This window comes from Aegilops tauschii, chromosome 2, assembly GCF_002575655.3.
Source record: "Aegilops tauschii subsp. strangulata cultivar AL8/78 chromosome 2, Aet v6.0, whole genome shotgun sequence".
In the NCBI taxonomy this organism is placed as follows: Eukaryota; Viridiplantae; Streptophyta; class Magnoliopsida; order Poales; family Poaceae; genus Aegilops; species Aegilops tauschii.
This window is the reverse complement of record NC_053036.3, coordinates 200,673,219-200,745,307: the sequence shown is the minus strand read 5'-3', so window position 1 is coordinate 200,745,307 and position 72,089 is coordinate 200,673,219. Positions and strand designations below refer to the sequence as shown.

Sequence of the window (72,089 nt, the reverse complement as noted above, 5' to 3'; positions counted from 1 at the left end):
TCTGAGTCTCTCTTCTGCAACCGAGGTGCTGTCTTGGAGAACCCGGCTTATCCGGGCCGGTTTCCACTACGACCGGCTCGTTGCTGATGCCGGTCGGCTGGGAGCCGAGGCGAAGCAGGCGAGGATGGAGGCGATGGGAGCCCGGCGGGCGCTCGACGATGCCAGCCAGCTGCAGGATCAACTGGTGGGCGACAAGAGCCACCTCGAGGCCGAGGTGGAGCGCCTCAAGGCAGAGGCCGCCAAGGTCGTGGAGGCACAGCAGGCCCTTGCCGAGGCGGACCAGCAACGCAGCAAGCTGGCCGACAACAAGGGGCAACTCCAGGCCGAGGTGGAGCGCCTGAAGACGCTGGTGGCCACGGCGGAGGAGACCCGGCAGGGGGAGGCCCAGCGCCGCGAGGAGGCTGTGAAGGCGGCCGAGGACAAGGACATCGAGCTGAAAGCGGCCCTTGCCAAGGTCACCGATCTGGAGGGGGCGCTGCAGGAGCGTGACCGCACCATTGCCCAGGAGCGGTGCAGTACGTTGCTCGAAGCGCAGCACCTGGAAGAGTCCTTCTCCAGTAAGTGCTTTCCTTTGGTTTTGTTGTTGTCGGCTTGGGACTCCGGCTTCTTGTTGTTGGTGACTTTTCTTCTGACTTGCTTTTCTTCCTGGCAGGGGCCTTCCCGGACACACGCCAGCTGGCGGAGGAGGCAGACCGCTTTCAGCGTGACCCGCAGGGGGCCGTCGGCTCCGGGACTGACCCGCGGGTGGCCTGGACCTTTTCGGAGATCGTGGTCGCCGCCGAGACCCGTCTGCAAGTCTTGAGCAAGAAGATGGGGCGGCTCTCTGAGGCCGACACGGCGATGACGGCGGCCCTCTGGCCGGGTGCCGTCGCGCCGACCAGCTTCACGCGGCTGGCGCGGTGGTTGGAGGCGGGCCCGGACCATCTTCATGAGTGGCGTGTTTTCGCCGCTCGTGCTGGCACCGAGATGGCGCTCAGGTTCGCGGTGTCTTGGCATCCGGACTTGGCGCTGGATGCGCTGATGGGCCAGTGAGCTGGCTCGGAGAGCCAGTTGCAGGCGGAGGCCGGACGGATCGCCGCCCAGGCCAGCTACATCGCCGGGTTCGCCCTCCATGACGAGTTCCAGCCGGAGCGAGCGGAGGATGGCGGAGTCGTGCCTGCTGACGACTACGGCCTGCTTCTAGACGACCCGGAGGGCACTTCTGAGGAGACAGGTGTCTATCGCGATGCGGATGCTGGGGAGGAGGACACCGGCACCTCGGCGGACCCGGGAGCTGCGCGTTCCGGCGGCGAGGATGCCTGATTTTTAACTTAGCAAAAAATTCTGTTAGGTAGCAGGTCCACCCACCCACTGGGGGTTGACTGGGTGTAATGAACTCTGGCCTTGGACCTGTTTCTTTATTTAAGATGTATGAGCTGCGTGAATGTTTGCGCCTTTGCTTTTCGTTTTTTGGAGCTGTTTTCTTGCAACTTTCCCCATCTGGGCTCCCCCCCCCCCCCCCCCGCGAGTCTGACGGCCGAGGCTCCGGTCCGTGACAAGAGGTTCGGCCTTTGAGAGGAGCGCCCAATACTTAGGCTTTCAAAACGTTGAGCGCGAGCGAAACACCCACTGGGCCGGCTGGCAGCGATCCGGCAGGGCCGGGTCGGCGAGCAGCCGGTCGTGCGGTAACTTAAAGTGGTGAGGCCAGGTCAAGCGATCCGGCGGTATGCAGAAACTTCATGGATGCCTGCGCTTTTGCTTTTTGTCTTTAGAGCCGTTTTCTTGCAACTCTCCCCCTTTGGGCTTCCTTCCCGCGAGTCTGACGGCCGAGGCTCCGGTCCGTGACAAGGGGTTCGGCCTTTGAGAGGAGCGTACAATACTTAGGCTTTCAAAATGTTGAGCGCGAGCGAAACACCCACTGGGCCGGCTGGCGGCAATCCGGCGGGGCCGGGTTGGCGAGCAGCCGGTCGTGCGGCGACTTAAGGTGGCGGGACCGGGTTGGGCGACCCGCCGATTCTTGACTTAGTGTTCGTGGCGCGCAGGTGCTTTTGGTCTCATGTGCTTGCCAGCCGACAGCCGAAGCCGGATTTGCGGCTTAGGGCGAAGCGAGAGGCCGTGGCGATCCAACGCGTCGAGAGCCGCTAAGAAAAACGACGGGTGGCCAAGCCGGCCAGCCCCCGAGCCCCCGGGTCGAGTGAGTCGGCCTGGTGGTCGGGTTGGTTTCAGAAGAAAGCAACGCACAAATGTAGGAGACACAAATGGCTTGGTCGCAAAAGGGCCGTCCCCGAGATTCGTTCGGGGATCCCATAGTTTTCAGACGATTACAAAAGGCAGCGATACGTACGTGCACACGGCTAACTGTAAAACGGGCGGAGGAGCACTGCATTCCATGGCCGGGTTGTTTCTTCGCCGGCGGTGTCCCTCTTGCGCTTGTTTGACTTGCGGGCGTCGATGAGGTAGTACGCGTTGCGGTCGCACAAGGCCTTGCTGACGATGAAGGGTCCCTCCCATGGGGAGGACAGCTTGTGTTGGCCGACCTGCTCTTGGACGAGCCGGAGGACGAGGTCTCCCTCGCGAAAAGCGAGGGGCTTGATCTTCTTGCTGTGGTAATGCCTTAGGCCTTGCTGGTAGATGGATGAGCGGCTGAGCGCTAGGAGACGTGCTTCTTCGAGCAGGTCGACGCCGTCTTCGCGGGCTTCCTTGGCTTCGGCTCCCGTGTACATCGTGACCCGCGGTGAGTCGAACTCGACGTCGGTCTGGATGACGGCTTCTACTCCGTAGACGAGGAAGAATGGTGTGAACCCGGTCGACCTGTTTGGCGTGGTGCGGAGACTCCAGAGGACGGCGACAACTTGTCAAGCCAACTGTCGGGTGAACGGATGAGCGGCTCGACGAGTCGCGGTTTGATGCCGGATAGGATGAGGCCGTTAGCCCGCTCGACCTGGCCATTGGACTACGGATGTGCAATGGAAGCCAGGTCGAGGCAGATGCCGGAGATGGAGCAGTACTGCGCGAGCGCGCCCTTGGCGAAATTGGTATCGTTGTCCGTGATGATGCTGTTCGGCACGCCATAGCGCACCGCGATGTCCTTGACGAATCGAACGGCCGCTGGCCCGTCCAGCTTCTTGATTGGCCTTGCTTCATCCATTTGGTGAACTTGTCCACCGCCACTAGCAAATGCGTCATGCCGCCTCGAGCGGTCTTGAAGGGCCGCACCATGTCGAGTCCCCAGACCGCGAAGGGCTAGGCGATCGGGATGGTTCGGAGTGCCAACGTCGGCTGGTGGTTGCGCTTGCTGAAGCGCTGGCACCCCTCGCACTTGAGGACGAGCGACTCTGCGTCTTCGAGGGCCGTGGGCCAGTAGAAACCATGGCGGAAAGCCTTGGCCACTAGGGATCGTGAGGCGGCGTGGTGGCCGCACTCGCCCTGGTGTATGTCGAGGAGGATCTCAATGCCCTTGTCCTGCTCGACGCAGCGTTGGAATACGCCGGTGGAGCTGCGCTTGACGAGCTCATTGTTGTTGATGTTGTAGGCGGATGCTCGACGCTGCACTTGCCGAGCTTCGGTCTCGTCCATGGGAAGGACCCCGTTCTCCAGGAACTCTGAGATGGGCAGGGCCCAGGATGGCGCTGTTACTACGGCGAAGACGGCCACCATTTCGGGCGCTGGAGCGGCAGCCCCCGAGCCGGGTTGAGCAGCCTCCGGGCCGGGTTCGACAGTCCCCGGGCCGGGCTCGACAGTCCCCGGGTCGGGTGGAGTAGTCCCCGGGCCGGGTTGAGGCGCGGTCGGGTCAGCTGGAACGTGGATGGACTCGGAGTCCGGAGACAGCTTGACGGATGGCTTGTGCAGGTGCTCGAGGGAGACGCCGGACGGGATGGACTGCCGGGATGAGGCGATCTTGGCGACCGTGTCGGCGGCCTCGTTTTTCAGGCGTGGGATGTGAAGGAACTCGCAGCCTTCGAAGAATCCGGACAACTTCTGGACGAGGAAGCGGTAGCTTGCCATCTTGGAGTCGTGGGCGTCCCACTCGCCGGAGCTCTGCTGCACCACCAGGTCCGAGTCACCGTAGCACAAGACGCGCCGGATACCGAGTTCCTTGGCAAGCCGGAGGCCGTGCACAAGGGCTTCATACTCGGCGACGTTGTTGGAGGCGGCGAAGTGGATCTGCAGTGCGTACTTGAGCCGGCGCCCTTGGGGTAGGATAGTACGATGCCGGCCCCTAGGCCGAGTTTCATCTTCGAGCCGTCGAAGTGCATGTGCCAGTGCGTCAAGTCCGATGGCGGCGGCAGGTACTGGGTCTCAGTCCAGTCGACAAGGAAGTCGGCCAAAGCTTGGGACTTGATCGTGGTGCGGGGCTCATAGAGGATGGTGTGGCCAGCTAGCTCGAGCGCCCACTTGGCGACCCGGCCAGAGACATCCCGGCACCCGATGATCTCGCCGAGAGGGGCAGTGCTGACCACGATGACGACATGCTCTTGGAAGTACTGCTTCAGTTTCTTGGCGGTGAAGTACACGCCGTAACACATCTTCTGGTAATGCGGGTAGTTCTACTTCGAGGCGGAGAGCACCTCGCTCAGGTAGTAGACGGGGCATTGGACGGCTTGGACCTTGTCCTTCTCTGGTCACTCGACCACCATCACCGTGCTGACCGACCGCGAGGTTGCAGTGATATAGAGCAACAACGGCTCCTTCTCGGCCGGTGCGGCCAGGACTGGTGCGGTGGAGAGCATGCGCTTGAGATCCCGGAAGGCTTCGTCCGCCTGGTCATTCCACTCGAACGGTGTCGTCTTCTTCATCAGCCGATATAGGGGCAAGGCCCTCTCGCCCAGCCGGCTGAGAAACCGGCTGACCGAGGCCAAGCAGCCGGTGAACTTCTGGACATCGCGCAGCCAAGCCAGCTTGCGCATGCGCTCGATGGCCTTGATCTTCTCCGGGTTTGCCTCAATGCCGCGCTCCGAGACGAGGAAGCCGAGTAGCTTTCCGACCGGGACGCTGAAAACGCACTTTTCCAGGTTGAGCTTGACCTTGTACTCGCGCAGGTTGGCGAAGGTCTCCTTCAGGTCGTCGAGGAGCGTCAGGTGCTGCTTGGTCTTCACCATGATGCCGTCCACGTAGACGTGGATATTGCGGCCGAGTTGCGGCAGCAAGCATTTCTGCATGCAGCGCTGGAAGGTGGCGCCGGTGTTCTTCAAGCCGAACGACATGGTGATGTAGCAATACGCCCCAACGGGCGTGATGAAGGACGTCTTCAGGGCGTCGGCCGGGTCCAGCTTGATCTGGTGGTAGCCGGAGTAAGCATCCAGGAAGGACAAGAGCTCACACCCGGCAGTGGAGTCGATGACTTGGTCGATCCGCGGGAGGGCGAACGGGTCTTTGGGGCAGGCCTTGTTTAGGCTGGTGTAGTCGATACACATGCGCCAGGTCTTGTTCTTCTTCAGGACGAGGACTGGGTTGGCCAGCCACTCGGGGTGAAACACTTCCATGATGAAGCCGGCCACCAAGAGCTTGGCGACCTCTTCACCGATGGTCCTTCTCTTCTCTTCGGAAAAACGTCGTAGGGGTTGACGGACAGGCTTGGCATCCTTGCGGACATGGAGTTTGTGCTCGGCGTACTTCCTCGAGATACCCGGCATGTCCTTTGGGGTCCATGCGAAGATATCCCGATTCTCACGGGGGAATTCGACGAGCTCGCCTTCCTATTTGTTGTCGAGGCGGGTGCCCACGATGACGTACTTGCTGCAGCTGGGGTCTTTCGGGTTCAGCTTCACCTTCTTGGTCTCCTTGGAGGGCTTGAACGCGGCCTCATCGGCCGGCTCCTTAGCTGGGACCTGTGCGGCCGACGCCTCCTGGGCCAAGGCGACGATCCGGTGAGTTGGTGCCGCTCCTCGGCTACGACCAGCGACTCGGCTAGTTTGGCGCCGTCTCGGGCGCACTCTAGGGACTTGCGGTAGTCGCCAGCGGTGGTGATGAGGCCCTTCAGACCCGACAGCTTCATCTTCAGGTAGGCGTAGTGGGGGACCGCCATGAACTTGGCGACCGCTGGCTGGCCCAGCAGCGCGTGGTACGCGCTGGATAGGTCCACCACCTCGAACCAGATTGGCTCGCATCGGAAGTGGCTGTTGTCGCCGAACGGGACATCGAGCCGGATCCGGCCGATCGGGGAGCAGGAGAGGCTGGGAACAATGCCGTGGAAGATTTTCCAGGTTGGCTCCAGGTCCTTGGCCTCGAGGCCGAGCTTGGTCATGGTATCGCGGTACAGGATGTTGATGTTGCTGCCGCCGTCGACGAGAACCCGGGAGAACTTGCACGTGCGCCGAGGCGCGATGATGGTGGGGTCGAGGACGAGAGCGTAACTACCCGGGTTCGGCATGACGGCCGGGTGGTCCTCCCGGGTCCACGTAACCGGGCGCTCCGACCAGTGCATGTACTCCGTCTTCGCCGGGATGACGGTGTTTACCTCCTGTCGAAGGAGGCGTTCGCTGTGTTTGTCGTCGCTGAGGCTGGTAAAGACGACGTAGGTCGCGTTCTGGGCCGGGTAGGGGTCGTCGTGCATTGCGCCGCTGGCCGGTGGCGGCGGTGGAGGCAGAGGCGGCTGACCCGCTCCCGGAGCCGGGGCCGGAGGCGGCGGGATGTCGCCCCTCACGATGCGCTTGGTGATGGCGCACTGTTGGAGCGTGTGCGTGGACGGTCTCGCGCCGCTGTGATGCTTGCAGGGAGCGTCGAGCATCTCTTCGAAGCTCATGGCGGGCTGCCATGTCGTCTTGCCGGTCTGCCGGCGTTTGGCGGCCGGTTCGGCCGGGGGCGCCTGCTCGGCGGCCGCGACGAGCCGGTTGTCATAGCGCTGGGCCGGCTGATCGGCCTTGCGCTTGTTGTTCTACTGGTTGTGCTGCTGCCGGCTTCCTTCGCCGGCCGGCTTCGGAGGGGGCACTGGCTTTGCTTTGCCGGCTTCATCCAGTGCCACCATGAGCGTGGCCATGGTGGACGGCTCGGAGCACAAGAGCTTGTGCTTGAGGAGGGTGCCATCTTGGCACCCGTTGACGAAGTACTGCATTGCCTGGACTTCGTGGACGCCCTCGCAGCTGTTCCGGAGCTTGGTCCAGTGTGCGAGGTACTCGCGGCCGGTTTCCGCTGGTCCCTGCACGCACGTGGCGAGGTGACTAGGGCGGCTGGGTCGCTTGTAGGTGCCGGTGAAGTTGCGCACGAAGGTTTGCTCAAAGTCGACCCATGCGTTGATGCTGCCCGCCGGCAGGCTGTTCAACCAGGTGCGGGCCGACCCCTGGAGCATGAGAGGCGCGTAGCGTACGGCGAGGCGGTGGTCACCGCCGGCGATGTCGATGGCGGTGGTGTAGTCGGTGAGCCAGTCCTCCGGCTTCACGGTGCCGTTGGACTTGGGGGTGTCGCAGGGAGCGTGAACCCTTTGGTAAAGGGCTCACCCCGGATACGTGGCCCGAAACACGCCGATCCGACGGGGCCAGTCTCTTCCAGCTCCTGGGAGAGTGCGAGTCAGTCGAGGCGGTGACGGGCGTCGGTGTCGTCGATGGCGCGCGGGCCCAACCGGTCGGGGACCGCGCCGCGGGGGGCCGGGTCGCCTGCAGTCGGACGTCGGCCGGGTTGGAGCAGAGGGTCGAGGCGGCGTCGGGCCTCCGAAGCCGGCTCGTCGCCCAGGCCTTCGGCGGTCGTTGGAGCGGGGTTGCGCCGAGTCGGGGCGTGACCAGAGTGCGCTTCGCCGGGTGGTGAAGATGCCATGTGCTGGTTGTCGCCGGGTCCAGCGACGCGGACGGAGCCGGATCTGGCTGGTCTAGCGAGCTGGTTGAGGCGGTCCTGCTGCGCGTTGGCCGCAGCGAGGAGGTCATTCACCCTCTTGAGGCGATCCTGCAGTTCTTCGCCCGTGAGCTGGTCCAGGCCGACCGCGGCCGCTTGGGCAGCGCGCGGGTTCTTCACGGGAGTCTCGTAGACGGGAGGGAGAGCGCCGAAGGCACGACCGATCGTGCCACCCCGGGCCCGCACGTCGGCGACCCGGCTTGGCTCGGGCACGTCCGGTGTGAAGCCGTAGGCGGCGTTGCTCTCCAGCTGAGCGGAGTCGAGGCGGCGCTGCGTGGCAGCGAGCGTCTCGGTGATGTCCAGCAGGTGTTAGCGGTCCTCGTTGAGACGAGTCTGGGCTTCGGCGATGTTGGAGGCGTCAATGTCGGTGCCGATGGGAACGCGGAGGCTCTGCATCATGGTGCATAGCGGGTTGGGCGAGCCGGCCCTGTCCGCTGCGGCCTTGTCTTCGGCAGCCTTCCTCGCTGCGCTCGACGAGGAGGAGGCGCCGGTGTCGGTGACGAAGACCTCCATGCATGGTCCATCGCCCCGGCGGGAGCGCCGTCGACGATGGAGAGCTGGGAGTCGGAAAAGCAAGTACCTCGCTGGGGTACTCGTCGGCCGTAGGCGCATCGGAGATGTGCAGCGCGGTGAAGGAGGCGGCGAGCGCGTAGATGACATCGTCCGCCAGCGTGACGGGCTCGTCGGAGTCGGAGAGGAGCCCCGTCCGGAGCATGCTCTCGGCCAGGACCTCGAGCTGCCCCACGGTGGGCGCCAACTGTCATGGTAGGCGCACGGCAGATGCCAAGGGATGGCTAAAGATAGGAGGCGGCTCGAGGGCACTGGTGGGCTCCAGAGGCGAGGTTAGCATGAGCGAGCGCGTGACGCAAGACATACCCAGGTTCGGGGCTCTCCGGAGAGATAACACCCCTAGTCCTGCCGAGTGTAGTTGATATGTATCAGTACAGAGTTGCTCCTAGAGCTGTATGGAGGAAGAAGGGAGGCTGGCCAAGGCTTAGGCAATTCCCTCTCCTCGGGTGTTACTTGCTAGGTGTGTGAGTGGGTGGATGGGTGAGAGCATTGCCCGTATGCATGAGGGCTCCTGGGGGTTTTATAGGTCAACCCCCCAGGGGTACAATGGTAATGTTACAAGGCCGTAGGGCCGGGTTGTCAGTGTCCAGGGAGCCCGGCGCTGGGACCCGCCGGGTGCCAGGTCTCGCCGGGTTCCTCGGGCGGCGGCCCCATGCGCCTAGGGGCACTGTGCGCCGTCTTGTCGATCGTCAGGGTGTGGCCGAGTCAAGTCGGCTACGGTGGCACTCCGTCGGGTCGCCGCTTGCTGGCGTCATGGGTGACGATGATTGCACTGTTGCCGCGCCAGCCCTGGTCAGCGAATAGGTGGGGGGCATTGTTGCCTCGTCCAGCTGACCAGAGGCATGGGTGGGGCACTATATATGGCTTCGGTCATCGGTTGGTGGGGACTCATCCCATCGTACGGCTGGGATGGGACGGCCGCTGACCCTCGGCCGGGTTGGAGAACACGCCAAGGGTGGAGCTGGCTTGTTGGGGAAGTCTTGAGCTTAGTTGTTGGGGCCGAGTTAAGGAGTCTGGCCGGGTCGAGGGACTTGGTCGGGTTGAGCGAAACGGCCAAGTGTGAGCCGAATTGAGGGGCAATGCTAGCCCCGTTGTTTTTGAAAAGGATACGGGTTCCGTTGCCTGCCTGGGGTTCATCCCCCCGACACTACCAGTTCTAGATCCCCCATTGCCCTTCTTCTTCTTAGAGGTCAGAGCCTTCCATTGCACCCTACTGAGCATCACTTGGTCATCCCCATGAGCATCACCGAAGTTGTTCTGCACCCGTTCATCATGTGCCTTGAAGCGTCCCACAAGGTCGTTGATGGTGAGAGTGTTCAGATTGATGCACTGCTCAATAGTAGTCACGACTTCCATGTATCGAGGAGGGGAGGCGCGCACGACTTCCATGTACCGAGGAGGGGAGGCGCGCAAAAACCTTCGTACAACCGAAGCTTATGTCAAGTTCCCGCTAAGCGTCCGAATTCCATTAACAAGGGTCACAACCCTAGATGCAAAAGCATCAACAAACTCATCATCTTTCATGGTCATAGTCTCATACGTTCTCAACATTTTCTGCAGGTTAGCTTGCTTCACCCGCGCGGGGCCCTTGAATAATGCCTTCAATGTGTACCATGCTTCTTTCGCGGTCTCCTTCGCGATGAGATGTTGCAACAGGTCAGTGGGCTTCACCGAGTAGAGAGTCATCGTTGTGTGCCTGTCCCTACGGTAATCAACTCCACTCTTCTTGAACGCATCACCGTGGGGATCCACGACTTCCCAAAACTCAACGGCGCAAAGAGCACTGATGTCTACTACACAACCTTCTTCTTGTAGACGTTGTTGGGCCTCCAAGTGCAGAGGTTTGTAGGACAGTAGCAAATTTCCCTCAAGTGGATGACCTAAGGTTTATCAATCCGTGGGAGGCGTAGGTTGAGATGGTCTCCCTCGAACAACCCCGCAACCAAATAACAAAGAGTCTCTTGTGTCCCCAACACACCCAATACAATAGTAAATTGTATAGGTGCACTAGTTCGGCGAAGAGATGGTGATACAAGTGCAATATGGATGGTAGATATAGGTTTTTTTAATCTGAAAATATAAAAACAGCAAGGTAACTAATGATAAAAGTGAGCGTAAACAGTATTGCAATGCTAGGAAACAAGGCCTAGGGTTCATACTTTCACTAGTGCAAGTTCTCCCAACAATAATAACATAATCGGATCATATAACTATCCCTCAACATGCAACAAAGAGTCACTCCAAAGTCACTAATAGTGGAGAACAAACGAAGAGATTATTGTAGGGTACGAAACCACCTCAAAGTTATTCTTTCTGGTCGATCTATTCAAGAGTCCATAGTAAAATAACACGAAGCTATTCTTTCCGTTCGATCTATCATAGAGTTCGTATTAGAATAACACCTTAAGATGCAAATCAACCAAAACCCTAATGTCACCTAGATACTCCAATGTCACCTCAAGTATCCGTGGGTATGATTATACAATATGCATCACACAATCTCAGATTCATCTATTCAACCAACACAAAGTACTTCAAAGAGTGCCCCAAAGTTTCTACCGGAGAGTCAAGACGAAAACGTGTGCCAACCCCTATGCATAAGTTCACAGGGTCACTGAACCCGCAAGTTGATCACCGAGACATACATCAAGTAGATCACATGAATATCCCATTGTCACCACAGATAAGCACATGCAAGACATACATCAAGTGTTCTCAAATCCTTAAAGACTCAATCCGATAAGATAAATTCAAAGGGAAAACTCAATCCGTTACAAGAGAGTAGAGGGGAAGAAACATCATAAGATCCAACTATAATAGCAAAGCTCGCGATACATCAAGATCGTGCCAAATCAAGAACACGAGAGAGAGAGAGAGAGAGAGAGAGATCAAACACATAGCTACTGATACATACCCTCAGCCCCGAGGGTGAACTACTCCCTCCTCGTCATGGAGAGCGCCAGGATGATGAAGATGGCCACCGGTGAGGGATCCTCCCTCCTGCAGGGTGCCGGAACAGGGTCCCGATTGGTTTTTGGTGGCTACAGAGGCTTGCGGCAGTGGAAATCCCGATCTAGGTTATTTTCTGGAGGTTTCTGTATTTATAGGAATTTTTGGCGTAGGTCTCACGTCAGGGGGGTCTCCGAGCCGTCCACGAGATAGGGGGGCGCCCAGGGGGGTGGGCGCACCCCCCACTCTCGTGGGCAGTCCGGGACTCTTCTGGCCCAACTCTTTTACTCTGGGGCCTTCTTTTGGTCCATAAAAAATCATCAAAAATTGGCACATCAATTGGACTTCATTTGGTAATCCTTTTCTGTAAAACTCAAAAACAAGGAAAATAGAAACTGGCACTGGGCTCTAGGTTAATAGGTTAGTCCCAACAATCATATAAAATAGCATATAAATGCATATAAAACATCCTAGATGGATAATATAATAGCATGGAACAATCATAAATTATAGATACGTTGGAGACGTATCGGCATCCCCAAGCTTAATTCATGCTCGTCCTCAAGTAGGTAAATGATAAAAACAGAATTTTTTATGTGGAATGCTACCTAACATAGTTATCAATGTAATTCTCTTTATTGTGGCATGAATGTTTAGATCCGAAAGATTCAAAACAAAAGTTTAATATTGACATGAAACCAATAATACTTCAAGCATACTAACAAAGCAATCATGTCTTCTCAAAATAACAAGGCCAAAGAAAGTTGTCCCTACAAGATCATATAGTCTGGCTATGCTCTATCTTCATCACACAAAATAATTAAATCATGCACAACCCCGATGACAAGCCAAGCAATTGTTTCATACTTTTGATGTTCTCAAACTTTTTCAATCTTCACGCAATACATGAGCATGAGCCATGGACATAGCACTATAGGTGGAATAGAATGGTGGTTGTGGAGAAGACAAAAAGGAGAAGATAGTCTCATATCAACTAGGCGTATCAACGGGCTATGGAGATGCCCATCAGTAGATATCAATGTGAGTGAGTAGGGATTGCCATGCAACGGATGCACTAGAGCTATAAGTGTATGAAAGCTCAACAAAAGAAACTAAGTGGGCGTCCATCCAACTCGCTTGCTCACGAAGACCTAGGGCATTTTGAGGAAGCCCATCATTGGAATATACAAGCCAAGTTCTATAATGTAAAATTCCCACTAGTAAATGAAAGTGACAACATAGGAGACTCTCTATCATGAGGATCACGGTGCTACTTTGAAGCACAAGTGTGGTAAAAGGATAGTAACATTGTCCCTTCTCTCTTTTTCTCTCATCTTTTTTTATTTCAGCCTTTTTCTCTTTTTTATGGCCTCTTTTTTTTCGTCCAGAGTCTCATCCCGACTCGTGGGGGAATCATAGTCTCCATCATCCTTTCCTCACTTGGGACAATGCTCTAATAATGATGATCATCACACTTTTATTTACTTACAACTCAAGAATTACAACTCAATACTTAGAACAAAATATAACTCTATATGAATGCCTCCGGCGGTGTACCGGGAAGTGTAATGAGTCAAGAGTGACATGTATTAAAATCATGAACGGTGGCTTTGCCACAAATACGATGTCAACTACATGATCATGCAGAGCAATATGACAATGATGAAGCGTGTCATAATAAACGGAATAGTGGAAAGTTGCATGGCAATATATCTCGGAATGGCTATGGAAATGCCATAATAGGTAGGTATGGTGGCTGTTTTGAGGAAGGTATATGGTGGGTGTATGATACCAGCGAAAGGTGCGCGGTATTAGAGAGGCTAGCAATGGTGGAAGGGTGAGAGTGCGTATAATCCATGGACTCAACATTAGTCATAAAGAACTCACATACTTATTGCAAAAATCTGTTAGTTATCGAAACGAAGTACTACACGCATGCTCCTAGGGGGATAGATTGGTAGGAAAAGATCATCGCTCGTCCCCGACCTCCACTCATAAGGAAGACAATCAATAAATAAATCATGCTCCGACTTCATCACATAATGGTTCACCATACGTGCATGCTACGGGAATCACAAAATTTAACACAAGTATCTCTCAAATTCTCAACTACTCAACTAGCATGACTCTAATATCACCATCTTCATATCTCAAAACAATCATAAGGAATCAAACTTCTCATAGTATTCAATGCACTTTATATGAAAGTTTTTATTATATCCCTCTTGGATGCCCATCATATTAGGACTAAATTCATAACCAAAGCAAATTACCATGCTGTTCTATAGACTCTCAAAATAATATAAGTGAAGCATAAGAGTTCATATATTTCTTAAAATAAAACTACCGTCGTGTTCTAAAACATATAAGTGAAGCACTGGAGCAAACGACAAACTACTCCAAAAGATATAAGTGAAGATCAATGAGTAGTCGAATAGTTGTGCAACTATGTGAAGACTCTCTAACATTTAAGAATTTCAGATCTTGGTATTTTATTCAAACAGCAAGCAAAACAAAAGAAAATAAAATGATGCTCCAAGCAAAACACATATCATGTGGTGAATAAAAATATAGCTCCAAGTAAAGTTACCGATGAACGAAGACGAAAGAGGGGATGCCTTCCGGGGCATCCCCAAGCTGAGGCTCTTGGTTTTCCTTGAATATTACCTTGTGGAGCCTTGAGCATCCCCAAGCTTAGGCTCTTTCCACTCCTTATTCCATAGTCCATCGAATCTTTACCCAAAAAACTTCACAACACAAAACTCAATAGAAAACTCGTAAGCTCCGTTAGTATAAGAAAATAAAACCACCACTTAGGTACTGTTGTGAACTCATTCTAAATTCGTATTTGTGTAATATCTACTGTATTCCAACTTCTCTATGGTTCATACCCTCCGATACTACTCATAGATTCATCAAAATAAGCAAACAACACACGAAAAACAGAATCTGTCAAAAACAGAACAGTCTGTAGCAATCTGATTTGTTCGAATACTTCTGGAACTCCAAAAATTCTGAACAACTAGGACAACCCGGATAATATGTATATTGATCTTATGCAAAAAGAATTAGCATTTTATCACGTTCTGGTGAATTTTAACAATTATTTTCGTGAGCACAAAGTTTCTGTCTTTTTCAGCAAGATCAAACAACTATCACCCAAGAAGATCCTATTGGTTCTACTTGGCACAAAAACACTAATTAAAACATAAAACCACATCTAACCAGAAGCTAGATAGAATATTTATTACTAAACAGGAGCAAAATGAAAAGAACAAAAGTAAAATTGGGTTGCCTCCCAACAAGCGCTAACGTTTAACGCCCCTAGCTAGGCATGATGATTTCAATGATGCTCACATAAAAGATAAGAATTGAAACATCAAGAGAGCATCATGAAGAATATTACTAGCACATTTAATCCTAACCCACTTCCTATGCATAGGGATTTTGTGAGCAAACAACTTATGGGAACAATGATCATCTAGCATAGGAAGGCAAAACAAGCATAATTTCAAGATTTTCAACACATAGAGAGGAAACTTGATATTATTGCAATATGTAGAAGCATATGATCCTCTCTCATAATAATTTTCAGTAGAATCATGAATGAATTCAACAATATAAACATCACATAAAGCATTCTTTTCATGATCTACAAGCATAGAATTTTTATTACTCTCCACATAAGCAAATTTCTTCTCATGAATAGTAGTGGGAGCAAACTCAACAAAATAACTATCAGGTGAGGCATAATCCAATTGAAAATTGAAATCATGATGAAAAGTTCCATCGTTATCATTATTCTTTATAGAATACATATCATCACAATAATCATCATAAATAGCAACTTTATTCTCATAATCAATTGAAACCTCTTCCGAAATAGTGAATTCATCACTAAATAAACTCATGACCTCTCCAAATCCACTTCATAAATATTATAAGATTCAACACCCTCCAAAATAGTGGGATCAATACTTCCTAAAGTTGACACTCTTCCAAACCCACTTTCATCAATATAATCATCATAAATAGGAGGCATGCTATCATCAAAATAAATTTGCTCATCATAACTTGGGGGGCAAAAAATATCATCTTCATCAAACATAGCTTCCCAAGCTTGTGGCTTTGCGTATCATTAGCATCATGGGTATACAAAGAATTCATACTAACAACATTGCAATCATGCTCATCATTCATATATTTTATGCCAAGCATTCTATGTAATTCTTCTTCTAGTACTTGAGCACAATTTTCCTTCCCATCATTTTCACGAAAGACATTAAAAAGATGAAGCATATGAGGCACCCTTAATTCCATTTTCTTTGTAGTTTTCTTTTATAAACTAAACTAGTGATAAAACAAGAAACAAAAAGATTCGATTGCAAGATCTAAAGATATACCTTCAAGCACTCACCTCCCCGGCAACGACGCCAGAAACTGCTTGATGTCTACTACACAACCTTCTTCTTGTAGACGTTGTTGGAACTCCAAGTGCAGAGGTTTGTAGGACAGTAGCAAATTTCCCTCAAGTACATGACCTAAGGTTTATCAATCCGTGGGAGGCGTAGGTTGAAGATGGTCTCTCTCAAACAACCCCGCAACCAAATAACAAAGAGTCTCTTGTGTCCCCAACACACCCAATACAATGGTAAATTGTATAGGTGCACTAGTTCGGTGAAGAGATGGTGATACAAGTGCAATATGGATGGTAGATATAGGTTTTTTTAATCTGAAAATATAAAAACAGCAATGTAACGAATGGTAAAAGTGAGCGTAAACGGACCATATAACTATCCCTCAACATGCAACAAAGAGTCACTCTAAAGTCACTAATAGCAGAGAACAAACGAAGAGATTATTGTAGGGTACGAAACCACCTCAAAGTTATTCTTTCTGATCGATCTATTCAAGAGTCCATAGTAAAATAACACGAAGCTATTCTTTCCGTTCGATCTATCATAGAGTTCGTACTAGAATAACACCTTAAGATGCAAATCAACCAAAATCCTAATGTCACCTAGATACTCCAATGTCACCTCAAGTATCCGTGGGTATGATTATACGATATGCATCACACAACCTCAGATTCATCTATTCAACCAACACGAAGTACTTCAAAGAGTGCCCGTTTCTACCAAAGAGTCAAGACGAAAATGTGTGGCAACCCCTATGCATAAGTTCACAAGGTCACTGAACCCGCAAGTTGATCACCGAAACATACATCAAGTAGATCACATGAATATCCCATTGTCACCACAGATAAGCACATGCAAGACATACATCAAATGTTCTCAAATCCTTAAAGACTCAATCCGATAAAATAACTTCAAGGGGAAATGAATCCATTACAAGAGAGTAGAGGGGGAGAAACATCATAAGATCCAACTATAATAGCAAAGCTCGCGATACATCAAGATCGATCCAAATCAAGAACACGAGAGAGAGAGAGAGAGAGAGATCAAACACATAGCTACTGGTACATACCCTCAGCCCCGAGGGTGAACTACTCCCTCCTCGTCATGGAGAGCGCCGGGATGATGAAGATGGCCACCGGTGAGGGATACCCCCCTCCGGCAGGGTGCCGGAACAGGGTCCCGATTGGTTTTTGGTGGCTACAGAGGTTTGCAGCGGCGGAACTCCCGATCTAGGTTATTTTCTTGAGGTTTCTGTATTTATAGGAATTTTTGGCGTAGGTCTCACGTCAGGGGGGTCTTCGAGCCATCCACGAGATAGGGGGGCACGCCAAGGGGGGGCGCCCCCACCCTCGTGGGCAGCCCGGGACTCTTCTGGACCAACTCTTTTACTCTGGGGGCTTCTTTTGGTCCATAAAAATCATCAAAAATTGGCACGTCAATTGGACTCCGTTTGGTAATCCTTTTCTGTAAAAATCAAAAATAAGGAAAAAACAGAAACTAGCACTGGGCTCTAGGTTAATAGGTTAGTCCCAACAATCATATAAAATAGCATATAAATGCATATAAAACATCCTAGATGGATAGTATAATAGCATGGAACAATCAAAAATTATAGATACGATGGAGACGTATCAAGCACACTCCATCAAGGCTTGCGATACCCCGAAGTTTTCCTGATCGAATCGAGGATACTGAGATCCGGGCATAGCAAGCACTTTAGCTGCCCGGATCCCTCTGCCTTCGTCTTCTTGTTGTTGATGTCGTTGTCCACCATCACTGCCGATTACTGGGCATCTTTGGATGACGCTCTAATAATACTTGTTGGCTTAAGGGTCATATCAAGAGGTGGTAGCCAGGAGATCAAACAACAAGAACAAAGACAAAGGATTTTTTGGGTTGCTCAATGGATAGCTCTTCGGGGATTTTTATTTCACTTATATAGGGCTCAAAGAGCGGACATCGCATCCAACACGGCCTACGATACTTGCCCAACATGATGCAACCCTGATCACAAATCGATCAGGTTTAAACTTGCCTTCTATCTCTAAGATATTGAAGTTACCATGACTCGGAATGAAGCCTAAACTTACGCTACGTGATATAGACTTGGAACACAAATTTATGTTCTTATACATGGAACATAAACTTATGTTCTGTTTACAGACTCAGACATAAATTGTAAACTTACGTTCTCCTTATACTTTACGGTCTGCTTTTAGTATGTGTTTACAAAGGCTTACGGAAATACCAACATATAAGGTGAGTTGTTTTACTACTACTTGTAGCATGAAAAAATAGAGCGACTTCGCACACGTTCATGCACTCACTCACGACATGACGTTATGGATACATTTTAGCTTTCAGAGATTTCTTCCATCACATGTAAGTTGCATCTCCTAAGTCTCCCACACGTATTTTCTATGTGAGAAAATACAGTGGAGGGTGGCTATACAGAACACATACAACAGCAGTGGCAAAGCCAACCGAAAGAACTTGTGGGTTCAATGCTAATTTTTGGGATGATTTTCTTTATAGCGCACAATAACTATACCATAAATTTGGGATGTTTTTCCCAAACGCTGTGAGGTCAATTGACCCCACATGTTGTACATAGAATCACCATTGTACAACAACAGACCATCTCCTAAGTCTCCCACACCTCTTTTTGTGTGAGAAAATACAGAGGAGGGTGGCTATACAGAGCACATACAACAGTTAGCCATCTCCTATGTCTCCCACACATCTTTTCTATGTGAGAAAGTACAGAGGAGGCCGGCTACACAGAACACACACACAACAGCGGACCAAAACTCTCACACTGGCTAAGTTCCTTGTGTTGTGCTAATTTTCTGACGACCCCATCTCATTGACTATGTGCGAGAACATGCCTCTGAAACCGCGTCCCTTAGGAAACAACACCGTGTGAGGAACAATAATTTTTTTCTAAAATATCCCGGTGCGACTGTTCGATCAAGTTTGGGAGCATAGAGGGGCAGCAAAAACGATCAAAACAGCGGTCTAGTTTTTCATAAGCATTTCAGCAAACACCTTGTGTGCATGTAGGAAATTTGAACCATACCATGAAATCCACAAGCACCAAGTTATTCAATGTTTACCATAATAATATACTTGCAAGAGCAGCTCACTACAACATTAATCCCCCAACATAATAATCAACATATCAAGGAACTCACGTATGTCATGCCTCCAATGTCCCACAACCAAGCAATATCCAACATGAGCAATAGGCACCAATAACAAATAAGCACTTGAGGAGCAACCAATAAGACAAGAGAAATGCCAAATCAACTGGAGACACAAGGATTTACGTGGGAACCCCTTGCGGGGAAATACCACGAGCGACGACGAGCAATCTTCCACTATAAGATAAATCTGGTACAAGGTGGAAGCGAAAAGGAGGGGAGGTTTCAAATCCTCAATTTTTGCCTTCAGTCTTGGGTGGATATGTAGATCAAGTGGCCTCACTTCTCTCCCTAACCTGGAGCTCTCACAAGAACAGAAAGCTCAACTCTGTCTATTCCCGAGCTAGGTGAAGAGGCCTAAATAAACAACTTTTCGGAAAGTCCCCTCAGCTTGGTAACAATGTCAAACAACCCCTATGTCAGCCTACAACATGCCCTTGTGCTATTTTGCATGTTAGAATGGCCAAAATGGCTTCCAAATGGTGAAATAATAGCTCAACGTTTATCACAATTCTCCACCTTGACGATGATTGAACCATAGAGCAAACACAACAAGGTTCATGATGCCAAAAGCCCAATCTCCGAAGATTCATCTCCATATGAACAAATCAATACTGACATACTCACTGCCTCTAATGCTCCACATGGGAGCTTGCTTGGGCATGCACAAATGCTCACCAAGTCCAAACTTAGCCTTTGGGACTGCCTTGGTTAACATATTTTGAACCAATCTTCTCAATATACAAAGTCTTCTCTCTCACATGATGCCTAATGAAAAACTTACGCACATCAATGTGCTTGGTTCTCTCATTGAACTTTTCATCTTTTGCAAGGTGAATCACACTTTCACTATCACAAATCACAACACGATCTACTTGTTCAATGCCAAAATCATTAAGAAACCCATGCATCCAAATGGCTTGCTTCACCATCTCTGTCACTGACATGAACTCAGCTTCTCTGGATGACAAAGCAACTACATGTTGCAGGGTTGCTCTCCAGCTAACACAAGATCCACAAGCTGAAATACATAACCTATGAGGGAACGCCTCTGATCTTGATCTCCAACAATATTAGAATCTGAATAGCCAACAATTTGTCCCGGATTAGCTACCCTTTGATCAAAGATCAAACCATATTTACTTGTGCCGCGAAGGTACGTGAGGATCTACTGTACAACCTTCCAATATTCTTTTATTGGACTTGACATAAAATGGCTCACCACGCCAATTGCATGAGTTATAAAAGTTAGCGAATAGAAAATAGGTTCATGAATTGAAAAAAAACTTCACGCATTAGAAAAATTTCATGAAATGAATAGGAACACGAATTTTAGAAAAGATCATTCGTTTGAAAAAAAGTTCATAAAACTTGAGAAAAAAATACATAAATTTTAAAAAAAATCACACATTAGAAAAAGTCCACGAATATTTAAAAAATAGTCATGAATTTGAAGAAGCTCACATTTTTTAAAATAAAAATGAATTTCAAAAACCTTCATCAATTTGAACTTCATGAAATTTGAAAAATCATGAATTTGAAAAAAAATAACCAGTTTGAAAAAATATTCCCAAATTTGAGAACAAATTAATGAATTTGAAAATCATAAGTTAGAAAAAGGTCATGAACTTTAAAATATATATTTGTGAATTTGAAAACGTTCAGATTTTTTTATATCATGTATTTGAAAAGACTCATCTATTGGAAAAAATTTCACTCATTAGAAAAACTCCATGATTTAAAAAAAATATTCATGAATTTATAAAAGTGCACAAACTTAATGAAAATTACGAATTTGAAAATATTCATCAATTTGAAAAATAAATCACGAAATATGAAAAATGTTCATCTATTTAAAAAAATCAAGAAATGGAAAAAATATTTCACCAATTTGAAGAAAGTTCAACAATATAAAAAACATGAATTTGAATAAAAAAATCACGGATTTGAAAAAAATGACAAGAATGAAAAACAAAAAAGAAGAGAAAAGAAACAAGTAAAAAGATTCAAAAAGTAAACCAGAAAAGGGAAGAAATCAAGTTTGGGAAGCATCTAGAATCTTCCATACTCATAATACATGCGCGGGATGCGAAAATGGGCAATTCTATTCACCGCTTGCAGGCGGCAAATAGGGATGGCTTTGTTGCAAGAGCGCGTCCTACTGGACGACCCCCAGTCGAGCCTTCCCATGCTGGCCACCGTTTCTTCTACTCCCTCTGTCCCAAAATAAGTGTGTTAAGTTTAATACAATTTTGTACTAAAGTTAGTATAAAGTTGAGACACTTATTTTGGGATGAAGGGAGTATTTGTTTGTATTCCTGTTGTTAGATTTTTCTTTTTCTTTTTTCATTTTAAATTTTAGTTTTATTTTTATTTTATTATTTTCTATTTCTTATGTATTATTTTAAAATTTCACTGTGTATGACAAAAATGTCATCGTATCTTCAGAAAATGTTCACCATATATTAAGAAAAAGTTCACCATGTATTATAAAATGTTCATCGTATACTAAGAAATTGTTCTGCATGTTTTACAAAAAATTTCAGCATATACTAAAAAAGCTTCACTGTATTAAAAATGCTCACTGTATATTAAAACATGTTCAGTTTGTATTTTGGAAAATGTTCACTGTATAGTTAAAAAAAATTATAGTACCAACAACTGAAAAAGGTGAAAAAAAATAGGAAGGGAAAAAAAGTAAGAAAACAACGAAAAAACGGTTCGCTATAGTGAAACGGTTAACTAGATCGTGGACCAATCTAACTCCACTCATACTTCCAATTGGTGAAAAGAGCCGATGGCTCCTCCTCCTTCCTCCTCTCTTCCCTCTCCCCCCTCCCCTTCCCCGTCCCCGCTCCGGTGTCCTGGTTCGGCCCTCCCCGCTTCCCCCCCTCTGTCGTCGCAGGTTCTCACGCTCGTCCACCTCCCCCCTCGCCTCTCGGGTCTGCTCGGTGCTCGCTCGCTTCTGGATCCGGATCTGGGAACAAGTTCTGGGCCTTGTCGTCGGGCGAGTCGGATGAGGATTCCGATCTGGAGGTTGGTGCTCCCTCCCTTCCCCTGGCTTCTCCTCCGATCGCTTCGCTGGCGTTGGAGTCGATGCCGTCTGGTCGGGTTCGGAAGTTTGCCCCGGGTGGCCGTGGTCGCCCGGTGGCCTCTGTTGAGGGGAATGGATCGGGTTGGCTCGAGGTGAGGTATGGCCGGCGACGGAAGCGCTCGGGGACGCTTTCCTCGCCGGGCCGTGCGGTTTTTGGTGGCGTTTCTTCTCGGGCGGGTGGCCCTGCGCGTTCCTCCTGCTCTCCGCCGTCCTCGCAGCCGGTGGCCTCGTTGGTGCCGGCGCCGCTGGCGGTGACGACGGTCGCTTTTTCTCCTTCCCCAACCCTAGATCCATCCCCTGTGCGCGAGGCTCGTGGGCCCTCCATGCCTCTCCTGTTGGGCCTTCCTGGGCCGTCTGCTCCTGCTGGGCCGCCATCGCTGTCGTCCTTTAGTGATCCCCCCCTCTCCATCCTGGGCCCTGGGCCCAGCGCGGCCCTCGTGCCTTCCTCTGCCTTGGCTGGCCCGACCTGCGTTTCCCTCCCCCCCCCCCCGGCCTGGCGAGTTCTGGCTATTTATGGGTCCGAAAGGGTTCGGCTCCCCCATTTCTAGGGTTTCCTGCGTCTCATTCTGACCTGCGTCGCTCCCGCCTTCGTATCCCCACCTATCGTAGATCTCCTCCCCCACCTCTCTCCCTCCCTTTCGCGGCAGTGGTGGCCATGGATCGCTCCCGTGGTTCTTCGAGCGAGGCCGTGTCGGGCTTGGAGCGGCGGCGGGAGGACGCGGGCGACGGGGCTGCTGATCTGGAGCTCGAGGCTTCCCTGCGCTCTAAGCTTGAGGCCGAGCAGGCGGCTCGGCAGCAAGTGGCTTGGGAGCGCGAGGCCTGGGCGGCGGGGCCTGAGTGGCTCCAGAGGGATGAGCGCGCTAGGGCGGCGGCGCCGGCCGTGGCGGGCTCTGGATCTGATGCCCCCGGATCGGGCGGATCTGGGGCTGATCCATGGGAGGCTGCGGCGGCTGCTGGCGGCTCTGGCCCCGTGGCCCGTCCCCCTCCTCTTCCCTCGCAGGGCCCGGCCCCCCTGGCTCGTGGCGGCGGCCGCGTCTCTAGTCCGCCGTCTGGGTTTGGTGGGCGCTCGACGGGTCGTGGGGGCGGCGGATCTGGCTCCCTTGGTCGTCGCCCCCCGGCTTCTCGCCCTGGTTCGTCCTCTGGCTCCTTGGGCGACGGGATTCTCCCTCCTCCTCCTCCTCCTCCACCGGCCCGTCCATCTCCTCCGCCTCTCCAGCCTCCTAACCCTAATCTCACATGCTTCGCATGCCATCAACCTGGTCACTTCCAATCCCGCTGTTTCAACCCCCCGTTCTGCCTGATCTGTAGAGAGGAAGGCCACCTTACGGTGAACTGCCAAAATCGTCGCAAGTCTGCATCTTTTAAGCTCTATGGTCAAGGTCTCCCTGGATGCTCCTTCTTCGCGCTTGACAGTGAGATCCCTCAGGTGGCAGTGGCCCCTGCGCTCTCCAATGCTGCTATCATCTCGATCAAAGACCACAAAATCTCCACCCAAACTCTCCTGGACGAGCTTAAACTTTGGGATGATGGGGGCTGGGACTGGCAGGTTCGACAGTTGTCTAATTTCGATTTCGCTGTGGTCTTCCCTTCTAAGAGCAGTCTTAAGATGATATCTTCATGCACAAGCTTCACTCTTCCTCTTAACCAACTGGTTGTCTCGGTGAAGGCGGCTGCCAACGGTGCTAAACCTATATCACCCCTCTCGGAGATTTGGGTCCTTGTGGATGATGTTCCCCCTAACTTACGCTCTACCGAGTTCGTCATGGCCTTCGGTGTTCTTATTGGCAAGCCTATCTTGGTTGATCAGGATTCCCTCTCTGTCCTTGGCCCCGTTCGCCTCAAGATCTGGGTTGTGGACCCCCTGTGCTTACATGGCTATGTCGATGTCTTTCCTTCTGCGGATGGCTTCAGGCTTTGGGTGCGAGTGGAGGGCGACGCCAACTCTCACTCCCCACCCCTCCTCCTCCTCCTTCGGCCGATAACTTGGGCGGTGAGGGTGACAATGATGGCAACTTGAGCGGGGGCTCGCTCCCTCACTTCACGACCTCTGAATGGGATGGATTGAGTCCGGATTGCCGCGAGCTTTGCAAGGAGAATGCCCCGAAGAGTAAGGATGGTGGAAAGGATCAAATTGATGCGCAGGTTTCTGCTCAGGCTGCCCCGGCTGCTCCTCCTGCTGGCACTCCGATGTCGGGGGTATGCTCCAACCTGCCGGTTCGGCCGGGGTCTCCGTCTCTTTCTGGCATTGAGGACCTCCCCGCCTCCCCGCTCTGCGCTGCATCGAGGTCTCTTCCCAAGCGCAAGTCTTCTGTTTGCAAGTTCTCCGCTCGCAGTCGGGCTTCTTTAGGGACCAAGCTGTCTGTTGTGGGTCTATGTCGCCGCCTCGATGGTGATTTGGGCGAGGTGGCGGGTCAGGTCTCCCCGGTGGCGGCTCGGTCTACTCAGATTCGATCTCCCTCCTCTACGGTGCGCAAGAGCGGACGGATCCGCGACAGTGGTATGCGGGTGGCTGACAAGGCGGCTAGGCGTGCGGCTGCTCGTGACCTTCCTGCTTCAGGTACCCCTCCAGCCCCTTCCCCGTTGGTTCATAACATCTCTTCACCTACTAGGCTTGTATTGCCTTCTTACTCGGATGAGCATCTGACTAAGGTTCTCGCGGATTCTGGTATCGCTCTTGATCATAATTTCGGATCTCCCTCTTCTCTGATTGCTCTTATTAGGGCCAATGAGGTGGCTCAGGCGGCTTTGGCCAAGGCTAAAGAGGCCGCCGCGGCTCCTCCTGCCCCCCCCCCCCAGTTGTGGCTGGTGGGGCTATGGAGGAGGGGGCCCCTGCTAGCGTTGTTTCCCCGCAGATTTCTGTGAAGAAGGGTGTCTCAAAACGTGCTAAAACCTGCTTGGCACCCTGCAGGTCGAGCCTACGCATTAAGAATTTGTCTTACAAATGAGAGCCCTTTTCTGGAATATCAGAGGTTTCGGGGCTAGGGGCGCCGGGGCCAAATTATAGATATTGTCAGGGGTGATAATATAGACTTGATTGGTTTGGTTGAAACCTTCAAACCTTCCTTCTCTCCCCCACGAACTTTCTTCTATTGCGGGGGCTGATCGCTTTGATTGGAATTTCCTTCCTTCCTCTGGTCATTCGGGTGGCATTCTGTTAGGGTCGAAATGCGATGTTTTCGACTTTGTTATGTTTGATCATGGTATTTTTTGGGCCAGCTCCGTGGTGTTTCACCGTCAGCTCAAATCGCTTTGGGAATTTATGGTCGTTTATGGTCCGGCGGATCACTCCCTCTCCCCCATCTTCTTGGACGAAATCACGAACAAAGTTGAAGCTTGCACCCTCCCTCTTGTGATCGGAGGCGACTTTAATCTCTTACGTTCTCCTGTGGATAAGAACACTAATAACTTCTCTTGGGCGCTGGCAGATGCTTTTAATGAGTTCATTAGTTCCTGCGCTCTTCGTGAGATCCCTAGGGTGGGGTCTAGATTTACCTGGACTAACCATAAAATCTCCCCTATCCGTTCCGTTCTGGATCGAGTCTTCGTTTGTTCGAATTGGGACTCTCTTTTTCCGCTTGCTACGCTCAAATCGAAGGCGATTGTGGGCTCGGACCATGCCCCTCTTATTCTTGATGCTGGGATTCGATCTATTTCCCCCCCCCCCCCTCGGTTTCAGTTCGACGCCTCGTGGCTTCTTGTTGATGGCTTCAGTGACCTCCTTGGCTCTAAAATTAATGGCTTTCTCTCGGCGCCACATCGTTCCTTTGGGCCCTTGGACGACTGGCATAACTGTTCGGGCTTGGTGCGCAAATTTCTCCGTGGTTGGTCCCGTAATCTCTCAGCATAGGTGCGTAGAGATAAGGTCCTTCTCTTGGCCCAGATCGAGGTTCTTGAGTCTCAGGCCGACCTCTCTAGTCTCTCCGATTCTGAATGGACTCTTCGCTTCTCCCTTGAGCGCTCTCTGGTGCAGATCCACCACTGTAACGAGGTTTATTGGCGTCAGAGGGGCTCGATTAATTGGATGCTTAAAGGCGACTCCCCCACTGCCTATTATTTTGCCATTGACAACGGTAGACGGCGTAGATGCCTGATAGATAGCCTGATCATTGATGGGGTTAGATCTTCTGACCAAGGCACCATCTTAAACCATATTGCGGCCTTCTTTTCCTCTCTCCTCTCGGCCAAACCTGACCAGGGGTTCAGGTTGGCTGCTAACTTTTGGGACCAGGGGGTCATGATCTCCCCGGATGAAAATAATGCCCCGATGATCCCTTACTCTGAAGAGGAGATCTTCTCCTCGATTAACAAAGCGAATCCTAATTCTGCCTCGGGCCCGGACGGCTTTTCCATCCCCTTCTTTAAAAAGTTTTGGCCTCATCTTAAGGATCTCATCTATAACGTCATTCAAGGATACTGTTTGGGGACAGTAGACATATCCAGGCTCAATTATGCGGTCATTTCCCTTATTCCTAAAATTAAGGGTGCTGAGCTCATCTCTCAGTTTAGACCGATTGCCCTTATTAATAACTTCGCGAAATTCCCTGCCAAGTGTCTGGCTACTCGCCTCGCCCCGGTGGCGCACCGGACCCTCTCCCCTACTCAGTCGGCCTTTGTCAAGGGACGTTTCATCCTGGACGGTGTCCTTTGCCTTCATGAAGTTATCCATGATATCCATAGATCCGGTAGCAAGGCAGTCATTCTTAAATTGGATTTTGAAAAGGCCTATGATTCGGTTAGCTGGAGCTTCCTTAAACAAGTTCTGGTGGCTAAAGGTTTTGACAGTGGAGTGGTTCACCGTATTATGCGTTGGTCATGGGGGGCCACACTGCCATGAATGTCAATGGGAAAGTTAGCAACTTCTTTAAGAACTCTAGGGGTCTCAGGCAAGGCGACCCGGCCTCGCCCATTCTTTTTAACTTTGTGGCGGATGCGCTTTCTAACATCCTTTCTAGGGCCGTGGAGGCCGGCCATCTCGCTCCTGTCAGCTCACACCTCATCCCGGATGGGATTACTCACCTTCAGTATGCGGATGACACTATTATAATGGTGGAACTGAATGACCACTGCATTGCCCATCTCAAATTCCTGCTCCTCTGCTTCGAAGCTCTCGGGTCTTAAGATTAATTTCTCCAAAAGTGAAGTTATTGTTACTAGCGTTCTGGGTACCGAGGCCTTACGGGTTGCCCGGCTTTTGAATTGTTCTCTTGGCTCGTTCCCTATTAAATATTTGGGTTTGCCTAACACTCCCGATAAACTTCTTGCTAAAGATTTTGCTCCTACGGTGGCCAAGGTTGGAAATCGCGTTATGCCCTGGAGGGGCAGATACAACACTCAGGCGGGTAAAGTGGCCTTGATCAATGCTTGCCTCTCATCTCTCCCGATGTTCTTGATGGGCTTTTACCTTTTGTCAATGGGAACCCATGCTGGTTTTGATAAACACAGAGGTGCTTTTTACTGGAACGCGGCTGATAACAAACGCAAATACCGCTTGGTCAAGTGGGACCTTATTTGTAAGCCAAAAAGCCTTGGGGGGCTGGGCATAATCAATACTCTTATCATCAACAAATGTTTGATCATCAAATGGTGGTGGAAGATCATGACCATCTCCCAGGACAAGCCCCTCTGGTTCAACATCCTCAAAGCGAAGTATTTCCCTTCTTCTAGTCCTATGTTTGCTCGTGCCTCGGGGGCATCTCAATTCTGGAAAAACCTTGTTAAACTCAGGCCCCTTTTTCAAGGCCTCGTCAAATTCGTTGTCCGCAACGGTAGATCCACCAGATTCTGGCTTGATTGGTGGTGCGGACCTTCCTCGCTGGCTATTGCTTTCCCTGTTCTTTTTTCTTACTGCCCGGACCCTGAGATCTCTATCTTTGAGCTCGCGTCGAATAATTGGGACCTGCGTCTGCGTTGCTCTCTCGCTCCTGCAGAGTTGGAAGACTGGCAGCGTCTTGTTGCTCTCTTCCCTTCGCTCTTGGAGGAGGAAGACACGGTCGTTTGGCCCCATTCCCCTTCTGGTCGGTTCTCGGTTAAATTTTTATATGGCAAACTCTTGCTGGGTCCATCACTTCCAAATTCAAATGGATCTAGAGGGCTCGTATTCCTCCTAAGGTCAAGGTTTTCCTCTGGCAAGCCTCTCGTGGGCGTCTGCCGACGGGTAACCAAATTCGCAAACGCAATGGCCCGGGATCTGATAGATGTGCTTTATGTGGGTTGAGAGAAGACTCGTCACATATTTTCTTCAACTGTGTGTTGGCTAAGCTGTTCTGGTGCTGTATCAGATCATGGATGCATGTCTCCTGGGCTCCGACCTCCTTTTCTGACTTGCGCATCTTGGCCAATTCTTTGGTTGGGGCCCAAAGGAGATTGTTTTGGGTGGGCTTCGCAGCCATGTGCTGGTCTCTTTGGACGACAAGGAATAAATTTACTATCGAACATGTTTTCCCCGCTAAGCCTGTTGATTGCTCATTTAAGACTTGTATATTCCTGCAGCAGTGGAGATTATTGACTAAGGAGGAGGATAGGGACGCCCTCGACGCCATGTTGGCCAAGATCCGGAATTCTGTCCTCTCCATCTCCCCAGTTCAAGTAGGCACTTAGGCGTTGTTGGCCTCGCCTCCGTCAGCTTTTCTACCTCCGGCCAGCGTGCCGTGTACTGGCCTGGGAGCCATGTACTTAGACTATCCTCTTGTGTTATCTGGGTTGATACTCTGCTTGTTCTATGTGCTGGTCCGTTTCGTCTGTGTTAACTCTGCCTGGTGGCTTTATTTATAAAGTCGGACTGTGGCCTTTTCTCTAAAAACGGTTAACTACAGTGAACTGACTGCTACAGTGCAAATGAATGCTATTGGGCCAGCCCATTGCAGCTGCAACCTGTGCGCAGCCGCCACTATTTGCCGCATGCAGATGCAAATAGGAGCTCTCTGAGAGATACGCACGCAGTGCAAACGGAAGAACAAAAAATTTAAAGGAGTCAGCGAGTTCCTACGTGTTTGTGCTAGGAGGGTACCTATAAGTGGTGCCTAAAGCACCAAAGATTAATTTCAGAATTCGATGCAACACAGACTACCAAACAGACCAAATTTGCATCTTAAGGGCCTACATGGGCTGCATGGTCAAATAGGATTTTTATTGCTAGGATGCCCTTTGATCAAGGATTATCTACCGCGGTGAAGTTTGACATGTGGAGCCGGGGATATTTGAAAATATTTATTTTATATGAATCTCAATGCAAAATCAAAGGTAGATAGCATCGACTGAGACATAATAAATTCTCAATCGACTGAGACTTAGCAAAACCAATAACTAAAATCACGTAAGAATCGGAAACATGGACTAAAGTGCAAAATGAAAAGCTGGCCCAACGATATTTGTGTGCATGATTTCAACATACTACTATTTACTAGTGATGAGAATCCCCTAAACATGGGCTAAAGTCAGGAATCCAAAGGTTTTTTACATTTCGCAGGTACAGTACCTAGTGGGATTTCTGAGAATTGCTTCGTGTTTTTTTTTTTTTGGTTTCCTGACTTTTTGTAATTAATTGAAGTTCATTGGCAAGGAGACAGGGAGAAAAGAGAGAGGTGTGGGTAGCGTGCACCGCTCACCCATGCCTCCAGAACGCGACAATATGGCACCAAGAAAAGCCTGCCTTTGCTTTTATTTTCACAGTTTCAGCCTGCTGCGGACTTTTTCACTGTTTTAACCCATTTGCTGAAGTTTAGCATGATTTGACCCATGTTTAAAAGTTTTTTTTGGATTTGACCCATTTTGAGACGCCAACAACCATGGCGTCTTGCTTGCACTGAAAGGGCCATGAACCTCGGCGTCTAGCCCTGGCCCACCTCGGTCAGCCCAATTAACCGTTCGACATGGCAAATTTCACCTCACCCTAGAGGCCAAGGACTTTGGAGTCTATCTAGCTGCCTGTGTTCATTTACAACACTATGCATGCATATGATTGTTAACGAGAGCAGATGACATGTGCGTACCAAAGTCCAACAAAGAGGCACATAGCCATGCAGCGACACTTATCGGCACCGTCTGCATAAATATTTACTGTATTGTATGGTTGTCTCATATGAAAGGCAGTACAAGAGCTAGCTCGTCTATTCCCGAAAAAAAAGAGCTAGCTCATCTACGATGCATGAAAGTGCAGCTAATGCTAGTGGGCAGGCTAAGTATATCCAGTGCATCGATGCACGTGGGCATGGGCTAAGAAGTGTAGTAGTTCATCATCTCGTTGGGTCTTTAGGACAATTGCAACGCGCTGACGCATTTTGTCCGCCGGTGTTCGTTTGGATTAAAATGGGCCTAAGCGCCGACCCAAATTCAATTCACGCGTCTTGTTCGTGTGGACATATTTCTGGCACAAATTTACGCCTGATTTGCATCCACACGGACACGGGACGGACGCGACGCATGTCCGCATCAGGCCCACTTGTCGGCCGTCCAACCACCATCATTGTTAAATTTAATGTCCTCCACCTAACTTGGGCCCGCATGGCAGCTAGTGAAAGCGTCCGGAGTCCACGCTTTTTAAATTGCAAGCATGCCGGGGGGGGGGCTCATTCACTTCTCTTCCCCACCACTCCCGTCCAGATCTAGCCACGCGTGCCCCCTCGCCGGCAGACAGAAACCCTAGACGCCATGTTCGGCTTCTTTGGCAAGGGCAAGGGCGAGGCCAAGCAGGACGCCGAGGCCAACTCGTCGTGCGGTCCCGCTACTGTGGCCGGACATCAACCTCCCCCACAGCTGGCACCTCGACTCCCACCGCATCCCGATGCCAGCCGTGCCGCAATCTGAGCGGACGAGGGCGGAGGCGATCGCAGGAGGCATGCTCTTCTCACGACGGAGCAGCGTCGTGACCCGACGTGCGCGAGAAGGAGCACCGGCAGCGCTGGGCACGCGAGGGGGAGGAGGAGCGCCAGCAATGCTACGCATGCGAGGGGGAGGAGAAGCGGCGGGAGCGCGAGGAAGGGGAGAAGGAGCGGCAATTTTAATGTAGCATCCATCTTGTCACCCAGTTGCTTTTAGCGCTGCACCAGGCTTGCCAGGCCCGGGGACACGTTGTGGACGAAGGCACACATCGGTGTTGCCAGCACCGAGCATGCGTAGACGAGGGACCTGCACGAGCTGTAAGCCATGTCGGAGAAGTCGGAAGGGCCAGCAGAGAAGAACTCGACGACGGTGGCGGTGCCAATCTGTGAGGGCCGATGTCGCCCGCGGTTGTCGGAGTAGATGAAGTGGTTGGGGTAGATGATGGCGGCGCTGGCGACGGGCTGGTGCTGGACGAAGACGAAGAAGGGTGGACCGGCGGCGACTATGGAGGTAGCAGCGGCGGCGGTTGCTCGAAGTAGGCAAGGAACGCTAACATCATGACGAAGACTGGCGTGGACGGTGGCATTTCTGCGCCGAGGGAGACGGCGCGACGCATACCACGGGAGGTCGACGCGCGGTGACGGCGGAGTGGACCGCGGGCCGCGGCGCTACGGCCCGAAGGGACAACGCAGCGGCGGCGGGCAGTTCGGGACGGCGGGAAGACCTCGGAGCGGCCCTGGGGTTCACGGGCCGCGGCACTACGGCCCGAAGGGGCGGCGTAGCGACGGAACCCGGGTCGGTGCAATCGCTGGAACAGTCTCGGGATGGCGGCGTGGACCGTGTGTCACGCTCGCTACGGCCCGACGTGGCGACACAGTAACGGCGTGAGGGTCGGTGTAGCCACGGGGACGACCTGGAGCGGACGGCCTCGGGGCGGCGGTAGACCGCGGGCCGCGGCACTACGACACGAAGGGGCGACATAGCGGTGACGCGGGTCGATGTAGCCGGGAGAAGAACCACAAGGCGGCGAAACTGTAGCCCAACAGGGCGACGCAGCGGCTGTGATGGGCCGCTGCATGGCGCGAGGCCGCGGGGTCGGGGCGGTGCAGGTGTTCCGGTCGGAGCAGGGCGATGACGGCCGACGTAGATCGACGAGCGTGCCGACGTGCGGACGGCGGACATAAGGGGTCGCCTGTCGCACGAGGCTGCCGGGTCGGTGAAGAAGCAGGACGGTCGCAGGTGTCGACGGCCGGTGACATGAACCAATCTTAGATCGAAAAACCAAAAAGATACCGCCGACGGAAGACAGAAAAACCCGAAGCAAGGGCTTAAAAAAATTCTTTAGGGCAGCCGGTCAACACGACCGGTTGACAAACCCTAGGTATGGGCGGCGCGGCCCCCGACGGCAGTCATCGAGGCCGACCATCACAAAGGCGACGCGAAGCGGAAGCGACGGACGGCGACTAGGGTTGGATCGGTTAGGCTGATAACAACCATATATATATATAAGACAATATATATCTATACAGGCAGTGATGATAAGTCTAGCTGCATGGCTATATGCCAACTTGCTGGACTTTGGTACGCATGTGTTATCTATTCTGGTTAAAAATCATATGCGTACATAGTAGCTATGTAGACGCCATGGTCTTTGGCATCTAGGGTCGGGGCAAAATTTGCCTCACCCCATAGCTGACCAGGGTGTGTGTCAGGCCAGACGCCGGGTTCAAGGCGTCTTCGGGCAAGCAAGATGCCACAGTTGATGGCGTCTTGAAATGGGTCAGATCCGAAAAACTTTTAAACACAGGTCAAATCATGCTAAACTTTAGCAAATGGGTTGAAAAAGTCCCCTGCTGCCACTGCTGCTGCACGGCAAAGTATAGCTCCACAGGCCTCACGGCTCGTACACTGCAGCAAAGGCTATAGGCCTCCAGAGGGGAGCTGATAGAAGATGACATGAACCCCATGCATGCTTTCCAGAGCTCCTCCTGCTTTCCTCGCGCTCTCCGACGAGGCCAATCACCAAACTGGAACCCTGGAAGGCCTGCAAACTATCATCTGAATCGAATCGCTTCCCATTTTTAGTCCAAAACCTGCCCGTCCGCGACCCCTCTTGTTTTTACTGCCGCGCACGGTAAATTCAACGGTCAATGGAACAACGACACCGCAGTGAGCGAGCTGTGGAGATAAAATTACCTCTCGGCAGCAGAGCAGAGGAAGCTACACGCGCACACACTTCCTACACTGCCTCGTCTTCTCTTGGCTGCTCGTCGCCAATGGAGCTCCCGTCCGCGGCTTCCTCGCCCTCCACCTACAAGCTGGTGGACACGTACAAGAAGGCGGCGGCCACGGCGGCGTCCGTGACCGCGTACGCCGTGCTGGCGCGCGGCATGGCGCGGGAGCTCCTGCCGCCCGACCTCTGCGCCGTCGTCAGCTGGGGCGCCTCGCTCGTGCGCGGCCACCTCCAGCCCCCGCCCGCCCAGCGCTGCACCATCGTCGTCAAGCGCCTGGACGGCTACGCCATCAACTGCGCCAACTTCAACTCCTTCTACGACGACGTCAACGAGTACCTCGCCACCAGGATCGACCCGCAGTCCATGCGCCGGCTCTGCCTCAGCGGCACCGGCGCCAGGAAGGTCATGTCCATGGACAGCGGCGACTCCATGACCGACGTCTTCGAGGGCGTCCAGTTCACGTGGACGTCCGTCTCGGGGGATGGCCGCAAAGGGCCGGACTCGCTGGAGCTCACCTTCGACGCGGAGCACACGGACATGGCGCTGGGCAGGTACGTGCCCTCCATCACGGCCGCGGTGGAGCAGACGCGGCGTCGCGACTGCGCGCTCAAGATCTTCATGAACGAGGGTTTGTCGTGGCGCGGGATCAGCCACAACCACCCGGCCACGTTCGACACGCTCGCCATGGACCCGCCCACCAAGCAGGCCGTCATCGCCGACCTCGACAGGTTCTTGAAGCGCAAGGAGTACTACCGGCGGATCGGCAAGGCATGGAAGCGCGGGTACCTTCTCTACGGCCCGCCCGGCACCGGCAAGTCCAGCCTGGTGGCCGCCGTGGCTAACTACCTCCGCTTCAACCTCTACGACCTCGACCTCTCCGAGGTGCGCTACAACGCTGCGCTGCAGAAGCTGCTCATCAGCATGCCCAACAGGTCCATCCTTGTCATCGAGGACATCGACTGCTGCTTCAGCGCCACGTCCAGGGAAGGTGGCAAGGAGCGCAAGACGCTGGCGCGGGCCGACTATGGCCATGGCGACGATGACTCTGACGATTGCTCGAACAAGGTACGTTGCATAGCATAGGAACACAAGAAACATCGATCTTTGATTGGTGAACACAGACACACACATTAGTATCTTCTTCTGATGAGTGTCTGAACATTCTGTCTCTGAATGCCAACATGGAATGGCAGAGTATCACACTGTCGGGGCTGCTCAACTTCATCGACGGGCTGTGGTCGGCGAGCGGCAAGGAGCGCGTCATCATCTTCACCACCAACTACAAGGATCGCCTCGACCCGGCGCTGCTGCGTCCTGGGCGCATGGACATGCACATCTACATGGGCTACTGTGGCTGGGAGGCGTTCAGGATGCTGGCTCGGAACTACTTCCTCGTCGACGACCACCCTCTGTTCCCGGAGATACAGGAGCTGCTTGCCGAGGTGGAGGTGACGCCAGCCGAGGTGTCCGAGATGCTGCTGCGGAACGAGGACGCCGACATCGCGCTCCTCGGGCTAGTTGAGTTTCTCACACCCAAGAAGCAGGGGAAGAAAGATTCAGTCAAGGCATGAAGGGGAGCAGTGCATTCACGGGCACCAAGTACCAGCCAGTGAAAGGAAAAGGATCAATGCTTTCTGTTTTGCGAGTAATTTGCAGTGTGGACGAATCTTGTCCTACTAATTTCTATGTTTAGTTGTTAGTCCTAGTGATCTTTATCCTGTTGGCAAGCATCGGTACCTGCTGTGTTAACCGCTGCTCTGTCGTTCTTTACCCAGTAGCGAACTGATTTGGACTTAAGTAGTGGATTATTTCGGAATGAAATGCGTTATTAGTCCATTAACTCAAAGTGGCTGCATACTACAAAAACTCTAAAACTGATTAAATTTAGTTCATAAACTCGTTCATTTGATCATATAAGACCCAAAACTGATCAAATTAAGTAATTTTTGCATGGACTTTTTTGCCTTTTACTCTAAACTGAATATAAACATTGATGTTGCCGTGTATACAAAAATAAGGGTTGTGCAATGCCCCACGTTGGCACGTTGCATTGGGTGGGTGGGTGGGATTCAAAATCACGCCCTAAGAAGGGACAAGTGGCTAGCTGACCACTAGGATCTTAAGTCGATTGTGTTACAACACCCTATATACTCTCTCCTCTCAAGCTTAAATACATGTACATGAATAGTAGTAAATTTAGAAAATACTCTCTCCGGTTATTTTTAGCCTGCATATAAGTTATGTCTAAAGTCAAAGTATCTCTACTTTGACCAAACTTATAGGAAAAAGTATTAGTATTCACAATGCCAAATCAATATTTTTAGATCCATTATGAAATGTAGTTTCATAATATATATATATATATATATATATATATATATATATATATATATTTGATTTTGTAGATGTTGATATTTTTAATATAATTTGATCACAAATCTAATACGCGGAGTAAAAAGGACCGGAGGGAGTTTGAACTATCAAAACATGTTATATTTAGAAACAAAGGTAGAGTAGTAAATAAAATTTTAAAAAGTGTAATCTTTTTTGTCGATGAACATCAACAAATATCTAACATAATGTACAGATTCATCTAGAGAAGACATCTGTGGTGCACTGTGCCAGATTTTGTTTAATGGATGAACATCAAGATTTTTTTTGTACAGACCACCACACATGTCCTCTCTAGGTTAAAGTTTACATCTTGTTAGAACATTATTGATGTTTATTGACAAAAAGATTCAGATTTTTATATTGTATTCACTATATGTTTAGGTTTTAATGTTTGGGCACATGTAAGCTCTCGAGCACACAATATATATTACTGTAGTTTGTAACTCAATTGACACGGGTTACTTAATATTCTATAGTGGCAAGCAAGCCGCATGGTGCCTCTTCAGTGCACGTGTTCGAATCCCACCCAAATCGATCCACAAGAGTAATCAACACCTACACACCTCATGACTCTTTTGATTAGGATGTGTTGGCCCTGAACTTCAGGGCATGGCTTCAAGCTTATGTTCAGTGTACATGTGGCAAATAATGGATTCCAACAGTAACCACTCTATGAATATCTCATGATTCTGTTGGTTAGCAGGTGTTGGCCCTCAACCTCATGGCATGGCTTTGAGCCTTTGTTTTTTAACGCATGACGGTGACACTTATGCTCACTCCCTCCGCCCTTAAAAAAGTGTACTTCCAACTTTGTTGAAAAGTTACAATTTTTTATATGTTTAACCGTATTTACAATAATAGACCATCATTTATGCCATCAAATTAGTAGCATTAGATTCATGATAAAATATATTTTCCTCATATACCTATTTGGTTTCACAAGCGTTGACATATATTTGCACAAACTAGGTCAAATTTTGAGATAGTTTGACCCTCCAACAAAGTTGGAAGCACACACTTTCAAGGACAGAGGGAGTAGTATAGAGGCAAATTTGACAAATTTGACCTATAGACGAAATCAAATCACAAAATAAACTGTCCGTGAAACTATTTCACGCGGCTGACCCGTGGCGCCTAGCTCTCAGGCGCTGCACTAGTGCAACGCCTAGGAGCTAGGCGCTACACTGTATAGTGTGGCGCCTAACTCTCAGGCGCTGCACACTGACTTGGTAATTTTCGGACCACACGGGTGTGACGCTGGCCGTGTAGCGCCTATCTGTGAGGCGTTGCACAGTGTAGTGTGGCGCCTTCGTGTCGGGCGTCACACAAAAAGGTCAGCCGCGTGAAATAGTTTCACGGACAGTTCATTCTGTGATTTGATTTCGTCTATAGGTCAAAACTGTCAAATTTGCCTAGTATAGACACAAGGTGATTAGGTCAGTTGCCTTGCTTGCAAAAAGACGCCTATAAGAATTATCCGTTGACGAGCTGTTCAAGAAACAATAACATTGTCGCCATTGTCGTGGTTTTGTCACGGCAGATGCCCTTGTAAAATGACTTAGGTGTGGAGCCATCGCAATGTAGGTTAGCTTGAAGGGATTGAATGGGACAAAGGACACAGGGTTTACCTAGGTTCGGCCCCGCACAACGAGGTAAAAGCCTACGTCCTGCTTTTAATTGTATTGCTTGGGTATCGATTACAAGGGAGCGGAATCGCTTGACCTAGCTATCGATCAATTGTTTCTTGAGTCAACCCGCCGTCGGGTCTCGCCTTTATATACACAGGTCGAGGCCCTGGGGCTTACAAGAGTCCGAGCCGGATCACACAACATGACTAGCTCGGTTTCTAAGTCGCCTTGCCTTACCAGGCAAGTCACCATCGGGCGGCTCACACCTCCGGGTCTTGGGCCACCACCAGGCCCGCCTCTTAAGCCGCCACCAGTCTTCATGTTTCATCTTCTTGGACCTACTTGGGCCTTCTTCATATTGAGCCGCCAACGGTGTAACCCGGCCCCTCCTGGGCGGGTCACACCTCGGGGTTATATCTCCAACATTAGGCCCCAGATTGATTTGAACTTGTTCATGTCAATCTTCACTTCTTCAGTTGGCGAGTCATCTTTCCAAAGCTTAACCTTGAATAAAACACTGTAACCCGCCATAATGTCACGCGAAGTAAATTAAAAAAAAACCATGAGATCACAACGATCTTTTGCATTAACTAGCCGTTCGAGAATCGAGGCACCTGCACTGTTGAGATAATCATGTTGCCTCCTCGATTTCCGCGTATGCCATTTTACTGTTTCCTTATAAATAGGGATGGGGGTTCCTTTTTCATTTTTACCCCCGCCCCTCTCTCTTCTTCTTCTTCTTCTTCCTCGCATCGACCACCGCTACCAGAGCTCTGCCGCCCTAGTCGACCTTCCTCAGCAGCTCCATCCAGGCCGCTGCATCAACCTGATTATGACCAGAGATCACGACGCCCCTTCGCTACTCATTAGCATCGCCAGGTATCCATCTTTTCTTACTTTCAATCTGCATTAGGTCACTCTAGTTAGTCGGTGTTCGTCGTGTTCGTCCAAGTTCATCGTAGTTCATCCATCCGCCACTGTAACTCAATCCAAAAATGACACGGAAGCTGTGCAGTGCTAGCTCTTGAGCTTGCGTTGGTTTTTCCCCTGAAGAGGAAAGGGTGATGCAGCAAAGTAGAGTAAGTATTTCCCTCAGCTCAAGCCACTGAATACCTGCACAAACAAACACCAACTTGCACCCAACGCGACAAAGGGGTTGTCAATCCCTTCACGGTTATTTGCAAAGTGAGATCTGATAGAGATGGATAAACGGTAAAGTAATACTTTTGGTATTTTTGGTTTATGGAACGGAAAGTAAAAGATTGCAAAATAGTGGAACGACGACAGAAATTGGCAAAGTTGACGGGAAACTAATATGATGTAAAATAGACCCGGGGGCCATACGTTTCACTAGAGGCTTCTCTCAAGATAGAAATTATTACAGTGGGTGAACAAATTACTGCCGAGCAATTGATAGAAAAGCGCAAAGTTATGACGATATCTAAGGCAATGATCATGAATATAGGCATCACGTCCGCGTCAAGTAGACCGAAACGATTCTGCATCTACTACTATTACTCCACACATCGACCGACTCCTGCCTGCATCTAGAGTATTAAGTTCATAAGAACAGAGCAACGCATTAAGTAAGATGACATGATGTAGCGGGATAAACTCAAGCAATATAATGAAAACCCCAATGAAAGAGGGGATGCCTTCCGGGGCATCCCCAAGCTTAGGCACTTGAGTCTTCCTTGAATATTACCTTGGGGTGCCTTGGGCATCCCCAAGATTAGGGTATTTCCACTCCTTATTCTCCTCATATCGATATTTCACCAAAAGCTTGAAAACTTCAATCACACAAAACTTAACAAAACTTTGTGAGATAGGTTAGTATGATAAAGAGTAAACCATTCACTTTGGTACTGTCAAGGACAAGTTTCATAATTGTTCTCACACAATGCCTACTGTACCATATCATTTCTACAATTTATATTGAGAAATATAAGTTATAGAAACTAGAAAACAAGCAAACTATGCAATGAAAACAGAATCTGTCAGAAACAGAACAGTCTGTAATGATCTGAACATAAACCATACTTCTGCTACTCCAAAAATTATGAAATAAATTGTTGGACGTGAGGACTTTGTCTATTAATCTTCTGCAAAAAGAATCAACTCAAAAGCACTCTTTTGTAAAAAAATGACATCTATTCTCGTGAGCGCAAAGTTTCTGTTTTTTTACAGCAAGATCACATTAACTTTCACCCAAGTCTTCCCAAAGGTCTTACTTGGCACTTTATTGAAACAAAAGCTATAAAACATGATTAATACAGTAGCTTAATCATGTAGACACACAAAAATAGTAAGGGTAAATATTGGATTGTCTCCCAACAAGCGCTTTTCTTTAATGCCTTTTAGCTAGGCATGATGATTTCAATGATGCTCACATAAAAGATAGGAATTGAAACATAAAGAGAGCATCATGAAGAATATGACTAGCATATTTAAATCTAACCCACTTCCTATGCCTAGGGATTTTATGAGCATACAACTTATGGGAACAAGAATCAACTAGCATAGGAAGGCAAAACAAGTATAACTTCAAAACTTTATGCACATAGAGAGGAAACTTGATATTATTGCAACTCCTACAAGCATATATTCCTCCCTCATAATAATTTTCAGTAGCATCATGGTGTAGGGGAACGCAGCAGAAAACAAAAATTTTCCGACCTACGCACCAGCCCAGGACCACTATGGAGACTGCATACATGGTTTGATCTTTTTCGTTACCGACTCGTAGCGCAGCGGGAAGTAGAGTCGATGATGATCGGCGGTGCAGATCCCCGCAGCTAGGATTTACAACCTCCCAACCGCGAGGATGTATACCCTCATCTGCTCCTCAGAAAGCCCTCCGGGAGGCGGTCAAACAGTCCCCCGGACGGTGTCGCGGACAGCCCTTCGGGAGGACCTTCGAAACTCGAACGGTCACTCGGACAGCCCTTCGGGAGGACCTTCGAAACTCGGACGGTCACACGGACAGCCCTTCGGGAGGCACTCACGAACTAAGACCGAAACTACGATCTCTCTACAGAGTTGCACACATACGGTGTCATCTATCCGGCAGGGCTTTGCCGTCCAGAACTAGTTCCTGCCGGAACCCAGACAGCCTTACGGCTCTACGAAACTCTTTTCGTGGGAGGGAGAGAAGAAGCCAGATAATGCATGGCATGTGTATGAGAGCAAGGGATGAGTGTGGAGGGCTGCCCCTCCACCTCTATTTATAGTAAATCCCAAGGGGCTAGGGTAGTTTCACAAAAAACCCAAAATGCACATGAATGAAGTCCTTCCACAAGGACCTAGGAGTGAAACCAAGGAACAAGAGGGTCCCCAAGGGGGGATACCCCATGTGGCCGGCCACACCCCCATGAGGGGCCCAAAAAATGGCTCCTATCCATCCATGTCATCCCCAAGATCTTTTGGAGCAAAGCCCCAAAAGGTGGCTTTCCATAAAGTAACCATAAAGCTGATTTTCACTATTCACGGCGACATTTTTCAGCGTCTGATCGAACTGAAAATATTTATGTGGGCTAAGAACATTTCCAGTACCCACTAAAATGATTTTCAACGCGTTCCGAAACAATTCCGGTTTTAGTGATTTTCATCTGCGAAACGCATCTGAAGTGGCTCCGGCAGCTCCGGAACATTTCCGGCTTTTATCTCAGAAAATTCCAAAAAGCTTCCAGAATGATTCTGGCATCCTCCAAGAATTATCAGGCATTTGCCGAAACCAATTTGACTTAATGGTGTATCCCGAAACAACTTTTCGGTATCATCGAAACTTATCCGATGACCTCTCTCTGCGGTACGATTCCGCTGTCCGAAACTTTTCGGTGTCCGAAACTTTTTCGGTGATTTTCTCTCAGACTCCCTGTCTAGTATTCAGCAGATAGATGACCCTTAAGCGTGTGACCCTATAGGTTCGGTGAAGTATAGACATGACCCGGAACCCCTTCCGATCAATGATCAACATCGGAGCCGTGGACACCCATATTGACCCCTATACCCACACGAATAAATATTCGAGTGAACCTCCAGTTGCCGTGTGCTATTCCTGTTGCTTCGCGATATGTTACAAATACCCGAGGTGAGACATGTTGGCATTCCCGTGGATCAACAACTTGTCCACTATGCTAGTTACCTCGTTACCGGTATTGTTCTCTTTTCTCGTTATCGTGTTCTGGCATCCCCGTGATCAAATCACAAAGTGTCTGGCCAGACGATGATGGATACCGTAACACCGAGAGGGCCCAGAGATATCTCTCCATCGTCGGAGGAGCAAATCCCAATCTTGAGCTATCAAGTTACTTGACACACTTTTCCATGAACCCGTAAGCCGCCGTAATAGCCACCCATTTACGGATCACGTTTAACAAACCCCAAAGTTCATGAAGCAAGCATGAAGAAACTCGATACTCTCATGGTCTAAGGAATCATGCAAACGTTAACCATCTCTGTGTTATGTACCAATAAACTTGTGACGAATGAATCTCATAGCATAACATCAATCCGGGTCGATTCAACACAAATGTTCTCTTAACATTGTGCCCTCAAAGTTGCTGGCATAGACATGCCCATGACTAGGAAAACAGAATCATCATGCAACACTTGAGCTAGTCTTAGAGGCCAGACTAGGAATACTTCTTACCGTTTATTATTCCACACGTGCATTTGAGTCTTCCTCCGAGCCTCGTGGATATTGCAGACTCGAGAATCGTTGCAGTTATAGCATGGAACATAAACATAATTATGAACTCGGAGATAAATAATATCATTTATTATTGCCTCTAGGGCATATCTCCTACAGACTCCCACTTGCACTAGAGTCAATAATCTAGCTTATGCTAATGCACTTCACACCTGTGGCACACCGGTGTAAATATGCTTCGCTTGTGGTATAGCCTGATGTCCAACGGATCTGACGACTTCAGTTCCGTGTGTATCTTTGCATGTCCTCGCGTTTTCACGTTTTCACAAAATTCATATTTTGTGTGGACTTGGCTTTGTATGTATGTGAATCACAGGTCGAACCTGGATTCCTCAGACTGAGTTATGGAGCAACTACCTGCAGTAGTGTCCCATTGTCAAAAGCCATCTTGGAACTATACTAAGTTCATGAATGAACTATATGATTCAACATCTTCTTTGTCGCTTCTAAAGCGTCAACATACTTAGCCCTTGTTATAGAATTCGCCACAGTAACTAGTTTGAACAAATTCCAACTAACTGTGCCACCACATTATGTGTTACACAAAACCCTTAATTTAAATCGAAAATCGCATGGAGAAAAGATGAAGACTCTATCGATGTAACATTTTACAACGAACTCTTCATGATCTCTGCTTGCGAGAAAACCATGTCATCAGTACTTACTCTAGTACTCTGTGACATCTTTCACTGTTGTCCCATGATCAGTAATTTGATCACTTTGGTATCCATACTCGCAACACCTTGGGAGTATCGGACATATCTGGGTGTTTTACATACCATGGAATACATGATTAATCCAAACACAAAAGTGTGTAGAATCTGCATCATGTATTTTACTCATCAGTGTTTTGGGACACCGAGTCTTGCAAAAACTCTTTCCATGTGACTTTGGCAAGAATCACTCCTTGGCGTTTTAAATGCTAAAAGGTTTTAGCATCTTGTCAATATGTATTCATTGCTTAGCCCCATTAGGTAAATCTATCTCCATAGATCATCATGCCTAATATTGAGGCTATTTAGCCTAAGCACTTCATCGAAAAACTATTTTCAAATGAAGTCTTAATTTGTGTCAAGAAATTTATTTCCAATTACCAATGTGCCAAGCACATAAGGTTTTTAGAAATATTATTACGCTCCCACTTACTTTCTTGAATTACAAGCATCTTCGTTACCCATTGATGAAGTCAAAACCCCTTTGACCATTTCATCAAAACACGAAGATTCCAACTCCATTTTGCTCTCTTCTGTCCATTGCTGGAACTCTGAAGTTTGCATACCTACTAGCATCCTCTGGATCGACAAATTACTTTGGGCTGTATCATATACAAGTCCTAGCTTTCATTTCCATCAGATGGAAATCCTTTTATCATCCATGTTTCATATCTCATGATTGAAATATGTATTAATTGCTAGTTCAACCCGAACCGACTTTAAGCATCGCTACGATGAAAACAACCTCATCGTATTATTTCAACAAGTCGAGCTTTATGGATAAAACATTTTATCCGTATCAGTTTTAAGTTCCATAAATATTCGTTAGACTCTAAGTCTTCCGAAAGGTGTATCAAGGTTTTAATCTTGAATCACTTATATGGAAACTAACTCGGGTTGTATTGGCATTTAGCCAATTCCGGAGTCAGGGCCCATCAACGCTTCCTTGTGTATCGTAGGTATAATGTTGTCTAACAACAATATCTCGTTTGCGCACCTGAGAGGTTTGCACGAGCCTTGCCTACGTGGTTCAGATGCAAGTTCGACCGAAGTTCATACATTTTATTGTAGAGACTTCCATATCAGTCGCAGTAGGAAACTCTGGAATTACTTCCAAGGTCTCTTTCCTTTGATCTGATGAAGATACTGTTTATCTCGTCGAGTTGCACTATTCTCCCACTCACCTTTTAGAAAGAACCATTCTCTTTAAAAGCATACCGTTCTTTGTGGCAAACCTATTTGCCTCGGTATAGTGAGGGAGGAATACCCAATGACATGGGATAACCTACAAAGTAGCACTTGTCTGATTTGGAATAGGTTTGTAACTTTTTACACAAGCCCCATATTCCAAATGTTAAGAAAAGATACAACATGGTTGGGCGTACCATACCATGGCTTCATTTCAACAGACCCGATGTAGCTCTTTTCAGTGTAAAAGCCGCAATCTCTAAAGCATCACTTTAAAAAGGATAATGGCAAATTTATTTATGTCATCTTTGACCTTACCATGTCATAAATGGTTAGATTACATCTCCACGGACTTTTCACTTGCAGTGGTGTTCCGGGAGGTGCAAGTTATGAAACCCCTTTCACAACTCATCAGACATTCGCTAAACATGTAACTCAAATATTCCTTTGTGCAATCAAATTGCAGAAAGATAATTTTCTTGTTACAATAACTTCTACTTCATTTTTGAAAACCTTTCGAATGATTTCAAAAGATCCAGACTTACGTCTCATCAAGTAAATATCCATATATCTACTTGAGTCATTTCTGAAGATAAATAAATCCACCACTAACAACACTTATTGGACTACACACATCAAATGTATGATCACTAATAAGTTTGTTGTTCGTTCCTTATGGCCTGTGAACGGTATTTTAGTCACTTCACTTTTCGGAGGAAAGTTGCAAGTGTCAGATGATTCAAAATCAAAAAGACTTCAAAATCCATCATAATGGAATTTTCCATGCGGGTTTCTCCAATGTGACCAAATGTAGTGCCACACTTGTGTGGTATTCTTTTAGTCTTGCAACATTTAGCGTCAGTGTTATGGATGTATCATATTACCCTCAATATTCATAACATACGTCCCATCTTGGATGGAAGCATGGCCCTTCATGTTATTCATAATACTTAACAACAATTGTTGTTTTTATGAACAACTCTTTGCAACAAACATTGTGCAATGGGCTAGAGTGTATGAAACTCTAAAATGAATTATGAAAGTAAACCCAGAGGTATTGTATTATTATCAATATTCATAACATACATCTCATTCATAATGAAAGTATGGCCCTTGTGTTATTCATAACATCGAACATAAAAGGTTCTCTTATGAACAACCTTCTTGCAAGATACCTTATGCAATGGGCGAGAGTTTGTAAAACTCTAAATGGATTATGAAAATAAATACAGACGGCAATACACCGATGGAAGGTATAGTAATATTTACTATGTTCCCTGTGTATACCTTAACCTCATTTCTGGTTAGTCTTTTTAGGCCATAGTAGCTCTTACAGTGATTCGCAATTGAATGCAATCCAGCGGGTATCTTTGTGATTAACTCACAATACCCAAGAATTAGTGATTAACATGTTTAACCATAATTCCCAAGAACTATATCTTTGACCAGCCTACTATACATCAAAAACTTGTATGACATTCATACATGAGCTGGATATTCCAGTCTTCTTTCCTTTTGCCTTTATACTTCTAGCAGTTTAACTTTTAGTATTTCTCCTACTCTCAGAAGAAGCACCCAACTTAAGAGATTGGAACCTCTTCCGAAATAGTGGAATCATTACTAGCTAAAGTTGACACTCTTCCAAGTCCACTTTAATAAATATCACACTAAGATTCAACACCCTCCAAAATAGTGGGATCACTAATTCCTAAAGTTGACACTCTTCCAAACCCACTTTAAATGATAGTAATATTCATACTCCAAAAGATATAAGTGAATTTCATGGAGCATTCTACAATTAACATAGACTAACCAATATCCAAGCTCAATATATGTAAGTGACGCACACGAAGCATTCTATAAAACCATACTCAAAAGATTTAAGTGAAGCACAAAGAGTGATTCTATAAGATCATACTTTAAAAGATATAAGTGAAGCACATGAAGTATTCTATAAATCAATGAAGGGCTATCTCATACTAGCTTGGTTCTTAAAGGAAAAACAAAAACACAAAGGACACGAATCATGTGAACAAAACAAAAACCGAGGTATACCAATAATTGTTGAAGAAGAAAGATGAGATGCCAACCGGGGCATCCCCAAGCTTAGATGCTTGAGTATCCTTTGAAATATTTACTTGGGGTGCCTTGGGCATCCCCAAGCTTGAAATCTTGCCTCTCTTTATTCTTCTCACATTGGTAACTCCTCGTTCTTCGAACACTTCATCCACACAAAACTTTAACAAAAACTTTGTGAGATCCGTTAGTGTAATAAAGCAAACTACCACTTTAAGGTACTGTAATGAACTCATTCTTTATTTATATCGGTGTTAAACCTACAGTATTCCAACTTCTCTATGGTTCATACCCCCCGATACTAGCCATAGCTTCATCAAAATAAGCAAACAACACGTGAAAAACAGAATCTGTGAAAAACAGGACAGTCTGTAGTAATCTGGAAGTTTAGTAAACTTCTGTAACTCTTCAAATTTTGAAATAAATTTTAAAATTTGAAAAATTTGTGCAGAAGTAATGTGAAAAGGTTTCAGACCCATTTGACCTTCCAGTAAAAAATGTAAATTCATGCACTACAGCCAAAGTTTCTGTTTTTGTTCTGCACATACTAAACAAGCAATCTAATCATCCTAAAACCAAAGCTTTGCACATTATTTTTATAATACAATGGATATACACAAGGGGATAATTATTTACAGAGAAACTTCCATGAAAAATTCTACATTGTTTTCGTGAGCATGAACACAAGTGCTCAAGGTCGACCCTCACTTCTTCAATGCATAACTTTCCAATCACTTCTCTTTTTGAAAAACTTTTTAGGCATGAGAGGCAAGTAATAAATTTTTTTGTATTTTCGTTCTTTAATTTTTTTTTTATGTTTCACCCACAACTAAATATAAACAAAAAGGAAAAACAAAATCTACTTAGTGGAGGAAGCAAACAAGCACAGACGAGAATCAACCCCACGCTATTGCTCCCCGGCAACGGCGCCAGAAAAGAGCTTGATAATCCCCAAGTGCAGGGAATCATCGTAGCAATTTCCAAAGGTGGAAGTGATAAGTATGGAGTGTCGAACCCACAAGGAGCTAAAGGTAAGATCAATATTCTCTCAAGCCCTATCTGCCACTGATACGACTCTACGTACACCGAACGTTTGCTTCCAACTAGCAACGAGAAATAAAACTACGTTGTGGGTATGAAGAGAATAACTTTGTATGATATCGGAGAGCTAAAATATAAAAGTAGGTGCTGTTATCATAAAGTTAGAATATATTACTAAATAATATAAATTGCGAGTGTGGAATAATGATGGGTCGGTGTGCGGAATTATCCTAGGTAATCGTTTACAAGACCGGTGATCACTATTGCAGTTTCATATGAGGGAGAGGCATAAGCTAACATACTTTCTCTACTTGGATCATATGCACTTATGATTGGAACTCTAGCAAGCATCCGCAACTACTAAAGATCATTAAGGTAAAACCCAACCATAGCATTAAAGCATCAAGTCCTCTTTATTCCCATACGCAACAACCCCCTTACTCGGGTTTGTGTTGCAGTCACTCACCAACCCACTATAAGCGAATCATGAACATATTGCAACACCCTACAGCGGGAACCCCTCACGCTTGCGCGACACGGAGGGCACCATAGGACAACATCAAAGTAAAACATACAACTCATACCAATCTAGATCATCAATCAACCCAAAGACAAAAGATATCTACTCAAAACATCATAGGATGGCAACACATCATTGGATCATAATATGTGGCATAAAGCACCATGTTCAAGTAGGGATTACAGAGGGGTGCGGGAGAGTGGACCGCGTAAAAGAGATGAGGATGGTGATGATGGTGGTGATGTTGATGAAGACGATCACCGCGGCGATGATTCCCCTCTCAATGGCACTCTGCTGCCACCAAGAGAGAGGAGGAGAGGTTCTCCCCCTTATGCTTCCTCCTCCATGGCCTCCCCCTAGATGTGTAAAGGTTCTCCCTCTGGTCCTTGGCCTTCATGGCGATGATGGCCTCTCCGGGACACTCCTCCATGGCCACCGGTGATGATGGCCCCCTCCGGCAGGGTGCCAGAGAGGGCCTAGATTGATTTCTCGTGGCTACAGAGGCTTGCGGCGGCGGAACTTCCGATCTAGGTTAATTTTCCGAGGTTTCTGTATTTATAGGAATTTTTGGCGTCGGTCTCACGTCAAGGAGGTGCCCGAGGCGTCCACTAGGCAGGCCCACGCGCCCGGGGGGGTGGGGGGTGGGCGCGTCCCCACCCTCGTGGGCGCCCCGGGACTCTCCTGGCCCAACTCTTTTACTCCGGGGGTCTTCTTTCGGTCCATAAAAAATCATCAAAAATTGGCACGTCAATTGGACTCCGTTTGATATTCCTTTTCTGCAAAACTCAGAAACAAGGAAAAACAGGAACTGGCATTGGGCTCTAGGTTAATAGGTTAGTCCCCAAAATCATATAAAATAGCATATAAATGCATATAAAACATCTAAGATGGATAATATAATAGCATGAATACTTCATAAATTATAGATACGTTGGAGACGTATCAGCATCCCCAAGCTTAATTCTTGCTCGTCCTCGAGTAGGTAAATGATAAAAGAAATAATTTATGAAGTGTGAATGCTAGCAGGTGCACAAGTTTGATCAATGATAATTTCAATCACCTTTTCTAGCATCATTATATGTCATAATAGTAGCTCATCTCATAAAACTTTTCATGATCAAGTAACAAGCTATTCACATGTTAAAGTATAGATCATAAACTTTCTTGAAAACTAACAAACAATATTCTCAGTCATCAAACAATTGCAATTCATCTTATTTTCAGGAAGGGTCTATGTCAGAGCTTTGATTCAGCAAACTCCACATACTCAACTATCATTTAATCTTTCACAATAGCTAACACTCACGTGATATTTATGGGTTCAAAGTTTTAATCGGACACAGAGAAAGATAGGGGCTTATAGTTTTGCCTCCCAACCTTTTACCTCAAGGGTAATGTCAACAATAATAACTCATGATAACTTACATCCAATTGGATATATATATCAGGATCTTTCCAACACAATGTGCTTGCCAAAGGATAAAATGTAAAAAGGAAAGGTGAAGATCACCATGACTCTTGCATAAGGTAGAAGATAAAAGTAAAAGATAGGCCCTTCGCCGAGGGAAGCAGAGGTTGTCATGCGCTTTTATGGTTGGATGCACAAAATCTTAATGCAAAAGAACATCACTTTATATTGCCACTTGTGATATGGACCTTTATTATGCAGTCCGTCGCTTTTATTTCGTCCACATCACAAGATCGTATAAAGCTTATTTTCTCCACACTAATCAATCATACATATTTAGAGAGCAATTTTTATTGCTTGCACCGATGACAACTTACTTGAAGGATCTTACTCAATCCATAGGTAGATATGGTGGACTCTCATGGCAAAACTGGGTTTAAGGGTATTTGGAAGCACACGTAGTATCTCTACTTGGTGCGAAGAATTTGTCTAGCATGATGGAGAAAGGCAAGCTCAGCATGTTGGATGATCCATGACAATATACTTTATTTCGGATATAAGAAAACATAACCCATTACGTTGTGTTCCTTGTCCAACGTCAACCTTTTAGCATGTCATATTTTAATGAGTGCTCACAATTACAAAAGATGTCTAAGATAGTATATTCATATGTGAAATCTCTCTTCCTTCAATATTCTTTCATGAATTGTTCAAGTGACCAATTCTATGTTTGCTAACTTTCAATGAGTTTACTACCTATACTTATTATGTGTGAAGTCACTACTCCCCATGTTGTAAGCATATGAAACATATATAAATTCAGATTTATAACATTCAATTCATTCAACATTTTACTCATAGGATATACGTGAAGCACGTGAGTTATTAACAAACTACTCCAAAAAAAATACGAGTGAAGAACACTGAGTAGTCAAATAATTAGCTAGCCCTCGGAGGATTCTTTTTCATTCAATAATTCAGATCCAATGATTTTATTCAAACAACAAGTAAAATTGAAAATACGCTCCAAGCAAAACACATATCATGTGACGAATAAAAATATAGCTTCGAGTAAGGTATACCGATAGTTTTGAAGACGAAAGAGGGGATGCCTTCCGGGGCATCCCCAAGCTTAGGCACTTGAGTATTCCTTGAATATTACCTTGGGGTTCCTTGGGCATCCCCAAGCTTAGGGTATTTCCACTCCTTATTCTCCTCATATCGATATTTCACCCAAAGCTTGAAAACTTCAATCACACAAAACTTAACAAAACTTCGTGAGATAGGTTAGTATGATAAAGAGTAAACCATTCACTTTTGGTACTGTCAAGGAAAAGTTTGATAATTGTTCTCACGCAATGCCTACTGTACCATATCATTTCTACAATTTATATTGAGAAATATAAGTCATAGAAACTAGAAAACAAGCAAACTATGCAATGAAAACAGAATCTGTCAGAAACAGAACAGTCTGTAATGATCTGAACATAAACCATACTTCTTCTACTCCAAAAATTATGAAATAAATTGTTTGACGTGAGGAATTTGTCTATTAATATTATGCAAAAAGAATCAACTCAAAAGCACTCTTCTGTAAAAAATGACATCTATTCTCGTGAGCGCAAAGTTTCTGTTTTTTACAGCAAGATCACATTAACTTTCACCCAAGTCTTCCCAAAGGTCTTACTTGGCACTTTATTGAAACAAAAGCTATAAAACATGATTAATACAGTAGCTTAATCATGTAGACACACAAAAACAGTAAGGGTAAATATTGGGTTGTCTCCCAACAAGCGCTTTTCTTTAATGCCTTTTAGCTAGGCATGACGATTTCAATGATGCTCACATAAAAGATAGGAATTGAAACATAAAGAGAGCATCATGAAGAATATGACTAGCATATTTAAATCTAACCCACTTCCTATGCCTAGGTATTTTTTGAGCATACAACTTATGGGAACAAGAATCAACTAGCATAGGAAGGCAAAACAAGTATAACTTCAAAACTTTAAGCACATAGAGAGGAAACTTGATATTATTGCAACTCCTACAAGCATATATTCCTCCCTCATAATAATTTTCAGTAGCATCATGGATAGCAACTTTGTTCTCATAATCAATTGGAACCTCTTCCGAAATAGTGGAATCATTACTAGCTAAAGTTGACACTCTTCCAAATCTACTTTAATAAATATCACACTAAGATTCAACACCCTCCAAAATAGTGGGATCACTAATTCCTAAAGTTGACACTCTTCCAAACCCACTTTAATTGATAGTATTATTCATACTCCAAAATATATAATTGAAGTTCATGGAGCATTCTACAATTAACATGGACTAACCAATATCCAAGCTCAATATATGTAAGTGAACCACACGAAGCATTCTATAAAACCATACTCAAAAGATTTAAGTGAAGCACAAAGAGCAATTCTATAAGATCATACTTTAAAAGATATAAGTGAAGAACATGAAGTATTTTATAAATCAATGAAGGGCTATCTCATACTAGCTTGGTTCTTAAAGGAAAAACAAAAACACAAAGGACACAAATCATGTGAACAAAACAAAAACCGAGGTATACCGATAATTGCTGAAGAAGAAAGATGGGATGCCAACCGGGGCATCCCCAAGATTAGATGCTTGAGTACCCTTTGAAATATTTACTTGGGGTGCCTTGGGCATCCCCAAGCTTGAATCTTGCCTCTCTTTATTCTTCTCACATCGGTAACTCCTCGTTCTTCGAATACTTCATCCACACAAAACTTTAACAAAAACTTTGTGAGATCCATTAGTGTAATAAAGCAAACTACCACTTTAAGGTACTGTAATGAACTCATTCTTTATTTATATCGGTGTTAAACCTACTGTATTCCAACTTCTCTATGGTTCATACCCCCCGATACTAGCCATAGATTCATCAAAATAAGCAAACAACACGCGAAAAACAGAATCTGTCAAAAACAGGACAGTCTGTAGTAATCTGGATGTTTAGTAAACTTCTGTAACTCTTAAAATTATTAAATAAATTTGAAAATTTGAACAATTTGTACAGCCAAAGTCTCTGTTTTTGTTCTGCACATACTAAAGAAGCAATCTAATCATCCTAAAACCAAAGTTTGGCACATTATTGTTATAATACAATGGATATACACAAGGGGATAATTATTTACAGAGAAACTTCCATGAAAAATTCTACATTGTTTCCGTGAGCATGAACACAAGTGCTCAAGGTCGACCCTCACTTCTTCAATGCATAACTTTCCAATCACTTCTCTTTTTGAAAAACTTTTTAGGCATGAGAGGCAAGTAATAATTTTTTTGTATTTTAATTCTTTAATTTTTTTTGTATGTTTCACCCACAACTAAATAGAAACAAAAAGGAAAAACAAAATCTACTTAGTGGAGGAAGCAAACAAGCACACACGAGAATATCAACCCCACACTGTTGCTCCCCGGCAACGGCGCCAGAAAAGAGCTTGATAATCCTCAAGTGCAGGGAATCATCGTAGCAATTTCCAAAGGTGGAAGTGATAATTATGGAGTGTCGAACCCACAAGGAGCTAAAGGTAAGATCAATATTCTCTCAAGCCCTATCTGCCACTGATACGACTCTACGTACACCGAACGTTTGCTTCCAACTAGCAACGAGAAATAAAACTACGTTGTGGGTATGAAGAGGATAACTTTGTATGATATCGGAGAGCTAAAATATAAAAGTAGGTGCTGTTATCATAAAGTTAGAATATATTACTAAATAATATAAATAGCGAGTTTGGAATAATGATTGGTCGGTGTGCGGAATTATCCTAGGTAATCGTTAACAAGACCGGTGATCACTATTGCAGTTTCATATGAGGGAGAGGCATAAGCTAACATACTTTATCTACTTGGATCATATGCACTTAATTATGATTGGAACTCTAGCAAGCATCCACAACTACTAAAGATCATTAAGGTGAAACCAAACCATAGCATTAAAGCATCAAGTCCTCTTTATTCCCATACGCAACAACCCCCTTACTCGGGTTTGTGTTTCAGTCACTCACCAACCCACTATAAGCGAATCATGAACGTATTGCAACACCCTACAACGGGAACCCCTCACGCTTGCGCGACACGGAGGGCACCATAGGACAGCATCAAAGTAAAACATACAACTCATACCAATCTAGATCATCAATCAACCCAAAGACAAAAGATATCTACTCAAAACATCATAGGATGGCAACACATCATTGGATCATAATATGTGGCATAAAGCACCATGTTCAAGTAGGGATTACAGAGGGGTGCGGGAGAATGAACCGCGTAAAAGAGATGAGGATGGTGATGATGGTGGTGATGTTGATGAAGACGATCACCGCGGCGATGATTCCCCTCTCAATGGCACTCTGCTGCCACCAAGAGAGAGGAGGAGAGGTTCTCCCCCTTGTGCTTCCTCCTCCATGGCCTCCCCCCTAGATCGGGAAAGGTTCTCCCTCTGGTCCTTGGCCTTCATGGCGATGATGGCCTCTCCGGGACACTCCTCCATGGCCACCGGTGATGATGGCCCCCTCCGGCAGGGTGCCGGAGAGGGCCTAGATTGATTTCTCGTGGCTACAGAGGCTTGCGGCGGCGGAACTTCCGATCTAGGTTAATTTTCCGAGGTTTCTGTATTTATAGGAATTTTTGGCGTCGGTCTCACGTCAAGGAGGTGCCCGAGGCATCCACGAGGCAGGCCCACGCGGCTGGGGGGGTGGGTGGGTGGGTGCGCCCCCCACCCTCGTGGGCGCCCCGGGACTCTCCTGGCCCAACTCTTTTACTCCGAGGTCTTCTTTTGGTCCATAAAAAATCGTCAAAAATTGGCATGTCAATTGGACTCCGTTTGATATTTCTTTTCTGTAAAACTCAAAAACAAGGAAAAAATAGGAACTGGCACTGGGCTCTAGGTTAATAGGTTAGTCCCCAAAATCATATAAAATAGCATATAAATGCATATAAAACATCTAAGATGGATAATATAATAGCATGAATACTTCATAAATTATAGATACGTTGGAGACGTATCAGTGACAACCTCAACAAACCTCATAACCTCAGCTATTCAAAAATATACTGGCAATTTAAAGTCCAAAGCCAGGGCGGGTTATAACCCTAAAATACCCAAACATGAGCCATATAACCGGAGCCTCACAACTCAGATACTCAAAATTTGCACAATAGCAAAATCTTAGGAGAAACAAATCCAAAGAAATCAAAAGAGAAATACAAAAAAAATCAAATAATTGCTTGATTGGTTCACCAAAACACGACCAAACAAGTTGGCCCACAGGTCATGTGCTTTCAAGGCCGCACAGCCGTTGAGTTTGTCCTACCTCACTGTAAGCCGGCTCTCACGTGACACAAGCCGCCGTTTTAACCTTAACAAGTTCAGGGTCTTAAAAAAGATTGATTCTTCATGAGGATTAGAATTGGCAAAAGCATCAAAGTTTCCCCCATCATTACTACTATCCTTTTCAACAATAATCTCCCCAGTTTCAGACATAGTGACAAACGGATCTAGTAAACAAGCAACCAGACGGCAAACTAAGAAGACGAACGGAAGAGGGGCGAAGAAAAGGAAAATCTTTGTTTTGTATAGCAAAATCAACATTAAGCTGAGAAATCTTATTAACTAAAACATCGGTAGGAACCTTCTTTCTTAAATTTTTATTATAAGCAACATGATCTAAAGATCGTAAACGCATTATGTCCTCTTGATTAAAGAGAATTCCTTCTATGGGAGGACGACCACCATCTACTTTATAATGCCCAAAAATTTCACTAGCTTCTTTCATAATAAATATAAACTCATGTGCTAGGAATATAGTAGCGGCGCGCTTAACCGAAGAATGCTCAATATTAGAAAATTCTAGAAAAATTCTTTGTATGGAAGGATGCATATGAACAAATTGTCTTTCAAGTTCAACCACGAGCAAAGATATAGCATCCGCAAGACTACTAGTTTTATGGAGGATAGATCCTCCTAAAGTGGGGAGTGCACCGGCACAAGTAAAGAAATCTTGAATAACCCCTTTCCCAATAATATTTCCGCTACCAATGCGATTTTTTTGCGTGCAAGATAGTAGATTCTTCATGAGGATTAGAATTGGCAAAGGCATCAAAGTTTCCCCCATCATTACTACTATACTTTTCTACAATAATCTCCCCAGTTTCAGACATGGTGACAAACGGATCTAGTAAACAAGAAACCAAATGGCAAACTAAGAAGACGAACGGAAGAGGGGCGAAGAAAAGGCAAATCTTTTCGAAAATCGGTTTAGAAGTGGGGAGAGGAAAAAGAGAGGCGAATGGCAAATAATGTAATGCGAGAGATGAGAGTTTATGATGGGTACTTGGTATGTCTTGGCTTGATGTAGATCTCCCCCGCAACGGCGCCAGAAATTCTTCCTGCTATCTCTTGAGCTTGCGTTGGTTTTTCCCTTGAAGAGGAAAGGGTGATGCAGCAAAGTAGAGTAAGTATTTCCCTCAGCTTTTGAGAACCAAGGTATCAATCCAGTAGGAGACAACGCTCAAGCCACCGAATACCTGCACAAACAAACACCAACTTGCACCCAACGCGACAAAGGGGTTGTTAATCCCTTCACGGTCATTTGCAAAGTGAGATCTGATAGAGATGGATAAATGGTAAAGTAATATTTTTGGTATTTTTGGTTTATGGAACGGAAAGTAAAATATTGCAAAATAGTGGAACGACGACAAAAATTGGCAAGTTGACGGGAAACTAATATGATGTAAAATAGACCTGGGGGCCATAGGTTTCACCAGAGGCTTCTCTCAAGATAGAAATTATTACGGTGGGTGAACAAATTACTGCCGAGCAATTGATAGAAAAGCACAAAGTTATGACGATATCTAAGGCAATGATCATGAATATAGGCATCACGTCCGTGTCAAGTAGACCGAAACGATTCTGCATCTACTACTATTACTCCACACATCGACCGACTCCTGCCTGCATCTAGAGTATTAAGTTCATAAGAATAAAGCAACACATTAAGTAAGATGATATGATGTAGCGGGATAAACTCAAGCAATATTATGAAAACCCCATCTTATTATCCTCGATGGCAATAATATAATACGTGTCGGTTCCCCTTCTGTCACTAGGACCGAGAACCGCAAGATTGAACCCAAAGCTAAGCACTTATCCCATTGCAAGAAAAACCAATCTAGTTGGCCAAACCAAATCGATAGTTCGAAGAGACTCGCAAAGATATCAAATCATGCATATAAGAATTCAGAGGAGATTCAAATAATATTTATAGATAAGCTGATCATAAATCCACAATTCATCGGATCTCGGCAAACACACCGCAAAAGAGTATTACATCGAATAGATCTCCAAGAACATCAATGAGAACATGGTATTGAGAATCAAAGAGAGAGAAGAAGCCTTCTAGCTACTAGCTATGGACCCGTAGGTCTGTGGTAAACTACTCACGCTTCATTGGAGAGGCAATGGTGTTGATGTAGAAGCCCTCCATGATCGAATCCCCCTCTGGCGGCATGCAGGAAAATGCCCCTAGATGGGATCTCACGGGTGCAGAAGGTTGCGATGGTGAAAAAGTGGTTTCGTGGTTCCCCTGGAAGGTTTTGGGATATTTGAAAATATATAGGCGGAAGAAATAGGTCGGTGGAGCCACGAGGGGCCCACAAGGGTGGGGGCGCCCCCTACCCCCTGGGCGCGCCTCCTGACCTTGTGGACGCCTTGTGGCTTTCCTGACATGCACGCCAAGCCCTCTGGATGTCTTCTGGTCCAATAAAAATCACTGCAAAAGTTTCATTCCGTTTGGACTAAGTTTGGTAGTCCTTTTCAGCGAAACTCTAAAACAAGGAAAACAGGAACTGGCACTGGGCTCTAGGTTAATAGGTTAATCCCAAAAATCATGTAAAATAGCATATTAATGCATATAAAACATCCAAAATAGATAATATAACAGCATGGAACAATCAAAAATTATAGATACGTTGGAGACGTATCATGCGGTAATAGTTTTGACATTTGTCTCAAATCATAGATTCATTCTTTCCTCCTGAGATTCAATTCCCAGTTTACTAGTTCTTCCGTGGCCATGCTTTTAGGTTTAATTTTTTCCCTTATCTGAACTGCGGTAGATCTGTAATTTGAACTACGATCTGCAAAACTTGTTTGTCCAACGCATAGTAGAAATTCCCCGATCTCCGATCCAGAAATATTTGATCCACCGTTCCATGTCCATAGTGGCTTAATCCCTTTCCATATGTATTTATATAGCCGCCAAGTCTTAAGTATAGGAAAAGATGTTGAATATGCTTGAGACTTCATGGAAAACGTCAAACCGTAGCCTCTCAAGGCCGACTTATCTTATCAAGATGAGCCGGGTCTTCAAATATCAATTTTGAATGAACCTTGTGCAGTTTTTCAACCATTAATTCATAGTGACAAGATGAGACATACTGATAATTAGCTCTAAGATCCAAATATGTAGCCCCCAAGGGTTGGCTTAACTTAATAAGATGAGTATGGACTTATAGTCAGTTCAGAAATCCAAATATGTAGCCCCCAAAGGCCGGCTTAAATTGACAAATTAAGCCGGGTCGCAAGATTTTTGAAACGACCTACATTAACCCCCAAGTACCAAGTGTATTGCTTGCAATGTGCTTGGAACTTAATTAACCATATCTCTTCAATCTTGGTCTTTGCATTATAATCATTGCCTTGTTTATCTCAGGCAGAATTGAACATGAAGGAATCGCAAGTTAGCGATTTAAGAAAAAGTTTGAAGCTGCAGCAGACTGAAACCTCCCAGGCCAAGTCAGATATGAAGGCCTCATTAGAAGAAATTGAAAATATTAAAGCAAGTTTTGATGTTGAGAGAGTCGCCTGGGAGACTGACAAGGCTGCTCTAGCCAAAAAGGCCAAAGATGCAGAAGCTAGGCTTAAGCCGGTAACTGAAGAGTTATCCGGCTTAAAACAACACATTATTCAAATGACAACCGACATCTTTGGTAAGTATAATATGCCATTCAAATTCTGTAACCCGCCTGGATTCTCATATGTATATGCATTGCTAACTCGTCGGCGACTCTTGTCTAATTTCTTAACAGGCTCCAGGAGTGCAAGTCTTGGTCAAGATATGTTATTGAAGCTAAAGGCGGTTTATTCCTTGACAGAACAGCTATACTCTGGTACTCTCCGTAGTCTTGTGGCTTTAGGAGGGAACAAAAAACCGCCGAGTCAAATGAAGACCGTTCTGGATCATCTGTCAACATTCTCAGGGCAGATTGAAGAACAAAAATTATCAGCCACCCGAGCCGGAGCCATCATTGCTCTTGGCCGGGCCAAAGCATGGCAATCTGAGCTTGACTCGGAGGAAATAGCCACCGAGTGTCCGGAATTCAAAGATGACCAGTCACCCATTAAACAAAAGGACTTTAATCAATGCATCCAAGAGATGCGGCCCGTGGCCTGCAAGCTCATTGAAGAGTTGAACTTAAATAGGTACACGCCGGCTTATGACGACAACAACCAAAATATTAAGCCGCCGGCTCATGATGTTGTCAATCTCATTCCTCCTTGGTGTAAGCATATCTTCGCCCCTGACGTTGATCATTCCATTATACTTCATCATGAAGCCACATTAGAAGCTTTAACCGGCATCGATTGGACAGTGGCTGATCCTCAGATGATCGACGAGGAAGAGCCGGCACAGGATGACCCACAATTGTCAAGGCGACAGGAAGGGAACTGATCATAGCACTGATGATCCAGGCGGCTCTCAGGCCGGGTTAGGGGAGTGCAGCTCCCGAAACACTTGATTCAAACCTTTTTGGGCTGAACACAACCTTGTAATAGGGTAGTTAAAACAATGATCCGCCATGTCATGCCTCCGTGCATGTTAATCCTGACTTTTGACCCGCCAGTTTAGTCTTTATAATGGGCCTGATGTGATCATATGAGCCATACCAGCACTTTCACTTTTATTTGGAGGTTTACATGCCCTCCAAAGAATTAATCAACATACCTACTGGCGATTTAAAGTCAAAAGCCAGTGCGGGTGACAACCCAAACATATATAGCCGTATATGATTATTGAAAAGACTAGAATCAAGGCTATTCAAGCCGAAATATACTGGCGACTTAAGGTCAAAAACCAGGGCGGGTTACCAAACCCGAAGACTCATATGATAGTTGAAAACATACCTGTAGAGTCGAATCATGCTGGCGGCTTAAACGTCAATAGCCGGTACGGGCGACAACCTCAACAACTTCCAACCTCATAACCTCAGCTGTTCAAAAATATATTGGCAACTTAAAGTCCAAAGCCAGGGCGGGTTATAACCCCAAAATACTCAAATATTAGCCATATAACCGGAGCCTCACGACCCAGATACTCAAAATTTGCACAACAGCAAAATCTTAGGAGAAAAGAATCCAAAGAAATCAAAAGAGAAATACAAAAAATCTCAAATAATTGCTTGGCCGGTTCACCAAAACACGACCAAACAAGTTGGCTCACAGGCCATGTGCTTTCAAGGCCGCACGGCCGTTGAGTTTATCCTAGCTCACTATAAGCCGGCTCTCACGTGACACAAGCCGTCGTTCTAACCTTAACAAGTTCAGGGTCTTAAAAAGATTGACTGTTAAGAGTTTGGCAGGTCACCTGGCGGAGTAGCAAGTTGCAAACAGGCAGGTGTAACTCATAATATGGCAACTCAGGCCTGTCAAGAGGGTATGAAAGCTAAACCCGGTGGGTTGGAAGCCCCCAAGTGACCTTATGATCAATTAATAAAGACTCAGATACACATAAATGAAACGACAGAGGCCCTAAATTTTCAGGGATGCCGGCTTTATTGTATTGATCATAAAAAGATATATACATCGACAAAAGTATGTACAATGGGGAGAGCCGGTGGCTCAAGTGTAGTAAGGCCGAAGATGAGCAATATTCCATGGCCTGTTGGTCTCCTGCTCAGAGGTGTGTGACTTCTTGTGCTCTCGTAGATCAATGAGATAATACGAGCCATTATTAAGATTATTACTAACCACAAAAGGTCCTTCCCAAGGTGGGGATAACTTGTGCAAATCTGTTTGATCTTGAATCAGCGGGAGCACCAAGTCGCCTTGTTGAAACGCCCATGTCTTAACTCTGCGGCTATGATAGCGACACAGGTCTTGTTAATATATCGCCGAACGAGCCGCCGCAAGGTCACGCTCCTCATCCAAAGCATCGAGTGCGTTTTGACGTGATATCTCATTACCAGCTTCAACATAAGCCGCTACACGGGGCGAGTCATGACAGATATCACTTGGAAGAACCGCCTCTGCACCATAGACCATGTGGAAAGGCGTATAGCCTGTTAACCTATTGGGGGTGGTATTGATACTCCAGAGCACTGAAGGTAATTCTTCAACCCAACAACCTATCGTTCATTCCAAAGGAACCATAAGCCGGGGCTTGATGCCTCTCAAAATTTCTTGGTTAGCCCTCTCAGCTTGACCATTGGATTGTGGATGAGCCACAAAACAAACATCAAGACGAATATGCTCTCATTGACAGAACTCCTTCATAGCACCCTTAGACAAATTAGTGCCATTATCAGTGCTGATACTATGAGGGTAACCAAAGCGGAAGATCAGCTTTTCGACAAACTGAACTGCGGTCGCTGCATCACACTTGCTAACTGGCTCTGCTTCAACCCACTTGGTAAACTTGTCAACTGCCACCAGAACATGGGTTTTCTTATCCGGAGACCTCTTGAACGGTCCAACCATATCAAGCCCCCAGACTGCAAACGACCAAGTTATTGGAATCATCTGTAATTCTTGAGCCGGCGCATGAGCTCGTCGGGAGAATTTCTGACATCCATCACACTTGCTGACGATATCTTCTACATCAGCATGAGCCGTCAACCAGTAAAACCCATGACGAAAGGCCTTAGCCACCAAAGATTTTGAGCCGGCATGATGACCACAATCACCTTCATGGATCTCTCATAGGATCTCACAGCCCTCCTCGCATGCAGCGGTGTAACCCGATGTAACTCGCTGTTGACAATAGTCATGGACTTAGACCGCCCGGTTATCTGTCTTGCCAAAGTTTCATCCTCTGGCTCGCCCGGGTCATATAAGCCAGATAAGGCAAGGTCCAATCTGGAATAGCATGAAGAGCTGCCACTAATTGCGTCTCCGGGTCAGGAACAACAAGGTCTTCTTCATTGGTAATTTAACAGAGGGATTGTGTAACACATCCAGGAACACATTTGGAGGCACCGGCTTACGTTGAGATCCAAGCCAGCTTAAAGCATCAGTCGCCTCAATTTTCCGTCGATCCAGGTGATCCACTTGATAACCCTGAAAATGACCAGCAATAGTATCCACCGCCTGGCGATAAGCCGCCATGAGCGGGTCTTTAGAGTCCCAGTTGCCCGAAACTTGCTGAGCCACAAGATCTGAGTCGCCCAGGCACCTGACCCAGCTCAAATTCATATCTTTGGCCATACGAAGGCCGTGGAGTAAAGCTTCATAGTTAGCTGCATTATTAGTGTAAGGAAACATTAGCCTCAATACATAACAGAATTATCACCTCGTGGGGAAGTCAAAATAACTCCAACCCCCGAGCCTTCCAATTGCCTTGACCCATCAAAGTGGATTGTCCAATATGTGCTATCAGGCTTCTCCTCAGGTGTCTGCAACTCAGTCTAGTCATTGATGAAATCTACCAAAGCTTGAGATTTGATGGCTGTCCTTGGCACATATTTCAAACCATGAGGCCCAAGTTCAATTGCCCACTTGGCCACCCGACCTGTAGCCTCTCTGTTCTGAATAATATCCCCCAAAGGAGCAGAACTGACCACAATAATAGGATGACCAAGAAAATAATGCTTCAGCTTGCGACTTGCCATGAACACCCCATATACCAGTTTCTGCCAATGTGAGTATCGCTGTTTGGACTCGATTAACACCTCACTAACATAATAAGCCGGCCGCTGAACATGGCATTCCTTGCCCGCCTCTTTGCGGTCAACAACAATTGCCACACTGACAGCCTTACTGTTAGTTGCCACATATAAAAGCAAAGGCTCCTTCTCAACAGGAGCAGCCAGGACGGGCGACTCAGCTAACTGCTTCTTGAGCGCCTCAAATGCCTCATCAGTAGCATCACTACAGACAAAATGGTGTGTCTTCTTCATCATCTGATACGAAGGGATTGCCTTCTCTCCCAGGCAGCTTATGAACTGGCTTAACGCTGCGATATGACCCGCTAGGCGCTGGACGTCATTGACACATGCCAGCTTAGCAAGTGAAGTGATGGCTTTGATTTTCTCCGGGTTAGCTTCAATGCCTCTCTCTGAGACCAGAAAACCCAATAGTTTACCTGAAGGCACACCAAAGACACACTTGGCCGGGTTAAGCATCATTTTATGGACCTAGAGATTGTCAAAAGTTTCCTTCAAATCATCAAGAAGAGTCTCCTTCTTCTGGGACCTAACCACAATAGCATCCACGTAAGTGTGAACATTGCGTCCAATCTGACTATGCAAGGAACTCTGAATACAACGCTGGTAAGTTGCCTGGGCACTCTTGAGCCCAAAGGGCATAGAAATATAATAGAAAGCACCAAAAGGTGTAATGAAAGCCGTCTTCTCTTGGTCTTTAACTGCCATCTTGATCTGGTGATAACCAGAATAAGAGTCAAGGAAACATAAACTCTCGCAACCCGCCGTAGCGTCAATAATCTGGTCAATACAGGGGAGAGCAAATGGATTAGTCGGGCAAGCCTTGTTAAAATCTATGTAATCAATAGACATACGCCAAGTGCCATTCTTCTTGAGTACCAACACCGGGTTAGCCAACCACTCAGGGTGAAAAACTTCAACAATAAACCCAGCCGCTAAGAGCCGGGCCACCTCTTCTTCAATAGCCTTACATCGTTCTTCATTGAAACAACAAAGGAACTATTTAACCGGCTTAAACTTAGGATCCACATTAAGAGTGTGCTCATCGAATTCTCTCGGTACACCCGGCATGTGAGAAGGCTTCCATGAAAAGATGTCCCGATTCTCATGAATGAACTCGATGAGCGCACTTTCCTATTTAGGATCCATATTAGCCCCTACTGTGAACTGTTGAGATGAGTCGCCAGGGACAAAGTCGACCTGCTTAGTGTCATCAGCCTGAAACTTCAACAAAGGGTCTTGCTCAGTAGTGGGCTTCTTCAAAGGAGTCATATCTGTCGGGTCAACATTGTCCTTATAAAACTTAAGCTCTTAAGATTTTGGTTGATTTGTGTCTTAAGGTGTTATTCTAGTACGAACTCTAGGATATATCGAACGGAAAGAATAGCTTCGTGTTATTTTACCACGGACTCTTGAATAGATCGATTAGAAAGGATAACTTTGAGGTGGTTTCGTAGCCTACAATAATCTCTTCGTTTGTTCCGCTATTAGAGACTTTGGAGTGACTCTTTGTTGCATGTTGAGGGATTGTTATATGATCCAATTATGTTATTATTGTTGAGAGAACTTGCACTAGTGAAAGTATGAACCCTAGGCCTTGTTTCAACGCATTGCAATACTGTTTGTGCTCACTTTTATCATTAGTTACCTTGCTGTTTTTACATTTTCAAATTACAAATACCCATATCTACCATCCATATTGCACCTGTATTACCATCTCTTCGTCGAACTAGTGCACCTATACAATTTACCATTGTATTGGGTGTGTTGGGGACACAAGAGACTCTTTGTTATTTGGTTGCAGGGTTGTTTGAGAGAGACCATCTTCATCCTATGCCTCCCACGGATTGATAAACCTTAGGTCATCCACTTGAGGGAAATTTGCTACTGTCCTACAAACCTCTGCACTTGGAGGCCCAACAACGTCTACAAGAAGAAGGTTGTGTAGTAGACATCAAGCTCTTTTCTGGCGCCGTTGCCGGGGAAGTGAGTGCTTGAAGGTATATCTTTAGATCTTGCAACCGAATCTTTTAGTTTCTTGTTTTATCACTAGTTTAGTATATAAAAGAAAACTAAAAAATGGAATTGAGGGTGCCTCATATGCTTCATATTTTTAATGGCTTTCGTGAAAATGATGGGAAGGAATTGTGCTCAAGTACTAGAAGAAGAATTACATAGAATGCTTAGCATAAAATATGTGAATGATGGGCATGATTGCAATGTTGTTAGTATGAATTCTTTGAATACCCATGATGCTAATGATATGAAAAGCCACAAGCTTGGGGATGCTATGTTTGAGGAAGATGATATGTTTAGTCCCCCAAGTTTTGATGAGCAAATTTACTATGATGAAAGCTTGCCTCCTATTTATGATGATTATTGTGATGACACATATGCTATAAAGAATAAAGATAACTATGAAACTTGTCATCATGATTTTAATTTTCAATTGGATTATGCTTCACATGATAGTTATTTTGTTGAGTTTGCTCCCACTACTATTCATGAGAACAAATTTGCTTATGTGGAGAGTAATAAAATTTCTATGCTTGTGGATCATGAAAAGAATGCTTTATGTGATAGTTATATTGTTGAATTCATTCATGATGCTACTGAAAATTATTATGAGGGAGGAATATATGCTTGTAGGAATTGCAATAATATCAAGTTTCCTCTCTATGTGCTTAAAATCTTGAAGTTATGCTTGTTTTGCTTTCCTATGCTAGTTGATTCTTGTTCCCATAAATTGTTTGCTCAGAAAATCATCATGCCTAGCTAGGGGCGTTAAACGTTAGCGCTTGTTGGGAGGCAACCCAATTTTATTTTTATTCTTTACTTTTTGCTCCTGTTTAGTAATAAATAATTTATCTATCCTCTGGTTCGATGTGGTTTTATGTTTTAATTAGTGTTTGTGCCAATTAGAACCTTTGGGAAGACTTGGGTGAAGTCTTTGCGATCTTGCTGTAAAAAAAGAAACTTTTGCGCTCACGAGATTAGCTGCCATTTTTTACTAGAGAGTGATTTTAGGTTGATTCTTTTTGCAGATGATTAATAGACAAATTCCTCAGGTCCACCAATTTATTTCAGAATTTTGGAGTTACATAAGTATTCGAATGATACAGATTACTACAGACTGTTCTGTTTTTGACAGATTCTGTTTTCATTGTGTTGTTTGCTTATTTTGATGAATCTATGAGTAGTATCGGAGGGTATGAACCATAGAGAAGTTGGAATACAGTAGATATTACACCAATATGAATTTATAATGAGTTCACAACATTACCTAAGTGGTGATTTATTTTCTTATACTAACGGAGCTTACGAGTTTTTTGTTGAGTTTTGTGTTGTGAAGTTTTCAAGTTGTGAGTAAAGATTCTATGGACTATGGAATAAGGAGTGGCAAGAGCCTAAGATTAGGGATGCCCAAGGCAACCCAAGTAAATATTCAAGGATAACCAAGAGCCTAAGCTTGGGGATGCCCCGGATTGCATCCCCTCTTTCGTCTTCGTTCATCGGTAACTTTACTTGGAGATATATTTCTATCCACCACATGATATGTGTTTTGCTTGGAGCGTCATTTTATTTTATTTAGTTTTGCTTGCTGTTTGAATAATATCCCAAGATCTGAAATTCTTAAATGTTAGAGAGTCTTCACATAGTTACATAATTATTCGACTACTCATTGATCTTCACTTATATCTTTTGGAGTAGTTTGTCATTTGCTCTAGTGCTTCACTTATATCTTTTTAGAGCACGACGGTGGTTTTATTTTGAAGAAATAGATGAACTCTCAAGCTTCACTTATATCATTTTGAGAGTCTCTAAACAGCGTGGTAATTTACTTTGGTTATGAATTTAGTCCTAATATGATAGGCATCCAAGAGGGATATAATAAAAACTTTCATATAAAGTGCATTGAATACTATGAGAAGTTTGATGCTTGATGATTGTTTTGAGATATGAAGATGGTGATATTAGAGTCATGCTAGTTGAGTAGTTGTGAATTTGAGAGATACATGTGTTAAAGTTTATGATTCCCGTAGCATGCACGTATGGTGAAACGTTATGTGATGAAGTTGGAGCATGATTTATTTATTGATTGTCTTCCTTATGAGTGGCGGTCGGGGACGAGCGATGGTCTTTTCCTACCAATCTATCCCCCTAGGAGCATATGCGTAGTACTTCGTTTCGATAACTAATAGATTTTTGCAATAAGTATGTGAGTTCTTTATGACTAATGTTGAGCCCATGGATTATACGCACTCTCACCCTTCCACCATTGCTAGTCTCTCTAATACCACGCACCTTTCGCCGGTACCATACACCTACCATATACCTTCCTCAAAACAGCCACCATACCTACCTATTATGGCATTTCCATAGCCATTCCGAGATATATTGCCATGCAACTTTCCACCATTCCGTTTATTATGACACGCTCCATCATTGTCATATTGCTTTGCATGATCATGTAGTTGACATCGTATTTGTGGCAAAGCCACCGTTCATGATTTTCATACATGTCACTCTTTATTCATTGCACATCCCGGTACACCGCCGGAGGCATTCACATAGAGTCATATTTTATTCTAAGTATTGAGTTGTAATTCTTGAGTTGTAAGTAAGTGTGATGATCATTATTATTAGAGCATTGTCCCAGTGAGGAAAGGATGATGGAGACTATGATTCCCCCACAAGTCAGGATGAGACTCCGGACGAAAATAATAATAATAATAATAATAATAATAGAGGCCAAAGAAGCCCGCAAAAAAAATAAAAGAGGCCAAAGAAGCCCACCAAAAAAACAAAAGAATGAGAGAAAAAGAGAGAAGGGACAATGCTACTATCCTTTTACCACACTTGTGCTTCAAAGTAGCACCAGGATCTTCATGATAGAGAGTCTCCTATGTTGTCACTTTTATACTAGTGGGAATTTTACATTATAGAACTTGGCTTGTATATTCCAATGATGGGCTTCCTCAAATTTCCATAGGTATTCGTGAGCAAGCGAGTTGGATGCACACCCACTTAGTTTATTTTTGAGCTTTCATACACTTATAGCTCTAGTGCATCCGTTGCATGGCAATCCCTACTCACTCATATTGATATCTACTGATGGGTATCTCCATATCCCATTGATACGCCTAGTTGATGTGAGACTATCTTCTCCCATTTTGTCTTCTCCACAACCACCATTCTATTCCACCTATAGTGCTATATCCATGGCTCACGCTCATATATTGCGTGAAGATTGAAAAAGTTTGAGAACATCAAAAGTATGAAACAATTGCTTGGCTTGTCATCGGGGTTGTGCATGATTTATATATTTTGTGTGATGAAGATAGAGCATAGCCAGACTATATGATTTTGTAGGGATAACTTTCTTTGGCCATGATATTTTGAGAATACATGACTGCTTTATTAGTATGCTTGAAGTATTATTGTTTTTATGTCAATATTAAACTTTTGTCTTGAATCTTTCGGATCTGAACATTCATGCCACAATAAAGAAAATTACATTGATAAATATGCTAGGTAGCATTCCACATCAAAAATTCTGTTTTTATCATTTACCTACTCGAGGACGAGCAGAAATTAAGCTTGGGGATGCTGATACGTCTCCAACGTATCTATAATTTTTTATGTATTCATGCCATGTTTATAATATTTCTACATGATTTTGGTATGATTTGGTTAGAACTAACCCGGACTGACGCTGTTTTCAGCAGAACTACCGTGGTGTTGTTTTTGTGCAGAAATAAAAGTTCTCGGAATACGCTGAAAATCAATGGAGATTTTTTTCTGGAAAATATAAAAAATAAACGAAGAGTTACCAGAGGGGAGTCCCGTGGGCCCCTCGAGGGTGGAGGGCGCACCCACCCCCCTAGGGTGCGCCCCCTGCCTCGTGGACTCCCCGTGGGCCCCCTGATTTGTTCTCGACGCCAACCTCTCCTATAAATCCCCAAACCTCCAGAACATAACCTAGATCGGGAGTTTCGCCGCCGCAAGCCTCTGTAGCCACCAAAAAACCAATCGGGACCCTGTTTAGGCACCCTGCCGGAGGGGGATCCCTCACCGGTGGCCATGTTCATCATCCCGGCGCCCTCCATGACGAGGAGGGAGTAGTTCACCCTCGGGGCTGAGGGTATGTACCAGTAGCTATGTGTTTGATCTCTCTCTCTCTCTCTCTCTCTCTCTCTCTCTCTCTCGTGTTCTTGATTCGGCACGATCTTGATGTATCGCGAGCTTTGCTATTATAGTTGGATCTTATGATGTTTCTCCCCCTCTACTCTCTTGTAATGGATTGAGTTGTCCCTTCGAAGTTATCTTATCGGATCGAGTCTTTAAGGATTTGAGAAGACTTGATGTATGTCTTGCATGTGCTTATCTGTGGTGACAATGGGATATTCACGTGATCTACTTGATGTATGTTTTGGTGATCAACTTGCGGGTTCAGTGACCTTGTGAACTTATGCATAGGGGTTGGCACACGTTTTCGTCTTGACTCTCTGGTAGAAACTTTGGGCACTCTTTGAAGTTTTTTGTGTTGGTTGAATAGATGAATCTGAGATTGTGTGATGCATATTGTATAATCATACCCACGGATACTTGAGGTGACATTGGGGTATCTAGGTGACATTAGGGTTTTGGTTGATTTGTGTCTTAAGGTGTTATTCTAGTACGAACTCTAGGATAGATCGAACGGAAAGAATAGCTTCATGTTATTTTACTACGGACTCTTGAATAGATCGATCAGAAAGGATAACTTTGAGGTGGTTTCGTACCCTACAATAATCTCTTCGTTTGTTCTCCGCTATTAGTGACTTTGGAGTGACTCTTTGTTGCATGTTGAGGGTTTGTTATATGATCCAATTATTATATTATTGTTGAGAGAACTTGCACTAGTGAAAGTATGAACCCTAGGCCTAACGCATTGCAATACTGTTTGTGCTCACTTTTATCATTAGTTACCTTGCTGTTTTTATATTTTCATATTACAAATACCCATATCTACCATCCATATTGCACTTGTATCACCATCTCTTCACCGAGCTAGTGCACCTATACAATTTACCATTGTATTGGGTGTGTTGGGGACACAAGAGACTCTTTGTTATTTGGTTGCAGGGTTGTTTGAGAGAGACCATCTTCATCCTACGCCTCCCACGGATTGATAAACCTTAGGTCATCCACTTGAGGGAAATTTGCTACTGTCCTACAAACCTCTGCACTTGGAGGCCCAACAACGTCTACAAGAAGAAGATTGTGTAGTAGACATCACTAGTCGCCCCAAAATTTAATCCATGGTCAGCCTGTCCGACCACCTTCGATCGCAGAGACCATCCGACCAGTATCCATCATGGAGTTTCGGCTGCATTTGTCCTCGATCCAATTATCGACGGATTCCACCTCACGCGAGTCCTTATGGACGGCGGCAGCAGCCTTAACTTGCTTTATTAGGACACTATCCGCAAAATGGGCTTCGATCCGTCAAGAATCAGGCCCACTAGAACCACCTTTAAAGGAGTAATACCCAGTGTAGAAGCCCGCTGCACGGGCTCAATAAATCTGGAAGTGGTCTTTGGTTCGCCGGACAACTTCCGCAGCGAAGACTTGATCTTCGACGTTGTCCCTTTCCGCAGTGGTTATCACGCACTGCTCGGAAGAACAGCCTTCGCTCGCTATAATGCGATCCCGCATTATTCTTACTTAAAGCTCAAAACGCCTGGACCTCGCGGCGTTATTACAGTAAATGGAAATACGGAGCGCTCCCTCCGTACAGAGGAGTACACCGCGGCCCTTGCAGCCGTACTACAGGGTGGCCTTATTGAGCCGAAAACTAAATCGGCAGCCAAGCCCCCGGACATTATCAAACACGTCCGGTCTACCCTGCAGATTGACAGTCCGGCTCGTCCAGAGCTAGATTAGCAACTTGGCCTCCGAAAAAGCCCCAACCTGATAGCGGCATACGTACCGCGCGTACATAACTACGCACTAAAGATACCATGGGCAAGGTCGGAGGCAGGCTGAACATAAGGTCCACGGCACGGCTCGACCCCATCCGGACCTTCATATTTTTTCACCTTTTTCTTCTTGTTTTTATTTTTCAGGTTCTTTACAGCCCACATCAATTTTTGGCGGTAACAAGGGCCCCTTTCTAGGCCCCTCATGCATACTTGATTGTTGATCCTCTCAAAGGATCATACACCAAGGTGAAAAGCGGTGCTGACGTGCGGCAGAATGTCCAAAAGATCTTCAAGATCATATTTTCCATTTTAGGACCTTTACACAACTTCCCCTTGTTCTCGGCATGTAAAATAACCGTGATGCTTATCGCATCTTCTGTAAATATACGTTTTGACGTACCAATCAGACTATAATGGAAACAGTTTTGCCCAGCCTTGTTTGGTATCGGCTTATTTCTTAATCTGTTTTCCCCCTTTTTTATGTCAGATTGGCATATACACCTTGCTACGACTTAAATCCCCAGGGGCTCTGTTCAGCCATATATATTTGCGAAAACAGAAAAGTCCGAACACTCCCAGAGTAGATTTCGGCGTCCCGAATAGTGCAGTATATGCATCGGCTCCGAATCATGTCTTTGGTCAATAGTTGGGTTGCCCCGCGCATGTGTTTGCTACCTTACGTTCCGCTAGTTCGGCTAAGATAGTAAAGGGAGAATTAATGCGATTGTGTTTCCGGTTCGTCCGGTCAAACACCTCAGTAGAGAAGGCCGAAAACTGACTGTCATGATGCGGCGAGAGCTGGTCAGCAATTCGGCGACTTACAAAATCTCTAGCAATTTCCTCCGTATTACACGAAGGGCTGACCTTTTTCAGTCATGCGTCTAAGGCATCCATGTTCGAGAGCCGCATACGCACCAGGGGCTATCTTACAACCCCATTGTCAAACTCCTATGGCTAAGTGAGAGTGGTAAAGCCACATAGTCGGTTTGCCTGGTTCGCTGCACTGACACCTCCTTGACGGACCAAGACGTTGGGTTAACATGTGGTCATGTGCTATTCCGAACAGCCCTGTAGTATCTACGTGGGGGCTAAAGCCGACTACGGGCAAACTCTTAGTTATACAAACGTCCGCACAGGAGGAAAAATGCTTTTAAAGACAAACACCATAAATATATTACAAAGCTTTGGTTTATACAACCATCTGGGCAGTTCGGACACATTTACTCGAACAAGATGTCCTTTGAGCACTGGCCCTCTATCAAGCGGGCACCTTCCAAGACGTCTTCAAAATAGCGCTCCGGTGTACGGTGGACGTTGTCTCCGGGTGGACCTTCAACAGCCACGCTGGCGGCCTTCATCTTGGCCCAGTGCATCTTGACACGGGCAAAGGCCAGCCGCACACCTTCTATACATGACGACTGCTTGACCGCGTCAATACGGGGCAGTGCATCAACAAGTCGCTGCACCAGGCCAAAATAGCTGCTCAGAACGAGTTCGGTTGGCCACTGCCGGACTGTGACGTCTCTCATGGCCGATCCGGACATCCTATGCAGCTCGGCCCACCGCGCCATCTGGTCATTTAGCATCGCTGGGCGCTCCCACGCCTCGAACTGTGACCAGAATAGCCCCTCCGTCGCGTGTCCCTCCCGAGCCCGGAAGAACTGCTCGGCGTCGGCGGTACTCTTCAGAAGATTCACAAAGACATCTGGAGCATTCCACAGCTGCGTGATTAAAACATACTTCTAATTACCGAATATACTCCATAAAAGGAAAGGCTTACCAGCCGCTCTCTGCTTGGCTTGCTGGATCTCCTCGTGAGCCACTCCAGATTCGGCCCGCGCTTCCTCGGCCTCTTTAAGGGCCTGGGCAAGATCGATCTCCTGGGCTTTGCTCCTCTCCTCTAGGGACTCGCACTTGTTGGCGGCATCCTTGAGCGCCTGCTCCAATTCAGTCACCCGCTCCTCATATTGGCAGCGGACAGCCTGCTCGGACTTCAAATCCTCGGCCGCTTTATCAGCGGCCGCCTTGTTCACCCTTGCCTGCTCCTTGGCCTGGGTAAGTTCACCCTGAAGGGCCTCAACCGCAGCCGTGCTGCCTGCAATCATACACATAGCAGCGCATGAGTTTGACACAAAATCTGCATATTAATACAGGCATGAACAAAGTGTTCTAAAACATACCTTGCGCCTCATCCAATCTCTTGTTGATGCAGACTAGATCCTCATCGGCCAGCCCCAGCTTACGTTTAAGTTCGGATACTTTGGCGGCCCGAGCGGTCGCCGCTAAGAGAGAAGCCTACATTTCAACATGTAAAAGTATATTATCTCCTGCGATAGTTATTGATCCTCTGTCCCCTTTTTTTTAAAGGGGC

General features: G+C 46.4%; 1 protein-coding gene across 1 annotated transcript; it reads left to right on the top strand.

Annotated features, from left to right (window-relative positions):
* Nucleotides 1–33,060: 33,060 nt before the first annotated feature.
* On the top strand, nt 33,061–34,925 carry LOC109747258 (AAA-ATPase At3g50940-like). The gene is made up of 2 exons (XM_020306341.4): nt 33,061–34,150; nt 34,279–34,925. Exons 1-2 carry the CDS (start codon nt 33,128–33,130, stop codon nt 34,654–34,656), a joined length of 1,401 nt encoding a protein of 466 aa, XP_020161930.1. The 5' UTR covers nt 33,061–33,127; the 3' UTR covers nt 34,657–34,925.
* The last annotated feature ends 37,164 nt before the right edge of the window (nt 34,926–72,089 follow it).

Excerpts from the sequence above, each read along its gene's own strand:
- LOC109747258 (XM_020306341.4), top strand. The coding sequence starts at position 33,128 with ATGGAGCTCCCGTCCGCGGCTTCCTCGCCCTCCACCTACAAGCTGGTG. Across the intron at positions 34,151-34,278 it reads CTGACGATTGCTCGAACAAG|AGTATCACACTGTCGGGGCT; the intron begins GTACGTTGCATA and ends ATGGAATGGCAG.